Here is a 72,089-nt window from a genome sequence, read left to right on the forward strand (position 1 = left end):
AATTGATTACTTTTCTTTTCTTGATTGTTTCTGTTAGGCGACATTATGTTTCACTAAAGGTGAAAGAATTGTCTTATGTTTCTGCCACATAATTTCAAGGATAACGAGTCTACCTAGCTTCCACCATATGGATGACTTTTAGAAGCGTTTGCAGATTATAGTACTATGTTACCCTACCCCACTACGCCTACTGTCCATGTGTGTCACTCTAAGAATTGTGCACTTGAACAGACAGAGCAGTCCTGGATACCAGAAAATGGTGTTTCGGCACGAGATCCCCTTTCAATGTGAATTAAGGGTTTATATGACCTTAAAACAGCCAACCGACGATCCAAGAGTTTGGCGTCTATCATCCTCTCTAATACTAATTGTTTATTTTTGTTGCCATTTTGCGAGCTGTCTTCAGTATCATTGCGCACAGAGCGAAGTATCCCGTGTTCCATTTGCCAGTGGAAAGGGCTGTTAATAATAGATTCTTCTATGTTACGTTCTTTCTACTGTTACATTTTACGAAAAATACGTCAAATAACAGTAATTTCCAAATAGAGTGTCGTTTATTCAGCAGTTGTAATTAGCTGGAGTCGTTGCAAAATATCTCATCTCTTTACATCCAAAGATCTCGTCTTGCTTCCACCAGTTTATTACATCGATAACACGTTAGTCTGTACTCTTACATTTGGAAACATGGCAATATGTGTTTTACAGGACTCAAAACTAATCGTCGTACCTCAATTCTTTTCCTGAATATTGCGTAATTCCTTTCGTACCAAATCTAGTGAGTTTGCAAAATTTCTGTCCCTTACCTAAAACGGTTACTGGAATAGGTTACTGGCATATGGCTGTCTATCACGGTACATCATTCTTGACAAACGAGTATAGGTAGGTAACTACTACATCCAAAAGACAGAAATGAAACTTATTGTCCATAAATGTAAAGGTCATTCACCAGTCATCCTTTTCGTAGTTCTCCGTTTTGACGTTCACAGTGGCACTGGGCCTTTAAATCTTCTAATGAGTCGATGAATATCTTTGATGTAACCATTAATTTTGGTGCCCTCAGTTTATGCACAGTGGCATTTACACAAGCAGAACTCTTCAACATGAAAAAGTCGCAGAGCTGTCAAAGAAACACCAGGGTCCGCGTCCCGTTCCGCGTGAAAAAAACTGTTTTACTCTGTAATAAGTGCAATTGTACGACTATAAAATTCGCTCAAGAACGAATCACAATATGGCTCCGATTTAAATATCCATGTGTGCAATTTTAACAAGTGTCGAAAATTATGAAACGGGAGAACAGAACATAGTGCAGACGTCAAGAATACGGTAGGTAATAAGAACGAATCACAGTGTTATTTAAATGGCAGAGTGACAAAGAATGGCATTTTAACAAATTACATTTATTATAAACAAAAACAAAATACTGCAACCTCATATAATAGGATAGCGTTATTCGCATACATTTACATTACACGTAAAAAGGAAGAAATTGTTATTTCTTTGCACAGTCGTTAAAGTCTGAAGAATTTCAATGAAAGATTTCTCAGTGTATGCTGTAGGAGGCAGTAGCATGCACATTTTTTAAAATAGAAAAAGATAATGCTTCCAAGGATCTACTTCAATAGATTCCTTGGTGACTGTATTCTCAAAAATTAGGGAATGCAAGGAATAGATGACATGTGAAAACAACTTCACTTTAAGTAACTGCCTTGAAAGCTCTGTGGTAGGAGTATTTCTACATTATGTGGTTTTAAGTGCTTTTCTTACACTACAGTACCACATTTTCTACATCAGGAGAATCCACAGGAAAAAGCGAGAGCCAGATATATAAAATCAAAATTACAAAATTACTTGGACCTAGGTTTTCAGCAGAAATAAAATCACAATTATGTAATTAAATTTATATTTTTCACGAAATACTTTAAGCTTCCTCTTACTTTTTCAGCTATTATTGTTGACTGTATACTGTTATTTTTTGTTATATATAATTATTCTGCAGAACATTTGAAGCTTTGTTGGGTACATTTCAGACATGTTACTTAGAGCGTCATCAGACGAAAAACTATCGTGAGGTAAGAAGTTTACATTGGTGTCTGAAGAAACTATTATTTTCCAAATTTTGTCTGCACAGTTTCTAAAATAGCGATTAATAGCCATCTGATATAAATACACAAAAAATATGCCAAGGTAAGGACATATTTTTATATCAATTTAGCATCCAAAGTCACTCTAACTAAGAATTCCAAAATAGAGACTAAAGCATTCACCTGACTTCAGAAATGCAACACGTTTCATATGACTTCTTTTGTGCTTCGTTGAATATCCACAAATATAAAGAAAAGTAATATTATTATTAGTTATGTCATTTAGATCATACCTTTGATAAATCAAACCTAAAATTTTGGATTTGGTACAAAAATCTAAGTCAGTGCAATCAAACTGGATCATTCAAAAATCATAATTCAAGGATCTGGTGATTCAAAGAAATAGTAAAGGTGAAGAACACAAATCAAGTGAATTCCTGAGACGATTTTTGTTTTTTTCCAGTTTTTTAAAATCTGAGTGTACAAGATGTGGTAATTTGCTCCAGATACTTGCCTGTGAAATTCAAAATTTTGTTTTTAAATTATCAGTCTGGAACTTTCCATTCAGAAGATTTTAAATTTTGATGTTGTTGATAAATAACTCAATAATGAGAACAAGAATTTCATTAGTGTGATACAATGTTTGTGTGTTTCTCGTGAAAGGATGAACCTTTTGCCTTTAATGACTGTCACTCGATTGATCAACATACAAAACGTTTCAAAAATATAGTATTTAATCATCGAAAAACAAACCGATGAACTGGATTCCTCACGTTCACTGACTTATATCAATCTGTCATTATTCATATAAACCAGGCTGGAACTTCACTCAGCACTATTAAACACACAAAAGCAGCAACATTTGTGTCATGAAAAATATTATTTGTTAAGATCATATTTTCACATTCAATTCCATTGAGAAATACACTTTTGTGTTTAGCTTTGGATTGACTTTTATAATAGGGGTATTTCTGCATATGTAGAGCAGATTAGAAAACTTAGTCTCTAAAGTTTTATTACAATCCTGGTCTAATCAAAGCCTTGTCTCCATGTGCTAATTTTATTCAATTATTTCTTGTATTATTGAACTGTTCTACAACATCACACATAATACACATCAATTATCATTACTATCACAAGAAAAGTGGAAGTAATAATTTATTTCAGAGCTTCCAGTCCAATTCAAGAACAAATTTCTATTTACAGCATTTTATTAGATAGTTATTACTTCAACTCCAGAAACATTACAAGCTGCAAAACTGCAGTGCTTTTTCGTACAAATACTGCTTGAACATGTTTTTCACTACATGAAAAAGAACAATTTTTTGCATGATGCCACATGGAGATGCCTGTAGGAAAAAAACACTGTTGTAGGTTAAGTTCTTAATGGGTTTTGAACAACACCAGTTATACAACCTCCCTTAAACTAATTTTCGATTTACACAAGTCTCACCCACCCGCAAAATACATATTACTCTCTTTCAGCCAATCTGGTTGCTATTGTGTTAAGAAAATGACAGTTACTTGACTTACTTTCTGCTGAAATGTTTAAGGAAGCAATAAGTTTTTATATTTGCTTTGGGTGTGGTATATAGAGAAGACAGTCTAAACGAACAGGACTATACTCGTATGCAGCTTAGGCAGTCCTGATAGTAAGAAAGAGTTCACACAGCAACGTTTCATTAAACGTGACTCCATAGTTATCTTCCTTAATTGTTCTTTATTTTCGAAGTGGCAGTAATCGTTTTCTGATGGTACTCGATTTGAATGTCTGGAACGCTAGGCGACTACGAGGTCTGCGATACGCGCCACTGCACGTCATCACATAACTGCCCCAGATATCTGACCACCTCCACGTGCCGCCAGACACGACATTTGCTAGTCGCCCGGACAGCACGCGAACTTCGCGCAAGAGCCGACTGCAGCACTGCGCCGTACCTACAGGCCCCGCCCTTCCGGGGACCTTTCGCTGGAGGCAATTAAAACGTAACCTCCACTCCAGGCTGCGACATCCCATTAGGGGGATAACCGGGGTCAGTATCTGTAGGATCAAGGACGCAGATTTCTTTTCTTTTCCTCTGCCTTAACTACGGTCAAAGTCGAGCTGACCTTGACATTCAGAATTTCACGCTCGAAGCGACAACAGCATTCTCTGTCGTTAATGGCTCCCTAGAGAAACAGTTTAGACATTCTAGCGCAGGTAATTTGCCATGGGTGGAACGAGCTTCGGGGGTAATAAATCTGTAGGCTATTATGCGAAAAATTTTGAAACACCTTACGTGTGATTCACATAAAAAGTAATATTAAGTGTAGAGGATGTGAATATCTGTTGTGGGAGAGTATATTTTTCTTTATTTTTGCTACACGCATTTACTCTGTAGCCGTGGGAAAAAATGGCTCTGAGCACTATGGGACTTAACATCTGAGGTCATCAGTGCCCTAGACGTAGAACTACTTAAACCTAACTAATCTCAGGACATCACACACATCCATGCCCAAGGCAGGATTCGAACCTGCGGCCGTAGCGGTCGCGCGGCTCCAGACTGAAGCGCCCAGAAGCACTCGGTCACAGCGGCCGGCGCAGCCGTGAATGGTGGACTCTCATCAGTTACAAAAATTCTACTCTTCAGCATAATATCCTAATCTGACACAGTGCATTAAAAAGGTAAAAATAGCCCATTGTATCTTACAAAATACTTCTTCCAACACAATTAATCTACCTTCGTAATCTTGATTTCTGCAATTTTTTATCCCCAAATGTCCACGTTATTTCTGTTATGAGAAATATTTTGTGGCAAACTGTGGATGCGCAAGTAGACAATTCGTGAGTTCCACTATCCTACGCTGGCCGGGGTGGCCGAACGGTTCTATGCGCTACAGTCTGGAAACGGATGACCTCTATGGTCGCAGGTTCCAATCCTGCCTCAGGTATGGATGTGTGTGATGTCCTTAGGTTAGTTAGGTTTAAATAGGTCTAAGTTCTAGGGGACTGATGATCTTAGAAATTAAGTCCCATAGTGCTCAGAGCCATTTGAACCAACCAATGTCCTACTCCCAATATTATTTTCTTCCAGGGCGGACGACTGACGACACAGTAGGGTTGAACTGATACGTCTCAGAATCGCCTCGGCAACATTAAATATGCTACACTAGTCTTCTAACAAGCGAAGAATTTGGCGAGACACGCTGGTAGTTCGAATCGCAGCCAGAGATATGCTCACTGCAGTCTCTTAATCAGTTCAAACTGGATCTCAGAGCGTAAGCTTAACCTGATCAGTTCGCTCATCGATTACGTACCAGCAAAAGTCTCAATTCAACATCGTCATTCAACAGTCATTCAGTCTTTACGTCACAAGTAACACACTTGGTCAACAGTCCTGCAGAATGAATCTCAGCACGCTGTTTATGGTGAGGATAGGCGAGCAGCCTATCCGTATTTCTCATAAAGCGATACATTCACGAGGTGACAAATGTCGCGTCGGACCTCCTTTTGCGCGGCCGCCATCCGTATGTGTGCATATCGCTATCCCATGACTTTGGTCACATCAGCATAGTTTCCTTATACGTAGGTATTAACAGTAGAAGAGCTTTCGGAAGGACGACTGTTGAATCCCGCGTCCCGCCATCCAGATTTAGGTTTTGCGTGATTTCCCTAAATCCCTCCATGCAAATACTTGGATGGTTCGATTGCAAGAGCACAACTGATTTCCTTCCCTATCCTAGACACTATACGAGCTTGTGCTTCGTCTCTAATGACCTCGATGTGGACGTGCCGTTAAATTCAATGTTCCTTGCTGGCACTAGACGGTGTAACTTCTCAATAAGTTATTGGAATCCACTCTGGTTGGTTTACTTAATGCTCATTAAGATAGAATTATCGGGTTTCATTCCAGGTCTTACTATAATTTTCTTTGTAAACTGAACGTTAATACACCAAAATTACACAGCACTCGAATCAGATGTAATGTAAACTACATTTGAATGGAGCGAATGAACAGTCGCCGTTTATGCTCTGCGAAATATCTGCAGTATGATATCACTCAAGTTTAAATTTATAATCAGTGTAAAGGACCGGTTTGTAAAATCTTTTTCCCCTTGTTACGATAGCAAGAAAGAGTACGTTCTACATTTCACATGATACAATTTTGCTTTGGGCAGTATTGTGATAGATTTTTACATAGGGATGTATAATTGGACTAGACGAAAGGCTGCTGACAATAAATGTTTAACGTAATCACTGAGCTATGAGATGGCATCAATCGAACTATGGAATACAGACCGAATCATATTGCCTTTGGAAATGCGAGGTGTTCGGTTGTTCATCGAGGTCCTTTCTTTCGGCCTGTTTGCTTTCCAGAGTGAATAAAGCCCTAGACGGCACAAATTATATACGCTGCAGCTCATGTGCTCTGCGAAGAGAAGCAAAGATATTTTGAAGTCGATAATATACGTAATTCCTGGCAAAAAATTACTGCCCATGTACATCATTTCTCATGTTTCGTCAACGACTGTGACGGATACATTTAGGATCCTCCGACAATTTCTCAACTATGACATTGAGTACCAGCTCTAAATTCTTACTTGTACTTATCACTGATCGATGCAGCTTGTCACAATTTCTTCTTTGTACGAATCTCTTTCTCCTAGATTATCGCTTACATCCGACATTGTTATTTGTTGTAGATATTCTAATCTCTATATTCACCTGCATTTTTTTCCCTCTGCAGTTATCTCTGGCAGAAAGAATGTTACTGCCTGGCATCTCAACACACTTCCTCTTGCGCCACCCCATCTTCTACTTAACGTTTTCGAGATATATGATTCTTGGACGAGTCTGTGAAGTTCCACCTCATTTCGTATCAGTCTGTTTTGACCTTCCTTCAGAAACAGCACCACTCAAAATGTTTCAATTTTTTCCCAGTAGCCCGTAATTCATATCCTTACAATGCTGTAGTCCAGACGTATGTATTCACGACGCCTAAGTTTAACGCTAGTAGAAATCTTTAACGAGGGATTCTCTCTTTTCCTGTATAAGACTACTTTTCATATCCTCATTTATTCTCTTTTTAATCATGCAAAAGGGTTGGTTGCATTTCTAAACAGTTGATGAGTTAGAGTAACGAGTGTCTGAATCCTAATTTATGCCCTATGGGCACTTCATAAAGGATAGAAGGACTAATCCTACTATCAGTGTTCCGCAGTTGCCTAAGGATATATTTATTCCAATTTTGTATTAGTTCATCTCCTCCTTCTCCCTCTCCCACAATCTCTCCACCACATCCTCCCCCCTCCCGCTGGCCATCTCCTCCTGCCCCGTCTCACTGTCCAACTCTTCCATCCTCCCCCACTCCCTGTCCATCTCCTACCCTCTCTCACATTCTTCTTCTCCCACCTCTTTCTTTACATCTGCTCCTTCCCTCTCTCATTCAATCTACTCTTCCCCACTATCTCATCCTCCCTCTCTGTCTCCTCCTATGCCCTTGTAAGTCCATATCCTCCTACCCTGTTACTCTATCTCTTCCACCCTCTTCCTTTATTCATCTCCTCCTCTTTTCTTTCACTGTCCATTTCTCACTGCCCCTCTCAGTCCATCTCCTCCTCCCCCTATCTGTGTCCATCACTCCCTTCTCCTCTCTGTCTGTGCGTCGCCTCCTCACCATTCTCTGTCCGTGATCACAAAAACAAAATGAGATTCCTGGTTCTTATCCCCACAGTATTTCTTTCCAGATAGTAAATAATATGTGTACCAAGTGTGGTCGAAATCTATCCAGCGGATTAGAAGTAGATTTTTATACGTGGTTTTGCCCTCATAAGCAGTTGTCACATATATTTCACATATAACATATTTCTCTCATATTTGTAGACGTATGTCGCTCGTACCTCTAACGAATATCGTCTTGCAGTTTCGTTTCACGCAGCTCAACGTTTATGAAGTCATATCTCCTGAACTAAGTGCCGTACAGTGGTAGAATTGTGAGCTTCGATACGACGGTTTTATTTTCTTTTTCGTAAATGAGATTTAATATCTAGCCTGTGCATAAAGAAAATACAATGGATTCACAAATGTATTCTGCAAAGAAATTCCTTTTATGTCCATTGGTGGAAAGCAGTGAATTCTTTTTCTTGTGCTCACAGAAAGTATTTTACACTTGATGAAGCTTCTGTAATTCTGTTAAACGCCTGTTTTATGTCGCTGGTAATCTTCAATTATCACGTAATTTCATGTCCACCTCTCTTCTGAGTGAGGTCTCATACATCGGAAGTAAGTTTGTTCTCTCTGTTTGCCTGCAAATAAACACGTCAATTATGATACGTAGTCGTGTTGATCGTTTAAAAGGTTTATCACCTTTCCTTGCTTATATTCTTGTGGTGAAACTAATTTTTACTGTCTTCCAATGATTTTCAGAGTTTAAATCCAATGATTTGTAGACGGATTGTATGATGACGAATCGACCGAAAGCGATTCGTGTGCTGTCGTTAACTCTTCGTTAAACGAAGAGAGAACTCCCCTGCGATTAATTTGCCGATCGTTTTCATTATCTCAATTAATTTCCTGCATAAGAATTGGTATTGATTGATCGGTCATGCACTAGCGGACAATGACGCCACAAGCGCACACTGGCCTGATACAGCACCACATTAAATTGTATTGACAGTAGCCTGTCTAAGGTAACTAAACTTCAGATTGATCAATATTGTTTGCACCTCTTGGTGCCTCTACGTAGAGAAATTTACAGCATCGTCATTGGGATATGTATTCTCGTCGTACTGTTGAATTATGCGAAGTTATATACTCTTCCCAATTCCAGTAATGTCGTTTACTGAGAAACTTCTCTTGAAATATCTCGATACATGAGAAAGGCATATTTCAACGCTTTTTACCCTCCCACACCCGCCCGTCTCTCCCCCCTCCCCCCGGTTGAGATAGAGATCGTTTTTACCCCACAGTGGTTCTCTTCAGACATTAAGTGATTTGTTACTAAGTTGGTTGAAATTGATCCAGTGATTTAGCAGGAGATGTGGAAACGCATACTTTTTTAGGCTGTATCGATACTGAAGTACAGTTAAACGGCAAAAATAGAAAACAACGACACGTGCTGATCCTTTAGAGATGACGTGTTTCGTATTTGGTTGGAGGATTCAGTAACTTTTTACTGGGAAAATGCAACTGGTAAAAGTCACAAGTATGTGAAATAGTGACACAAACGTGGACTTGTCACTAGAGAATAATAATTTACTAATTTCTTGTGTTGTTTATTTGTCGGAACAAGTGAGAAACGCTACCAGCAGTCGCTGTAAGCTCCCGTGACGTGCGGTCTGTTGAGCTTCGGATTTCAATAATCTGTCAGCGCTGCCAGCGGCGTTTACCTTTGGTGAGTGAGCGCCTGTCTGCTGGGACGCTGTGGGCCCGTCCTGTGGGGGAAGACGTTTTTCTTGGACGGCTGCAGGAGCGGCAGCCAGCTGGCTAATTTCCAGGGTGAAGACGCCGACACGGAACATAAACTGCAGGATGTGGACATTTTTCTTAAGCGGCGTTCCTCCAGCAGAACGCATTATTTCTGGCGACACGATAGCTGCCCATCGCTCAGAATCACAACATGTACGAGCTTCTGACGTAGAACAGTGTTTCTCACATATCTACAGGAAAAAAGAGTTCTAGCCGAAATTCGCTTTTTATAAGCGCATTCTGCAACCGGCCACCGAGCGCGTCACTTTGTGAGTGGTGTTGGTTTGACAGTGTACGCTACTGCAGGACAATTGACGACACCAAGATGTAGGCCTAAGATAAACAAACTACACGTTGATTTGGTATGTATCAGAAAGTTCTGAATACGATGCTAAAAGCTTGGGAATAGATCGTTTTAAAATAAAAGTGAAGATAAATTTTTGCAGCCCGAGGAAAATTAATGTAGCATACGAATGGGCTCCCGCGATACCGTCAACGATGGTACCACTTATGTAGTCACTTGTGAGTACCAGTCCATCCGCAGCGTCATCCTGAACGCCAACTCCTTGATCAATTACAGTGTCTCATGTCTGGTTCAAACGTGCTTCGCCACTCGTGACGCTCAACGTATCTCGTAGATTCATGGATTTACCATGAACAAAGGACGCTTATTTTGTCATGGTCGTTGCGAGGAGTTAAACTGTCGAAAGTGATGAAGGCCAATTACTCCTCTATAACATTAATTTATTTCCCAGTTTAGTGCGTCCTATCTCCCTCGGTTTCCTGATTTATTTTTGTGAATAGGTTTCATTTATTTTCGAGTCGGAATTTTCTTTACTATTAAGGGGTGTGTACACCCTTCGCCGTTGTGCCGACTAGAACGCTACGGGAGACACTACATATTACGTGTCCGTTAGGAAGTCAGACCTGGAAGTTGGAGAGATTGAATAACAGTCTCTGACCGTTCTTTACAAATGACTCTAAGCACTATGGGACTTAACATGTGAGGTCATCAGTCCCCTAGACTTAGAACTACTTAAACCTGACTAACCTAAGCACAAAACACACATCCATGCCCGAGGCAGGATACGAACCTGCGACAGTAGCAGCAGCCCGGTTCAGGACTGAAGCGCCTAGAACTAATCGGTCACAGCGGCCGGCCACACATTTACACTGTCTTTTACAACACCCGAGATAGCTTTTTTAATTGTATGGTAACTTTTCCTTCCAATACCATAAATATGATACACATGTCTGGCTGTCCGGTATGCGGTAGACAGAGTGAGTACTACATGTTCACAACTAAGTTATGCCCGATATAGAGTGCAACAAGGCCGACTCTGAAGAACACCTGAATCAGAATTACTATTACATTTTCACATCTAAGAAACGCACGATACTGAGACACGTGTCCGGCCTCCCAGAACGCCCGAAACGGAATGACTAGCGCAGCCAAAGTACTTCGCTCCCGCGGCGCGCCAGAGAGATACGAAGGTGTTCGAAGCACTTCGGTTGTAATATCGTTACTCCTATGTTTCTCAAAACTAGTGAAATTTAATAAACAAACACGAGAGACTCGTAGAGGAACCATGAGAGATTGTCGTACTAAAAACTGGGTTAAATAAAATGAAAACGTGCCGACCAATCAGAAGCAAGTTCAGTGCAATTGGTGGACTCTCCCACGGGACTGGCACGTACCGTACCATATGTCACTTGTGCCTCACTCCACTTTTGTACCATATGGCACTTCATGTGTATAAAGCTGCATCAAGGCGAGCTCCTAGCAAGATAAAATACTGGCGCTCACAGATCAGGAATAACAGCACTTTCTGTGAGATGTCTGAATTGCATTATTCCTCAAGTGGAGAAACGAGAGAAGATAGTGATGTTCGATGCTAAGTTCCGGAGCTAAGTCGTTGTAATTCATCCAAAAGGTGGTCCATAGGGCTCAGGTAGGCACCTTGGCAGGCCATTGCATTCCAGCAATGTTATTGTCCTTATGGCTCTGAGTACTATGGGACTCAACTGCTGAGGTCATCAGTCCCCTAGAACTTAGAACTAGTTAAACCTAACTAACCTAAGGACATCACAAACATCCATGCCCGAGGCAGGATTCGAACCTGCGACCGTAGCGGTCTTGCGGTTCCAGACTGCAGCGCCTTTAACCGCACGGCCACTTCGGCCGGCCTGTTATTGTCCTTAACCAGTGCCTCGCGTACGCGGTTTTATGGCAGAGGCTATTATCTTACTGATACGATCGTTGTCTCCGAACAGTTCTCTACTATACAGAATACTTAGTACCGTAAAATATGTTCATATCCTTCCGAGTTTAGCGTTTTCGTACCTACGATAAGGAGACCATACCCACGAAAACACCCTCATACCGGTAGGCTCCACACATAATGACAGGTGACGTTCTCCAGGCATTCGGCAAACCCGAACATCGAACTGACACAGGGTGCAGCGTGATTCATCACTCCAAATCATTCGTTTCCACTCATTCAATGACCGGCGGCGTCGCCCTTTACACTGCCTTAGCGCTGGCTTCAGAAATACTGTATGTGGCTTGTAAGGAACTTTCTGTCGTGAGCCACTCCTTTTAACTCCCTAGCCGCGCGGGTTTGCCGTGGTACAGGGGCGCCTTGCCACGGTTCGCGGCTGACCCCGTCGGAGGTTCGAGTCCTCCCTTGGGCATGGGTGTGTGTGTTGGCCTTAGTCTAAGTTAGTTTAAGTTAGATTAAGTAGTGTGTAAGCCTAGGGAACGATGATCTTAGCAGTTTGGTCCCACAGGAACTTACCACAAATTTCCAAATTTTTTTAACTCCCTACATACAGTTATTGTAGTTGCTAGGCTGCTGGTAGAAATTTAGAATTCACCAATGCTTCCTTCCGATGATTTCATGTGATTTTTTACAATCATCTTCCGCAACGCTCGACGATCCCTCCCCGTCTGTACACGAGATGTGCCTGGTCTTTAGTTTTGGTTGTTCGATAGCGTTTCGCCTTAGTTACGTCGCCAGTAATCGAATTGGGTGGAGGCAGAATTAATGAAATGTCCCTGCTGGATTTGTTGCTCAAGAGACATCCAGTGATTACTATACTTTCGAAGTCATTGAGCTCCCCTGCTCGATCTATTCAGTTGTCATTGATTCTCTATTGACACCACAATACTCCCCGCTTCCTTTAATAGTGGCGGGTCCGCCTCTTGTGACACTTAATGGTCAATTCTGCATTACAAATAGGTGTTCGGATACTTTTGACCAGCTGACAATGCGCAGGTACCTTTTGTTTTGTTCTTGCAGCTGCTGGTCCTAAATATTTTGCGGCGTGCTTACTTCGCGATACTTAAGGCGGGCATACAGGAAATATGGCAGACAAGAACTTCATGAAATCCAATAACCGCACTAGCCATTGGACAGGACATCTCCGTTCCATTCCTATGAGGAAGATATCTATTATTCAGAATCTCATAGTCGTTAACACAGAAGTGGGTTCGTGCAACAAATCTAACAACGGAATGATCCATCCCAACATGTCGTAAACTTCCTTGAAATTTTTATGCTGGAAAATTACACTAAATGAAATATTAAGTCAAAATTTTAGCTGCTAAAGCACTACAAGTATTTTGTTTAAAGTTGAAAATTGCCAAATTCGTAGCTTGCCAGCCAACTGTAGAAAAATTCACCCCTAATATAGCTGTACCAGACAGGGTACACACAACACAGCAGGTGCGCAGCATTGTTTGACGGCGCTTCGGTAAATAGATAACACGGCACAATGCAATAGTATTTTGTAAAGTGAATTTCGGTACCCTTTGATAATTTCTCTGACAGAATGGTTCACAGTTACTATTCGCTCGAATTTGCAACTCATTTAATGTACATAATAATTATAAGTGGTCTTTATGATATCACTAAATGTTAACAGTGGAGATGAAATCGAATTATTTTCTTTTTTGACTTATTTGCTTGCTAATAGCATTTCTCTTTGTGCAGTTCTAGAGTTTCATAGTAATGTGGAATCCAGTTAATGTTTTCATCCATGCAAAGATTAAATACGAAGAACGTGGTATACAATCGAAATCACCTACTTCTGAAGACCTATGTATACATTATTTAGTGGTTGATTTCTTGGTCATTCGAATGATGTCGACATTTCCTTAGAACTTGTGGAAACATTAGAAGAATTAAGAAATAAATGTGACGATTCTAAGTACTTTGGTTTGAATGATAAGTGTTGTGCTAATTGAAGTCCAGAACAAAAATACCGTACCTTCCTAGCCTAAAAAAACACAAAAGGGTGTAAATTTTTGGCTAAACGAAGGAGGGCGAAAACGCTTAAAGTTTAGAGTTGTGCAAACCCGACTTCCTTTCGTAAAATCTGAAGTTGGGTTGTATAAGGGGGAGAAATATTTACTCAAACTACAAAATATGCGCCAAATTGAAATTCGCAGAAATGTGAAAGAAAAAATATTCTAAAGATTAGAACTGCTCAGGACGGTCGGTAGACTGTTAGCGAGAGAGAACTACGAAACCTGGCCTTCTGAGTTGGTGTGAAATGAACATTACCGAATTTCAATCGTCTTCTACCTAGTCACATGGGTTCAGGTAATTGTACGTAAAAGAAAATCCCAAAATTACGAGGTTTACTTCAAGAAAAGATGTAGACAAGATGTCATTAACAGTAACAATATAGATAAATTCATAGCTGACGCAACACGGAGCTTTCTGTTGCCCCTAAAATGCAGTGTATAAAGCTTATCAGTCATGTTTTGTGCAAGAACAGCATGAAACCACACTATATCATTTTGAGCAAGAAGAGACCGAGTCATTTTACAATCGATGAATGCTATCATATACTCGTCTACAACAGATCTAGAAATAGATATGTATCGATTACTGTGTACGCCGCTTACATCTTTCTCCAGAAACCCCAAAACAAATTAGGCCTAAAAAGTAAGGAAAGAGGAAGATTCGTTACCAAAATCTTGTAATCGATATAGTAAATTTGGAAAAATGGGAGAAAATAAGTATAATCCGAAACGTCTTCTTACCAACTGCTGTTGTTTGACTAGTGGCCTGGACATACCCACACCTCTGTCTCTAGGAGGACAACGAAAAGCGTCTTAATATCATTCAGACTCTACCCAGAACTAACAGTGTGATTCACTGTCTGTAAAAACAGCTATTCCGACAATGTAAAGTATTTCTAAGAAAAGTGTCGGGCAATATAATTTACAACAGCTTTTTGTCATTTCCGGTTTCTCAACAGAACAGTGCTGTTAAACTTCAGACATCGGATGTGATCCATTAGAAATGGCTTTGAAAGCCTGCAACTTCGAGCACAACAGCTTTGTTTATAAATAAACTGACACACTGCTCAGTAGTGTGTCAGTCCTACATGAGAATGTCTTTTGAGATTCATTTTTCGGAACACAGTTAATTTATGTGCTGCGTTCCTATGGAAGCGTGCAGGGCTAGATATACAACTTGAGAGTTTATACCATCCATACGACCGTTGTGTCACAGCGGTACACATTGCAAAAATCTTTGGCACATTTTACACTGGTTTAGTTTTTATCTATTCTACATTAGGACATGAAATGAAATGTTGGGCAGGCATGGACATAACTTGTAGTGACTTGGTTGTGCCACCATTACCTCGTTGCCTGGACTCATTATTTTTCGTAATTGTTGTCATATGTATGGTCACAGTTCCCATTATATATTCTCCAATTGATGTTTTACACTTGAAAAAGACGACGTAGTTCGTTGAATCTGGTAACTTAAAAGCACCTCGCATTAACCCCTTCTTTTAAAGAAAAATGTGACTATGGCTTCACTATTGCAGTGTCAAGTCCGCCCGGTTAGCAATGCGGTCTAACGCACTGCTTTCCTGGCGGGAAGGCGTGCCGGTCCCCGGCACGAATCCGCCCTGCGGATCAGTGTCGAGGTCCGGTGTGCCGGTCAGTCTGTGGATGGTTTTTAAGACGGTTTACCATCTGCCTCGGTGAATGCGGGTTGGTTCCCCTCATTCCGCCTCAGCTGCATTATGTCGGCGATTGCTGCGTAAATACTATCTCCACGTACGCGTACACCATAATTACTCTAACACGCAAACATTGGGCTGCATTCGTCTGGTGTGGGACGTTCCCGGGGAGGGGGAGGGGGGTCCAATGGGGGCCGTACCGCACAATAACCCTAGGGTCTCTGTGTCACGGCTACGGGGTGAGTGGACAGCTGTAGCCTGTTGTGGGGTTCTGAACCACTCAGGGCTTGTGAACACTGAGGGCTACGGCGGGAACGAAGCATCTCCGTCGTTTCTAGGTCCCCAGTTCCATACAATACAATTGTGGTGTCAAATAAACATTGTGTTATGTGTATCTGTTGTGTTTCTTAAACCTAAGGAAAAACGTTACAAACTTAAGCCCGAACCTAATGTAGCAGGTTACATTACAAAGAACAGTTGAGTCTGTTCTTTGTTACATTAACTGCCTGCAAGAATTTAGTGATATAAATAAAGCTACTGCAACAATCGACAGCAATTGAAACATATACCACATAATAAGTGATGGTACTGATCCCCCATGGCACACAAAACAAGTCAGATCGTTGTTGCAGAAGCAACGAAAAAAGCATGCCAAATTTAAAAGAACACAAAATCCTGAAGATTGGCAAAGTTTGACAGAAGTTCGAAATATAGCGTATACTACAATGCGAGGTGCTTTTAATAATTTCCACGACGAAACTCTGTCTCGAAATCTGGCAGAAAACCCAAAGAGATTCTGGTCATACATAAAGCACAAAAGTCGTAAAACACAATCAATACCTTCACTGCGCGATAACCTCGGTGAAGTCACTGATGACAGTGCCACTAAAGCAGAGTTATTAAACACGGTTTTCCGAAACTCCTTCACCAAAGAAGACGAAGTAAATATTCCTGAATTCTAATCAAGAACAACTGCCAAGATGAGAAATACTGAAGTAGATATCCTCGGTGTAACAAAGCTGCTTAAATCACCTAATAAAGGCAAGGCCTTCGGTCCAGATCGTATACCTGTTAGGTTCCTTTGAGAGTATGCTGACAAAATAGCTCCATATTTAGTAATTATATACAACCACTCGCTCACAGAAAGATCCGTACTTAAAGACTGGAAAATTGCTCAAGTCACACCAATACCTAAAAAGGGAAGTAGGAGTAATCCGCTGAATTACAGATCTATATCACTAACTTCGATTTGCAGTAGGGTGTTGGAACATACACTGTATTCCAACATTATGAAGCACCTCGAAGAAAACGATTTATTGAGACACAGTCAGCACGGATTCAGAAAATATCGTACTTGTGAAACACAACTAGCTCTTTATACTCATGAAGTAATGAGTGCTATCGAAAGGGGATCTCAAATTGATTCCATATTTTTAGATTTCCAGAAGCCTTCGACACCGTTCCTCACAAGCGTCTTCTAACCAAACTGCGTGGCTACGGAGTATCGCCTCAGTTGTGCGATTGGATTCGTGATTTCCTGTCAGAAAGGTCACAGTTCGTTGTAATAGACGGAAAGTTATCCAGTAAAAAGAAGTAATATCCGGCGTTCCTCAAGGAAGTGTTGTAGGCCCTCTATTGTTCCTGATCTATATTAAAGACATAGGAGACAATCTGAGTAACCGTCTTAGATTGTTTGCAGATGATGCTGTCACTTACTGTCTTGTAAAGTCATCAGATGATCAAAACGGCTTGCAAATTGATTTAGATAAGATATCTGTATGGTGCAAAATGTGGTAGTTGGCCCTGAACAAAGAAAAGTGTGAAGTTATTCACATGAGTATTGAAAGAAATCAGCTAATTTTTGATTACGCGATAAGTCACACAAATCTGAAGGCTGTAAATTCAGCTAAATATTTAGGGATTACAATTACAAATAGCCTAAATTGGAACGATGACGTAGATAATATTGTGGGTAGAGCAAACCAAAGACTGCCATTCATTGGCGGAACACTTAGAAGGTGCAACATGTCTACTAAAGAGACTGCTTACACCACGCTTGTCCGCCATATTCTGGAATATTGCTGTGCGGTGTGGGATCCGCATCAGGTGGGACTGAGGGATGACATCGAAAAAATACAAAGAAGGGCAGCTCGTTTGTATTATTGCGAAATAGGGGAGATAGTGTCACAGACATGATACGTGAATTCGAGTGGCAATCATTATAACAAAGGCGTTTTTCGTTGCGACGGGATCTTCTCACAAAATTTCAATCACCGTTTTCTACTGCGATTGCGAAAACATTCTGTTGGCACCCACCTACATAGGCCGAAATGATCATTACGATAAAATAAGAGTAACCAGGGCTCGCACAGAAAAATTAAAGTGCTCGTTTTTCCCGCGTGCCGTTCGAGAGTGGAACGGTAGAGAGACAGCTTGAAGGTGATTCATTGAACCCTCTGCCAGGCACTTTATTGTGAATAGCAGAGTAATCACGTAGATGTAGATGATGTTGAACCTGACTTATTGAATAGTCTGTTACAATTTAAACGTTGTTCCCCGTGTCATCTAGCTCATTTGATGTAATCAGCTCCTATTAAATTCATTTCTTTAAATTGGGCTTATCAAGTCAGCAAAAATCTTATAAACTTGTAATTTATTTAAGTGAGGGTTGTATGCTACAGTTTCATAGACTAGAGCAGATGGGCGAAAATCATTTCAGGTAAACCCGACCGTGCATTTCGTTCTTGTGCTGCGTCAAATGGCTCGGTTTTTTCCTCTGCCTCCAGACATTCATTTTGAGTGGAGTTTTGCGCTGGAGCCGCAAGAAGGCAGGTAGGTGTGCACGTGATTGCCGCGAGCGCCGCCGTGGCCGAGTTTTGCGATTTTCGCTTTGAGCATGCGTTACCTATGCACCCGATTTTTGAACGTTCCCTGTTGCATGCAAATGTATCATCATGGTTGAATGATCACAGTTCATTACATTTGTCAGTTTCAAGTATACTGACGTAGATCGTTGTGGATTAATGCATTCAAACGATCTTCATCAAACTTCAAAGGTCTTTCTGAACGTAAAAAAGTCAATTAAACACAACGATCTTCCTTCAAACGAGAAAAAAATTTCCCTCCGGAGCTCTGTCCAGTGGCACTATCCCCACACACGGCGTAAGTGTTTCTGGCTGCCTCCGCTGCTGTCATCCCTCTATTGAACTCAAACAGAAGAATATACATGTCGGAATCATTCCGGCTTCTCCACTTGGCACTCAGTTTTCTAGAGTCCGTAGCTTCACTCACTATCTCCAAATAGCAAAATGACAGTATGTACACGTAAGTAGTAACAGTGAACTACAAATAAGGAATGACAATCCATAAATGAACGCACCAACCTAATAGTCTAGCAGAGCGTTGTGTGCAGCTTGTTGTGGTAGCTGCCCAGTGACAGTGGCGGTAGTACTAGACAAGTACGTAGTTGCGTGTTACGGCCCAAGTTACGCGCAAAACCCCACTCCACCCAAATCGAACGCTACATTCCCCTCCCAAGATACATTTATCAAAACAGAGTAACAGTTTGCTTTCATCACTCAGCTCGCTCTCGTAAATAACATTTCAAAATGCAATAGTTCTTCATCAATGCATAAATGATGCTGACTATCATAATGGGGCATCATAAAACTGTTGTGGCAGCTTCTTACTTAGTTACCAATAAAAATAAAATTATGGAAAGCCCTTCTGCATTAGTCTCGTTGAGGTTCAATTTGTATTTTTATCGACATCTCAGTTAAGACGGCATCACAACGTCTGTTTCAAAGTGGGATTTTTTTTTTTAACAACTTTGTATCTCTAACGTGCATGGACGTCCAAGAGGCCCACAGGAGGTGCTGGCTTTTACTTTTGAGGTGGCTACCGAAGTCTAATAAAGTAGTCAACTCTTGGAATAGCAGTGTCTTTTTTTAACAAAGTAAAGTAACAGTGATGTTAAGTTTCATGTTGGTAGATGATTGTCGTTTAAGGTAAACTGGTAGCAAACAATGACATTTTTATCAGCAACGTCTTGTGAAATGTGAATATGGCTTTCTTCAATTACACTCCTGGAAATTGAAATAAGAACACCGTGAATTCATTGTCCCAGGAAGGGGAAACTTTATTGACACATTCCTGGGGTCAGATACATCACATGATCACACTGACAGAACCACAGGCACATAGACACAGGCAACAGAGCATGCACAATGTCGGCACTAGTACAGTGTATATCCACCTTTCGCAGCAATGCAGGCTGCTATTCTCCCATGGAGACGATCGTAGAGATGCTGGATGTAGTCCTGTGGAACGGCTTGCCATGCCATTTCCACCTGGCGCCTCAGTTGGACCAGCGTTCGTGCTGGACGTGCAGACCGCGTGAGACGACGCTTCATCCAGTCCCAAACATGCTCAATGGGGGACAGATCCGGAGATCTTGCTGGCCAGGGTAGTTGACTTACACCTTCTAGAGCACGTTGGGTGGCACGGGATACATGCGGACGTGCATTGTCCAGTTGGAACAGCAAGTTCCCTTGCCGGTCTACGAATGGTAGAACGATGGGTTCGATGACGGTTTGGATGTACCGTGCACTATTCAGTGTCCCCTCGACGATCACCAGTGGTGTACGGCCAGTGTAGGAGATCGCTCCCCACACCATGATGCCGGGTATTGGCCCTGTGTGCCTCGGTCGTATGCAGTCCTGATTGTGGCGCTCACCTGCACGGCGCCAAACACGCATACGACCATTATTGGCACCAAGGCAGAAGCGACCCTCATCGCTGAAGACGACACGTCTCCATTCGTCCCTCCATTCACGCCTGTCGCGACACCACTGGAGGTGGGCTGCACGATGTTGGGGCGTGAGCGGAAGACGGCCTAACGGTGTGCGGGACCGTAGCCCAGCTTCATGGAGACGGTTGCGAATGGTCCTCGCCGATACCCCAGGAGCAACAGTGTCCCTAATATGCTGGGAAGTGGCGGTGCGGTCCCCTACGGCACTGCGTAGGATCCTACGGTCTTGGCGTGCATCCGTGCGTCGCTGCGGTCCGGTCCCAGGTCGACGGGCACGTGCACCTTCCGCCGACCACTGGCGACAACATCGATGTACTGTGGAGACCTCACGCCCCACGTGTTGAGCAATTCGGCGGTACGTCCACCCGGCCTCCCGCATGCCCACTATACGCCCTCGCTCAAAGTCCGTCAACTGCACATACGGTTCACGTCCACGCAGTCGCGGCATGCTACCAGTGTTAAAGACTGCGATGGAGCTCCGTATGCCACGGCAAACTGGCTGACACTGACGGCGGCGGTGCACAAATGCTGCGCAGCTAGCGCCATTCGACGGCCAACACCGCGGTTCCTGGTGTGTCCGCTGTGCCGTGCGTGTGATCATTGCTTGTACAGCCCTCTCGCAGTGTCCGGAGCAAGTATGGTGGGTCTGACACACCGGTGTCAATGTGTTCTTTTTTCCATTTCCAGGAGTGTATTTACGAGCTGTAGACTGCCACTTGCACAAAACATGTTAAATGTATATTTCGACACAACATAATTTTCACCTGACTTTAAGCAGTTTCGATAGACAAATGTATAAGACAAAATTAACAGCGACGAGCATGACTAATTGGCAACAACTTGTGCTTCATCATGATAATTTTGTCCTTGAAATAAAATTGACATTTTTTTAATTACAGATTCAGCGTTTGCTGTTTGTATCGTAGGAACTTTAATCATCGGGACCAGGTACTACGAAAAGAACTATAAAACGAGACGTTAATCACGCCCCATGCTAGGGCCTTCCCTGGTTTCCTCCAATCATGTTTAGCGAATGCTGGGTAGTCACCGTGAACGTATTAATTCCGATTGTTTCTTACTGTGCTTTCAGCGTAGCTATTACATGAAGATTGCTGTGATGACACCTTGTGGGTGTTGGTGTTCTTGACGACTGCAGGAGACTGGGCAAGAGATGAAAACGGCATACAGTCTAAAAAATGGTTCAAATAGCTCTGAGCACTATGGGACTCAACTGCTGAGGTCATTAGTCCCCTAGAACTTAGAACTAGTTAAACCTAACTAACCTAAGGACATCACAAACATCCATGCCCGAGGCAGGATTCGAACCTGCGACCGTAGCGGCCTTGCGGTTCCAGACTGCAGCGCCTTTAACAGCAGACAGTCTACTGCACCCGCACAACACTAAGGCGCTCCCAGAGATAAACATTCTGATCACACAGATGGGTCCCTATTAACAGTGTTGCACACCCCCACGACATTAGTCCCTGCGAAAGGGCTTGCTATTTGACCCAAATCATAGATTAAACAAATTTTTAATGGCTCTCCTTTCATTGTAGACCAGAAGGTCCTTACGAGATTTCTTCCGGCACAAGGAACCGAACAGTTTACCACCGGATATAGGACGGCTGGTTTGGCATTTACATACGATCTGACTTTCGGACGCATTTTATTCCCCAGCGAGAGGGGTGGTCAGTGTAGGGGGAGTGCGGGCCTCAGGAAGTGGTGACCGCGGGGCAGCCAGCCTGTCCCGCAGTCCTGGGGGAAGCGGCAGGCAGACTGTCGTGTTTCTGGCCGGCTGCCAGCGCCCTCTTAGCTGCTTCCCGCTGAACCACCCCGCGGCACGATCACATCGCACCTTCACCAGCACTTTTTCTCATTCTGCACCGAGTCTTACTCGAACGACAGACGAAATATTACTTGTCTGCGCCAGTCTCGTTACACTGAAATTATGTGGATTTCCACATGCTCTCCATGTGAATATACGCGTCGTTTGTGCTCCTCCGCCTGCCGGAGTGTCCGAGCGGTTCTAGGCGCTACAGTCTGGAACCGCGTGACTGCTACGGTCGCAGGTTCGAATCCTGCCTCGAGCATGGATGTGTGTGATGTCCTTAGGTTAGTTAGGTTTAAGTAGTTCTAAGTTCTAGGGGACTGATGACCTCAGTAGTTAAGTCCCATACTGCTCAGAGCCATTTGAACCATTTTTGTGCTCCTCCAGGACATTCCAGGCATATGATAATGTTGCGATATGGTTCCAGTACCATTTCCCATGGATGGTACTTCACTAAACTTACATGGTCGTTACATAACATGTAATTACGTGGGACATTGTGTTAATACAGTGTAACGCAATCACTACCTACGATAATGGCCTCAATTTGCGCGATCGAGTCCGTAAGGTTCTTCAGGTATGCTGCAGTCAGCTGTAGTGACTGATTGATGATTAGATCCTGTAGAGCAGAGGTTCTCGAGCTGTAGCACTTACTGCCTCAGGTATAAAATGAACTTTTCTGACGGATAAAGACAAAAGGGTTCAGTTGTGTTTCCATTATGGGACTGAATTATTTTTAAGACATTATTACTATTATCACTATTTTATAACTGTAATACTGATTACAGAAGTTAGCAATAACTATATATTTTTCAAATACCAGCATTAAGTCGTGACACAGTGTGGAGATTGAAGATTGTGAAAATAACATATGAACGTCATGTACCTGACATATTCCATTCTCCACCCACGACACATATACTTTGTACTTTGTGTCTTGCATGTACGACAGTAAAACTGAGACACACCTCACACACGTTTAATTATCTCATGAAAATGATTTCTCCGGTTTGTAGGTCGTTCCAGTAGTGGATGAGAAATTGATTCATTATTCACCTCGTAAGAGACATAAGAAGTAATTGACAGCACAACAGTAACTATATGATGGCTACTACGCTGCTAGAGGACGTACAGAGTATTCTAAAAATAATAATTATTATTAGTGGCAGTGGCCAGATGCAGACCACTGGCGGCATGATGTTCTCCCGTTTCCTTCAGTCCAGAAGGAAGGAGTCCATGAACTAAGTGATTTACAAGCAATAAGAGTAGTACTCACATTTTAAATTGTTTGATTTTAAGTGGGAGATCAGAGTACGAGTGAAGCAAGTAACGTTAGAGAGAAAGCATAATCTGTCAACGGATGTCTGCTTTCAATATTGATGTTTAGCTTTATTTTCTGAAGAGGCGCTGTAAGTAGCACTTGCGATGCCCTGAGAACTGATTCATCACTGTATTAGAAATAAGAAGTACCATTATCTAATTGGCTCATTCGTTCGCTGTTTAATAAAACACCTACACAAATTAAACATCATTTATCTTGCGTTGTTTTAATAACAAAAAAGTTAAAAAATTATTTTTCGTGCTGAAGTTCAGTTAGATGCTAAGTCGATGACACTGTGGTCAGGGGGAGGGAGATACAGCTAATATCAGGCTACACTTAGGGATAATAGCCCCAGAGTGGTTGGGAACCTCTGACGTAGAGCTACCGAATTGTAGGGATGTTGTTTGCTACGTTTTACTCGAGTTTCCAAATAGTCGGAGACATTTACTATGGGATTCAGAAGGGCAATGATTCCTTATCCAAGCGAGAGAAGGCTCCTTTTATATTGCAGATACTGGGCAGTTGCTAATGACACCTCATGTGGTCTGCCAATTCTTGGCTTTTAATTTGATGCGGAATAGTGGATAAGAACTAAGAGTAAGAATAAACTAGCGCACATCTGCGTGGAGTGCAGCTCCGCTGCAGCTCTGGCTGCACGGTGCTTTCGCGGTAATTTATACGTCAGCAGCGGCCTTCCTTTTGACTCGGGATTAGATCTGCGTTCGCGTTACGGCACTCGCGTCCGTCGCCGGGTGTATGTGCGTGGATTAGGATGGGGGCTCCGGCGCAAACGCGCCGCCCGCCCGCAGCCGCCAGCAGCGCGCTCTGTATTTACGCAGACTAATTGCAGCGCGCGAGGTGGCGAGGATTACCGCGCCTGTGTGGGTGCGTGCAGCACGAGCACTGTCAAAGTGCGTGCCGCCCTCGCACGGCCGCAGATACGATCCTTCCTCCCGACGTCCTGTCCACGCTTTTGTATTATGACCAGAGCAGAGATCGATCCCCTGCAGTCTGTCAACGAATGACATATCGTGTCATAAGGCGGTTACGACCGACCCAAAGGTAAACTTCCGGCGCGTGAAAATGTCGCCCAGTGCTGACAAAAATTATCTGTTTTATCCGCTAACTTTGAAGCACATCTTGTCTTTCATTTGGCTAGTTTCCCACCGAACCCGATATTGCGTGAATTCACCTGGTACGAACTACTGACCTGCAAATATCTCATCCAAACGAAACCCGCGTGCTTTGAAGAGTGGCCATCACTTGTTGACAAAGAGTTCTGGACAACGTGGTAATTGCTGAACAAGTTACAAATATCCATTTGGAAATACAAAGAGGGGTTGAAGAACTGCTGTATCCTGCAAGAGGGAGAAATGGTGTTGTGGGGACCCGAAGACAGCATCGTGTGGATTGTCCCTTGTGCCCAGATAATTGGACAGAACGTGAATTCATATCCGTTCGTTCAGTGCCATTCACGTGGCAAAATGCAGGATTCAGTGTTAAAATTCTGTCACTGTTTCGTTAACAATAATTTCTCTGTGTTGACTAGTTTCGAACCATCAGGTCCATTTTCAAATCATGGCCTTCAAAAGATTTTGTGATGTTAACAAATGTAACAATTACAATGGTCTATCATGACTGTACAAGAAAGTTACCTGTAGATTTACAAAAATTTTCCACATGTGCAATACACGTTTTACATATCTTAGCAGGAGGTGTCATTGTAGAGGGCAAAAGTAAAACTTCATGATTTTTGTGAATGAGAAGGTCCAAAAATCTGCCTCCTGATGTGTAATATCCTAATTTATAAGGCTTTTTAATGCTAAACGTTTACCTAGGTAAATTTGTGCCTGATTATAATGTATATAGAAATTTCCGACAAAAGGACATAAATTAATATAAACTGTACCAAAACTTGTTAAAAGTTGGTTTAATGAACTCAAACGATTTTTTTTTGTATTCTGTCTCTATTTTAAAATACTGAAGAAACGTTGTATCAAATGTAAAAACCTTCAACCGACATTATTATCAAGTCTTGCTTCAGCTCATTCCTAGGCATTATTCACCTGTTTCCTTCCTGGCATAAAAGTATCTTTTTCGTTTCTCATGAGTATATACTTTGGTGTAAATCTATGGTGCTATGGATTGTTCATGATATGGCCACTCTGGAACTTGCATTGCGAACCACGATGAAGGTTGTATTGTCGGCGAAACAGTTTCTGATACTGCCCTCTTCAGGGATTTTATGACCTTCTGTTGATGAAGAACGTGGTGCTGTCCTTCCACCTAATATAATTTCGATTTCTTTCGAAACCAGTAAGGATAGTAAACGCCAACAATGTATTCCACAAGCTCGTTTAACATCTTCAAGTTGTTTCGAAATCCATATGTGACAAATACTATTTGAAGTTGTTAACAACTGAGAGTGGCTTAAAGGGCCAGTTTCTGATAATGCCAGATCCGTTTGAAGTGCATCTGTCCTTATAGCCTATAGCCATAACCTTGCTTTGTAGAGCGATCTTTGACAACATTGTCACTCAATGGAACCAAAAGATCTGCTGTTGCACAGTCAATCACTCCCCTTGTTGTTAGACGGTTTTGCTACCCAGCTAGTTGATCAAGTGGCGCAAAGGGACCACATTTGTACGAAGAGCACAAACCAACCAAATGAGTTTACGATTTATCTTTGTTTCAGCCCAATGTACGACTCCTCCTTATGAACCAGTGTGAAAATTCGTTGAGTCACCACCTGTTGCCTACGAACTTTTATCATTGCTGTTTTCCTTTAAAAATGCACAAGATGGTAACATTTCAGCAGGTTTAATTTTCGTTAAGTCTTTCTCTGGAGTCCAATGGCAAAGATATTTACCACCTGACACACTGCAAACAGTGTAACGCTCTTTTTCTACAATACTTGGAAACTGATGAATTGGGTTATCTGCTCGAACCAGAACTTAAGTGGAATCTTGGCGTCCGTGAAAGAAGATACATGCAATCTTCCTTATCCTGCACTGTGCATGAAATTCTTCATCAACTGATTTCATCATTTTTTCTTGAGCCCTTTTTACTTTATTGTGACGAAACACAAGTCTCCAGCTTCCTCCAATAATTAATCCAGCACCCAAATATGCAGCTGTCATAATTGCAGCTGTAGTACTAGAATGAAACCATACCTAATGCTAAAAATGCCACAATGCGCAGTTGTGATATGCTGCACTGAATTGTACTTGAAGTAGAAAGTACATCAGAGTCATCATATGGTATAGTCCGATCCCCGAACAAGGGCAAGAAACAGACGAGGATTGGATTGTTGCCAATTCCAAGCGACAGGAGCTGTATGCGCATACACGTGCTTTGCACTTGATACAAGCGTGTATCATGCAAATTATGTTTCTGATTTGCTTATGTAGAATTTGCCTCTCACCGCCACCATGACAACCTGCAACAAATTGAATACAAATTCAGTAAATAGCCTAACACGATCGCTTTGCATGCTCGCATTCGGTACGACATTAACTGCAGAGCGCTTCATCACCTAAAAACAAGAGCAGGAGATCTGCACTTCATGTTTACAGTCGGCACCAAATTATGAACATAATTTAATCTCACACTTACAGCTGAGAATGTCAAAGAGCCTGTCTGACTTTGCTATGAATGCTTTTTCACTTCCAGTTTATCTCTGCCAAGTGGTTTGTTTTTGGCCTATTGCAAGTTTTTCCTACCTTCTCCAGGACTGTGACTCGAATTTTTAAAATAGGCCAACAAAACGGCTGTTTGTTAGCCCCCAATTTTCAAGCGCTTTTGGATAAATACTCTTTGCAGAAGTGGCTGTTGGATAGTTGCTGACATTCTCTTCACTCTGCTCTCTAAGTAGAGGACCATATCTTAGAACATCACACAGAGTTGGGGGTTCAGAAGGCAGCGTTTCTTGGCAACTTCCAATGGAGTTACTCGTGTGAGTGATAATTGTCAGTCCTGTCTTCCTTTTACTAGCCATGGTTCCGATTTTTCATATTCTGCAAGCGGCAGGAATTATTTGACCCTAGAAAATGAAAGACAAGAAAATGTCGCTGTTTGTATGATGTTAATAAAAGACAGTCTGCTGCAAAAGAGTATTGCTAGTTTAAAAAATGTGACGAATGAGGTGCAAAATTTTATAGTTTTTGTAATATGTTCATATCCTTAGAGAAGAACTACAGACAGAAATAATAAGAGGTGCTTCATGAAAGAAGACAGCACGCTTTGAATTTTACACGAAACTTCAAAAATCACGAAATTGATGTAGCTGTTTACCAAGCAAATCAATGTATTTGCCATTTCTTGGAAACATAATTTGGAATTTCTAACAAAAACACAACTTTATGAGCCCCTCATCTTTTGAAAACCGAAATCAGAGTATTTGATACGCCCTATTACTTTAGACGTAAGAGCAACATATAGTCCCACCAATGTATATGTAACCAAATAGTCACTATTCCTCACTAATAATCATTACGTAAGTACAACTTGACAAACCTCGCGCGAGTAGACAGTGCTATTTCCTTACAACCAAACGCAGCAAACTGAAACGCTACGCTAGCCCTGATCGCCTCGTAACTTCAAAAGTGGTCGCTAGCACTGTTATGCGACATGCTAAAACATAATTGAAACATTGCTTGCACTATTAATCGGTTGTAATAAACCGCTCTTAACCGTACAAACCTTCGTTATAATTGTTGCAATACATTACAATCATTTACATTCCTTTTACTTACATAGTTATGATACGTCATGCATGATAATAAAACCGAAGTAGCACCACAATAGGCCGTGCCCCGAACTATCACCAGTGGCGGTTGTATTTATTTTAATTTTATTTGTTCACTTTTTATTACTTTCTAATTCGAATACCTCATTTTCTTATCCGTGAATGAAATCATGTGCTACGATCAGCTCACGTCTCGAATTTTGAAACCTTAAAATTTTTAAATCCTCTTGTTAGCTGTAGTCAATGCCCATCGTGCAATATTACAACTTATGAACCAGTTCATCACTGGAATACGTAAATTCCTCATGTTTAGCATAGTGTTAGCGAAATATTGACTTTTGAAAACCACGCTTCATACTTGCGCTACCCGGAGAGACAACTGGTCCATATCCTGTCACACATTAAGCTAAAAACAATACATTGATCGTATGCTATCATTATTTCAAATTATACAATAAAACATTAAAAAAACAAAAACAAAGATCGCTACCGCCAGTGGTTGTAAGTCTCCTATCTGGCATGTACACTGTGTACAATTTATTTCCTTACAGCTACTAAAACACTGCCTTCCACATATAACTACAGAAAGGCAGCCGTACTAGCAGTAATATGTACAAAATTGTTCCACACAACATCTTGGTAACGTCTGCCTTAAGAAACCTTCACTATTGTTTTGCCTACGCCATGTATTCTCGTACACACTTACAGGCTGTAGTCAATATACATACTATAGTGCTGAAACATACTGAGAATTATTGAAGAATAAGATTAGTCATGTTCAAGACATATTCTGTGAATTACCAAATACTTTCGTTTATTTAAACTCAACACTCCAACTTGTAGAGACGAAGTAACTCTAACAACACTGTAGCTATGCTCTCAATTATGGGTCGTTCTTGAACAGGGTAAAGTAGCTGTTAAATCTATTTTCCGACTGCTATTTCATCATTTTACCAGTGTCTTTATATTTTTATTTCTGTATATTCCCAACTCGAATGGCAAAAATGGCTCTGAGCACTATGGGACTTAACTACTGAGGTCATCAGTCCCCTAGAGCTTAGAACTACGTAAACCTGACTAACCTAAGGACATCACACACATCCGTGCCGGAGGCAGGATTCGAACCTGCGACCGTAGCGGTAGCGCAGTTCCAGAATAAAGTGCCTAGAACTGCTCGGCCACTACGGCCGGCATTCCCAACTCCTCAAACAATTCTGAGTTTAGTCCTTTAGGGGCAACGTGCAAAATTATATGTCTTCTATTTTGCCACTCGCGTGACTGATACTGGTGTGCCTGTTCCTTATAGCTAATCATGAAACTGCACCCGGTCTGACCACCAGACCCTTTCGCTTCTTCTCCATTGTAACTTGTATACTCTCTATGCATTGTATTTTATTCTGCTTCCCTCATCCATCCTTTTCTTCAATTCATGCCGGAGCCTATATCCTAAATGCCCTTTTGTTTGAAAAGTTATAGTAATATTTTTGGAAAACGTAGGAACTAACTTCTTTGAACTAGGTTCATGGCACTGCAAGGTGACAAATCTTCTTTCTGTCTTTGGGACTGTTGCTCGTCTGTGTTTTCGAAAAATCTGTGTAACCCCTTCATTGTTTTAGCCATCAGCTATAGCCACGTGTTTAAGGATAACTAGCTCCCGCTGCATCTCCGTATTTGCGAGCGGCGGTTTATATACCCGCGCCACCATTGCATGAAAAAGAAAAGTCTTTTTGTGTTGTGAGGAATGATTTGAATGAGCACCAATTTGTGCATCTGATTGTGTTGGAGTGTGGTACGTAGAAAAATTAAATTTTCTCTCTCCTACATTAATAGTTTTGTCCAAAAGTTTACTTTCCTATCTAATTCCTTCTCTAACGTGTACTTTGGTTCCAAGCTGCTGATCAAATATTGACCGGAGGGCCAGAAGATCAGAATCCCCCCTTTGAGTACTAGAAAAGCATGGTTTTCGTATCGCTTGTAAACGAGAACCTTACGGGCAAATTCAGGGTTGTCTAAAAGACATTCATTTCCAGGTTATTTACAAAAATACCTGCAAGCATCCCAGAGAGACAACAGTCTAAAGCGAGTCCGTTTTTATGTTGGAAAACTTTGACACCAAACTCAGAACAATTGTAACTGAAGGAGAATTCCAAAATATTCCAAAAATTCAAATAGTTCCCCGTTACACATTGAAAACTATGAATAACGTTGCCCCAAATAATCCTCAAAGTGTCAGTTATCGGTACATTCGTATACAGATTTACTGAATTAAAAGATGCCAAAATACACTCCTGGAAATGGAAAAAAGAACACATTGACACCGGTGTGTCAGACCCACCATACTTGCTCCGGACACTGCGAGAGGGCTGTACAAGCAATGATCACACGCACGGCACAGCGGACACACCAGGAACCGCGGTGTTGGCCGTCGAATGGCGCTAGCTGCGCAGCATTTGTGCACCGCCGCCGTCAGTGTCAGCCAGTTTGCCGTGGCATACGGAGCTCCATCGCAGTCTTTAACACTGGTAGCATGCCGCGACAGCGTGGACGTGAGCCGTATGTGCAGTTGACGGACTTTGAGCGAGGGCGTATAGTGGGCATGCGGGAGGCCGGGTGGACGTACCGCCGAATTGCTCAACACGTGGGGCGTGAGGTCTCCACAGTACATCGATGTTGTCGCCAGTGGTCGGCGGAAGGTGCACGTGCCCGTCGAACTGGGACCGGACCGCAGCGACGCACGGATGCACGCCAAGACCGTAGGATCCTACGCAGTGCCGTAGGGGACCGCACCGCCACTTCCCAGCAAATTAGGGACACTGTTGCTCCTGGGGTATCGGCGAGGACCATTCGCAACCGTCTCCATGAAGCTGGGCTACGGTCCCGCACACCGTTAGGCCGTCTTCCGCTCACGCCCCAACATCGTGCAGCCCGCCTCCAGTGGTGTCGCGACAGGCGTGAATGGAGGGACGAATGGAGACGTGTCGTCTTCAGCGATGAGAGTCGCTTCTGCCTTGGTGCCAATGATGGTCGTATGCGTGTTTGGCGCCGTGCAGGTGAGCGCCACAATCAGGACTGCATACGACCGAGGCACACAGGGCCAACACCCGGCATCATGGTGTGGGGAGCGATCTCCTACACTGGCCGTACACCACTGGTGATCGTCGAGGGGACACTGAATAGTGCACGGTACATCCAAACCGTCATCGAACCCATCGTTCTACCATTCGTAGACCGGCAAGGGAACTTGCTGTTCCAACAGGACAATGCACGTCCGCATGTATCCCGTGCCACCCAACGTGCTCTAGAAGGTGTAAGTCAACTACCCTGGCCAGCAAGATCTCCGGATCTGTCCCCCATTGAGCATGTTTGGGACTGGATGAAGCGTCGTCTCACGCGGTCTGCACGTCCAGCACGAACGCTGGTCCAACTGAGGCGCCAGGTGGAAATGGCATGGCAAGCCGTTCCACAGGACTACATCCAGCATCTCTACGATCGTCTCCATGGGAGAATAGCAGCCTGCATTGCTGCGAAAGGTGGATATACACTGTACTAGTACCGACATTGTGCATGCTCTGTTGCCTGTGTCTATGTGCCTGTGGTTCTGTCAGTGTGATCATGTGATGTATCTGACCCCAGGAATGTGTCAATAAAGTTTCCCCTTCCTGGGACAATGAATTCACAGTGTTCTTATTTCAATTTCCAGGAGTGTAATTTCATCAGAAACTACGTTTTCAATTTCACTAGTAACGACTGTGCTGCCAGGGACACTGCAATTTACAGAAAATTTATATGCATTCTTTAACCTCCGGTACAACTATCTGCTTAGATCTGGAGCATTTCTACCATTAACGATAATAGCATGCTTCTGATTTTCTTGTGAAGTTTAATCAGTGCCTTTACTGACGGAATTATTGCGTTCATTTTTCTTAACCTATGCTTTTCGTGTGGGAGAAACAAAATCTGTGCAACTTCAGTTTTCTTTTTAAGTATTCTTTAAATATTTGTCTACCTCAAGTATGTTATTCTTCTTAATAAATTGTAAGACGATCTGGAGCATTTCTACCACTAACGATAATACGTATGGTTTTGATTTTCTTGTGAAGTTTAATCAGTGCGTTTACAGACGGAATTCTGGCGTTCATTTTTCTTAACCTATGCTTTTCATGTGGGAGAAACAAAATCTGTGCAACTTCAGTTTTCTTTTTCAGTACTCTTTGGATATTTGTCTACCTCAAGTATGTTATTCTCCTTAATAAATGGTAAGACTTTTGCCCTTTATCAAAACTAACGTGCTTCCCTTATCCACCCTAATCGTTAGTTCCTCAATTTTCTGTATTTCTTTAATGATGCTTTCATTATACCTTACTTCCCTACTTCCATTACTGGTACGTCTTCCACTGTGAGTCCCTTTTGACAACAAGCTTTGCACCCTAACCTCCAATCTAGCTTATTCAATGTTGAACAGTTTCAACTGTGTGCATACACTTTTAACCTCTGCCACAATGTCTTCTACTCTTTTACTAGTCTTCGAAACTGTGTAAATGTATTAAACACAGTCGTTCCCCATCCCAGAATTCAGTGTTTGTCTAATTAACGATAATTTGCGGCACTGCTTCCAAAGCAGTGGGAATGAGCCACTTCTTTTTTGCTGCCCTCATTCACATTACTTCTCTTACACGAACTTATGATATTACAGTCATTATTCAGAATTAACCAGCCCATCTACTCTTTCATGTAAAACACAAAACTGCAGGGTGGTCATGATAGTGAGTTATTTTAAATGAATGTGGTATATGTATCCAAAAAGCCTATATTTAATACGATAAGCCTCCCTAATATCACTATTTATCCACTGTACTTAAACCATGTATTTTACTTAAACTACAGTCCTCGATTAGTTCTGAATATCACATTCTGCTTTCACTGGTGTCACTTTGTATTGCAAACGCTTAAGGTTGAATTAGATTCTAGCAGGGGTTCTTACAAGATATTACTTTTTCTCATATTTACATGTGCGTCGTGAAACGCCGACCAAGGAACAAATTTATGAAGCTTCAACATCTGATCGAGGCTCTGACCACCAACTTGGGTATTAATTTCATTTCCTTTCAGTATCCGTCACAACTGCGATAATAGTCATTCCTTTGTGGTCACCAGTTTCGGAACATCAGAACCACTTTCAAAGCATGGATTACAAAAGGTTATGCGGTGTTGACAAAGGCAAAAATTACAATATACTTCCATCAGTTTACTTATACTACATAAAGAATTATAAAAAATTTCCATCTGAGCAATACATGCATTTAAATGGCTCTGAGCACTATGGAACTTAACATCTGAGGTCTTCAGTCCCCATGCTTTTAAATACCTTAGATATGTAAGGTAGTGTTTTAGTAGCTGTATGAAAATAATTTGCGGGTACACAACGTACAAGCTAAATAAGAAATGTATATGCAAATGTTAGAGGCCGGATTATATGCATAAAAAAAACTTAAAATACGCATGAAAACTGCATTAAAATGTATGAAAAGTGTCGAAATATGCAAGATCAAATAATAAAGAAACATGGTAGTTACTGTGTATTATATCTCAAAGTCAAACCTGTGCATATCAATCACGAAAAATCGGTACATTTACAACGCTGATATCATTTTCTGAATACTTTCTGGTAGAGGATAGGAATGGCGCCTTTCTGGGATTGTTTTCCAAAAATTTGCAAAATGTGGACGCATACCGTGTTTCAAGCATTGTTCCTGGTTTCCTATTGTTGTCGATAACAAGCGGATGCGATGCGACTAAGTCGTAGTGTAACAATCGATATGTACAGGACCAACTTCGATATATATCGCTCCCAGAGGGGCCAGCTCCAAAACTCCGTAATATTTCATTTAAAAAACGACATACAATCATTAATTTTTTTAACAGCATTAACTTTAAATTAATACTTTAGTACCACAGCATCATTTATAATTTATTTTACATTTTTCTACTATTGTAAACATAAACGATCAAGTACTGTACCAAATATTCGGTAGTAAGATTGTGTCTTCGATCACTCAGAACATTTTTATAAGCATAAAACGACCGTTCTACATCAACTGAGGTAACTGGGTAGTATTTGAATTTGCGCGCTATGTTGGCACTTATTGTTTCTAGTAAAAATTCACCTGTCGTATTAATAAAACTATCAATTCGGCGCAAGGTTTAGAAGTCTGGATTATTGTATAAAATATTTTTAAACTTTTCTTTAAGTTTTCCTGGGTATACCTCTGGCAATGAGGAATTCTTTAGAATATATTTATTCATTAACTGACTAAATCCATTCAACGCCAATCCTTGAGTTTCAAGCTTTTAAATACTTGTAGGTGTATGGAAAAATGAGTGCTAATCACAGCAATGTCTTTTTTAATACCGGAATCATTAAAAGCTTCCTTGCACTGGCAAACTGACAAAGCCTCTGAACTACCGAAGTCGTTTACTATCCATTTAATGGCCTCGAAATGTTCACTGTAAAACAACGCAGCTTCAACCCACGTACCCCAACGAGTTGCCACTGGTTCAAGAGGTAAAGACTCATTTCTTAGTTTTTTTTGTAGGCCTTGATACGAGCAGGAGGCTTTAGAAACAATTTTTTTGTGGATGAAATCAGTTTATTTATGTTCAAAAACGTGGAACGTACTTCTTCAGCATGGCGTTGTACCGCATGAGCAAAGCACGCCACATGAATCGACCTGGGATAAAATAATTGGAAAGTTTTTCCTGCTTTGATCATATAAGGAGCAGCATCTGAAATAAACACGAACACCCATATATCTGCAGAAGATTCTGGAAATATTTTTCGAACACCATCATTCACAAATCTGGGAATCGTAAAATGATTTAGTTTTTCAAGTTCTTTGCAGGCCGCTTAATAGGAAGAAGAAGGCTCTTCTTTTAAAGCACCAACAATTAAACTGGCAAAGTAACGACCACAAGTGTCTGTAGTTTCGTCAATTGAAATCCAGATAATGCTGTCCTTGAGTTCATTGCGTATTTCTTAAAGAATATTGTCGGTGTGTAATTTCTACGCAATGTTGATTCATCTGGTATATTCTGATTTAAGCAATATTTGTGCAGGAAGTCTTTATGGATATGGTTTGTAAGTGTGTGAATATTGCTTGCAATGACTGTTTCGTATAGATCCATGTGAAAAGGGCTTTCTTGGTTACCTTTGAACAAATCCCTGCGACTGCAGATTCCTGTTGTCAGAAGCTGTTGTCGTTGTCCTTTCTTCTGCATTCCTGCAGGATGAAGATTTGTCTTTACATGCTGGTCTGTTTGAAAGTTTTTCTTGCACGAAATTTTTTTCTCGCAAACTGGACAATATAAAACAATTCCGTAATATGTAAATGTTCCATAATGGTTAGCTATCCACGAAACGACGTTTCTTTTTTCTGGCGACATGGCGCACAACACGTTACACACTACACGTTGTAACCACGTTCAACTGTGTACAAGCAAATAGAAAGACACACAGAAACAATGGACGTGCGACTAGTAGTAAATTTACTTGTTGCTGACACTTAAGGCATGACAGCGGAAGGGATTAGCCGGGGGGGCGCGGGCGCAGGAGCATTGACTCTGTCTGCCTGTTCCTGTTCTTCTGTAACGATTTCGCAGGCAGTGGCCTCTCGGTTAGTGATTGTACGCAGTACTAGGTCACGGTCAATCTGTGAGACATCAAAACTAGATCGAGCTAGACACCGCCAGTCTAAATGTTTAAAATATTGTAAACAAAGAGCGAAAATACTCATCGTCACTAGTTTTAGTTAAAATATGCAATAACCGGAAAAAGGAGGCAAATATGAACATGCATATGCAACATGCAGATGAACATAATCCGTTCTCTAGTGATAACCATTGCTGGTAGCGTTCACTGTTTTCATAAGGAAATGTGGGATGATGACAGCATGCGATCAATGTAATGCTTGTAGCTTATTGTGTAACAAGGAATAGACCACTTGTCAATTATCTGGTAAGCACACCTATGAAGCGTGGTGAACACAGGACGTTTTTAAATGTCAGTGTTTCACTAACACTAAGGTAAACACGAGGAAATTACCTATTCCAGTGATGAACGGATTTGAAACTTGTAAGCTTTTTCGATGTGAGCTGAAAATAGCTCACAATAGGATTTAAAAGTTTTAAGATTTCAAAATTTGCAATGTGAGCTGACCATAGGCTCAAGGCTAAAAAAAATGTGGTAGTCGTATTAAAAAAAAATGATGATAAAAAGTAACTAAAAGAAAATAAATACATTTGTAACTCGTTATGCCGGTCATCACTGACAGATGTTATAACTGTGGACACACCGGATTCTAGCGCTGCTTTGGTTTTATCATCATGCGTGATGGATCATAACTGTGTAAGTAAATAGTATGTAAATGATTCTAAATGGTTTTAACCATTGTACCGCTGACTAAAAGTGTAAGTAATGTTTCAGTTAGGCTTTAGGATGTCGCATATCAATGCTAGCGACCTCTGCTGAGGTTACGAGGCGACTAGGGTAGCGCAGCGTTTCAGTTCGCCGGCGTTCGATAGCACTGTATACTCGCACGAGGTTTGCCAGTTTGTATTTATCTAATGATTATTAGTGGGTAATAGGGAATATTTGGTTACTTGTACATTCGTGGGACTGAATGATTAAACTTACGTCTAAGGTATGTAAAACATGTATTGCACAGATAAAAAAATTTTTTAATACTTTGTGTAACTTACAAGTACAATTGCGGTAGTACATTGTAATTTTTACCTTTGTTAAAAACGCAAAATCTTTCGTAGGACATGGTCTGAAAACGGACCTGATGGTCCGAAACTAGTCGCCACCAAGAAATGACTCTTATTTCAACCCTGACGGATATTGGAAGAAAATTGTAAAAAAAAAAAAAAAAAAACACGTTTTTCTTGAGGGGGGATCGTGGATCGATAACAGTCTCAGGCAGGTACAGAAGACGAAGCTGTTAGCAGCTCTCCGCGGGCTAGAGTTGCTGCAGATAACGATGTGTCCCTTGCGACAAGGGATCGCCTTGCTAGCGGCACTGTTTCTGATCCGGATAAAGAGCGGGCAGTGTGAGTTGGTATAAATTACGAGTAGTGTGTAAATGTGGAGGCCAGGCCAACGGCGTCCCGGCGGGTGCAGCACGTCGCAGCCCGCTATGTCTGCTACTGTACGTGCCCACAGGAAGCCGGCACGCCACGCACAATGTGAATTGTCGTCCGAAAGCGTAACGTCTCCCGAAATACATGCATTTGTGGATGAATTATTTCATTAGCAGACCAGGATTTCATTCCTCCCATAACAATTATCTTGTAATATTTGGAGCGCTTGAAGAACAGAGCAGATTTCTTAAATGTAGACCCTGCACTAATCGCAATTCACTAAATGCGCACTTACACCTGTGCAACTTTCTGTGCGCACTAGGCGCATGCGGCCGTTGCAGGAAGAGGCGCAGGCGACACTGGAGAGTCACGTAGGACGGTGGTTTGTACGCACAGGCCACCGCGCAGGGGTGTCTCACCCGATACGGGCAGATAACTGCGATAGTCGTGTGCTCGTTCGCGGTTCTGCTGATTTGGTGTTGGTGTTTTGTTTCACTACCTTCCACCGTTCAAACGTCCAGTTTTTAGCACGCATTCAGATCTGCCTTCGCGTTAGCACTTTGCCCGAGTCGTCAAAAGAGGAACACATTATATTTGAGGAGTATTATCTTGTATTTGATTGTTTGTGGGTGATTAATTTCCCGAGTTGTAAAGACGGACTGAAACGAAATACCTATAGAAGTTGCCTTGTGGTAAGGCATTTGCCTGCAAACCACCAGATCACGGGATCAAATCCGGTAGGACGTCCTACCTTTTTCAGTCTGCCCTTAACCCACCTAGCCTTCATCTCTCGGTGGCGTGTGGATTCATCAGAAACGACACGTAGTTTGGATTCCATGTTAAACTGTGGGTACCATTTCCCCAATTGGATAACTCGAAAAAGTTACAGACGCGCAAGTAGCTGCAGTAGCGTCCAAATGAAATATTTACACTGAGTCACACGAAATTATTACTGTAGACGTTAACCATGAAACATTTTTTTTTTTTTTTTTTAGTTTTCGGAGAAAGACACGTTCATTGGTCATCGACCTAGCTTTATGAATTTTTCCAGGGATTTCACCAGAGCCTAGGAAACGTGTGAGATAATGTTGGATTCAGGTTTACTACATACCTTGAAGTGTATTTTCAGGCTGGGTTAATTGTCCGTGATAGCAAGAATTCCAAGTGTCAGAGCTAATCTTGTCGGAGCTGGTACAGCGTGTCTGCCTTTTGTATTTTCCTTCGCTATCAGTTATGGAACACAATAGTCATTGCCATCTCTATCAGTGGCCTAGCGGCCTCGCAGAAATCGCGAGTACAGTTACTAAACACAAGACTCATTGCCATGTTTATCTCTTCCACCACAAATACACCTGCATTACGCCAAGTTATAAATTACCCTGTATTTGAGATTCTTTCAAAGATTTTCTTTGTTTCTGTTGCGGAGACAGTTGCTGCTAGCAAGACTGAAATATTGAAACAGCGTGCGAGGTTGTATCTAGGTGTGAACTAAATCACGCGTACGTGTATGTCAAGGAAAAGGTGTGCACGTGTACACGTGCCTCTTTCGAATATGAAGCAAACACCGGAGTAGAGAGGCCAAATATGAGACAAGCGAACAGGTGTAGCTAATAAGATGAATCTAGATGATAAGTAATTAGTAGGTGCGTTGTAATGATGACCGTCCGAGCTACGGAAGTTAATGGTAAAAATTGAGATTAAAATCTCATTTCATAAAACTTTCTCCCTGGATTCTTGTGGCCCATTGAAAATAAGATGCAGCTTGTTAACAAGAGAAGTAAACAACTCACGAGTTTAATTTACTTGACATATACATTCAGCCTCAGATGAAGTGAACAATAGAAAATTTTACATGAAAATGCTGTACTTTGAGATGAAGCCTACAATACAGCAAGGAAATGCTCATGATATTTCACTAGGGTATTACTACTAGTAGTAAAGCAATTTCGTCAGTAAAATAATTACTTGCTACCAAGGAAAAAACAGTATTCATGTCTTTGAAATGCGGTTCCTTTGGTCGAATATAAACTGCTGAAAAAAGTTTATCCTTACCTGCATATCAGCGAACGTTTGTGGGTTAAATACAAGGGGAGTACAAAATGAAATAATACGCATTATGAAACCAAAACGTAACATTCGTGTGAAATAAAAACAAAACAGCAATTAAGATAAAGTCAGCGTCTTCGAAACCTCACATTTATGAGATGAGGTTCAGTGCCGTCTGCTCCACTCTGTGCCCTCTAATGTGTTTAGATTCTATCGTTCTAGAAACCTCCTCGGCATTCTATGTGGTTTACCTGTCTCGATTCTTCAGGGCCATCAAATTACCGTCTACAGCGATGAGAGACTTCTGGCCTTAATGTTGCGGGCTGAAATCCGTGGTGCTGCATGCCTGACACGTGAACTGGTACGTGGCCTGCAAGACACTCTTAAGCGGCGATCATTCAGCATCAGTCAAATCAGGCAATCATCGCTGCAAAGAAACGGGTGGAACTGATCGCAGGTCTATTGCAGGTGTCCCCATGTTCATTTTCTGCATACGCGACGGTGATGACTTGGGAAGCGGGCTGTAGTTTTGCTAGTAAAGGTCGCCTGAAGGTCAAACTGGTGTGGCGATCGTTGCTTACAGCCCTCCCAGTTGCCGCGAAGCGCGAAGCCATGTAGCATTTTCTATGCTTGGCTATGGGCTGTAATTTATAGGTAGCGCTATAGGCTGGTGTTGGCTGTGGGTGACAACTATGAGACACATCTATATCTGTGTCAATAATGATTCTATTTGCCAGGTTGAACATGCTAATCTTCAAAACTACTAGACGAATTTTCGTAGGTACCATGAGTGTAGCGTGGTGCATCGTATAAGTCTTATTTCATCAAAATGGGATCAAGAAAAAAAGGTGCAATTAATTTAAAGATTTATACATACTAATACTACAAATGTGTAAGTAAAGCTGTTTGTTACATTTTCACGATTTGCTTGACGTTTGGTATGGAGACTGAATCCTGAGGAACAACACAGGATACTTTAAAAAAAAAAAAAATCGACACTAGCGACACCAGGGAGGGTGAAGTGGGGAATGGGAGGTCTTCTTTTTACATTATTAAATTGGTTGCACAATATACACGTTATACAGCATAATGCATAGCTAATTCGGTAGCGCAATGCATAGATGCACGCTCCTCTCTATGACATTCTGTACACACTGATTAGCAGCGTTGCGTGCATATTGGCGCAACCTGCGTTGGTACACCTTGGGATGGGCGAGGGGGAGGTACACATCTTGAGCTATGATTACCCGAAAAGGCAGACATGTTAGGACAGCTGATGTTTTTGCATGTAAAATAGCTTACTTAATCATCATCAGTCACCATAACAAAGTTACTTATATGCGAGCACAGCTGCGGGTTGTAACCAGTCTTTAATATTTTGAGTCTCACAATAAATGGGTCAGCAGACGATGGTTGAAGTGATCGTTATAGCAATCAGAAATCTATTAATACACATATTGATGGCCCCTGTTTTGACCATAACCGAGGTGGAATCTTCCTGCATGTCGGTCAGGGGCCTGAAGATGGCGCAGTAAATCGCCGAAAACGGTAGACAAACAAAATGTTTGGAAACTAGAGGGCTGAAAGGACATCCTCTCAGAATAGAGGCTGACTGGCGGACTGTTTGACTGAGGTCGTTGCAGTGCATGCCAATTTGTGGATAGAGTATGATAGGGGGGGGGGGGGCAACCAACCGTGCTGACAACCCTCCTTGTCGTAACATGACGATGCATAGAGTAGTTAACCTTGAAATGACACATCAAGCCATGTTGAAAGCCTCGGCGATGTATACAATCTGCATTGTTCTCTTCACTTTTGTGTTGCAGTGTACTCTAGTTAACGGTACAGAGAAAGGAGCTGTAAGTTTTTTATTACCTACTTTTCCTATCGTCGAAATAGTATTTAGAAGAGGACTTACGATTGAAGAACTACTTATTATGCATGTCATAAGGGTAGTACTAAATTCAGATGTGACGAGGGAAGACTGAAGATGATACATATCTACAGTACGTTAGTAAACAGTTAACGTTGCACATGGCACCCGATTCCAGTAGCAGGTTGCCTGGCTAACGGCCTCCAGGAACGACAAAAAAATTGATTCTCAATATCTAATTTAATTACTGGTCACATTTAAAAATTTAAAATGCTTTCTTATTCTTATCATTAAGATATATTCCTACGTTAAAGTTTTCATACACTAAGACAAGTATTATAGTTAGAAACTGTATATATGCCTTCAGGCAGCTTAACTCACTGCGCCCAAATATCCAGACAATATTCATCCAGTATCTGAGAATGAGAGCGTTCAGTGACTTTTGCAGCAAAACTATATGGAATTTTTTCTTGTTGCCATTTCCCGTTCCTACAGCATGATCAAATGAAAAAAATATTGCTTACTACATTTTCGTAATCCATGCAGTAAAACTGCCGCCTCAGGCATGACGTTTAAATTTATTACTGCTCTACTACCTCCATTCACGCCGCATGTTGCAGACAGTGCACTTGTAGCACACATAGTTCATTAGATAATACGTTACAGGCATTGAGATATGGTGAAAACTAGCATTTACTTAAAACGCTGTGCAAATTATCGAGCCTGTACTCATTCAATGTTTGACAGAGCGCTTAGCTACTTCTAACAAACTTTAAACACGATATCAAATCTTTTATAAACCATTTCTCGCTTGTAGCTTAACGTCCAATATTTAACACATTAACTCATTTGTTATCAGAAATTTGAAGCAGTTTGACAAATGGGAGTTTAATTCTTTAAATAATCGGGGGTATTTTATATTCCCGTAAAATATTCAATTGTGCAATTCAAAAATTGACTCCCGTCACAAATGGAGAATTTGCATGAGATGCACAGCGTACGAAGTACCAACCTGGGATATTTCAGAGAGCGAACGGGAAGTTGGAGGTAGGTTATACATGAGATATTTGGCCTTTCAATGAGTATGGTAATGAAGCAGGGGCTAAATTTGTCATTTTTACAGGTTAGGTTGGTGAGCCGCAGTCACCAGCTAAGTTTTGCCTGCAGTAGGTCACGGTGGAGTAGTTTGATTAGCTGCTAGCACACTTCTTTGTAGAAAACGAAACAGCTCCGAGAGAGACCAGACAGCAGGAAGGGCATTTGCAGTATCACTGTGGCGTGGACACGCGCCACTCTTGTGATGTACATGTACAGACAAACAAATGATTACAGTTTGAAAAAATTGGATGACTAATTCTAGAGAAAGAGCTTCACAAATTGAGCAAGTCAGTAACATGTCGGTCCACCTTTCGCCCCTATGCAACCAGTTAGGCTTCACTGATAAAGCTGTCCTGAGATCCGTGACGAGTTCTGTCCAAGTGGCGCGTTAGATCGTCAAAATCCCGAGCTGGTTGCAGTGCCCTGGCCATAATACTCCTGATTTTCTCCACTGCAGAGAGATCGTGCGATCTTGCTGGATAAGGTACAGTTTGGCATGTATGTCCGCACTGGATAACTGACAAACTATAGCGAACAAGTTTGATAGATAATGTTGCTGTCTGTCAGAAAGAAAGAAGGGGCTATTAATATTAAACAAGAAAGTCTACCTAATGTTCTGCAAAATTACACTTCTTTAGTCACGAGTCGGCTTTTGGCTTTATAGACAATCTTCTGTTAACAAATGAATGTCGCAAATACCGATAAAATGACGTGTTAAATTGTTTATACAAAAGATGCGAAAATAATGACATGTGGAATGTCTACATGAGGAAGTATTATCTTTAGTATGTCACATGGAAATAGTTACATTAACTAAAAACGAAACAAAGTTTTTATGCGGATATACATTTGACAACTGATGAAAAATGAAGTCGAATTTACTGTTGTAAACTAATATTTATGTAATGGGAACATTAATTAAAATAAGGTTCAAAGGAAGTTTAGTTTGATCATTTAATGTTGATGTCGCATTTTGTGCCATACGTTTTCTGACTTCCAGTACTTCCAGAAGGATGATCTTCCTGCTTTCCTTAACAGAATGTAAAGCTTCACATGATATGATTATTTTTATGTTGAAAGATAATGGGAAAAAGTTCACTCTCCCATTTCTAGTCTCCATTGATTTCATGTTCAGATAACGTAACTGCTTTACCTGATAAGCCAATGTATACTTTTCGACAGTGCTTCCATGTAATTCTACAAATATCATTTTCCGCCAGGAGTTGCAGTTTCTCTTTCTTACTGAATAAAAGTTTTGATATATTGTTGGTATTATAAAATGAGTGTGTGTAGTTGCGAAACTAACGTTTTTGCCATGTTATCTGAAATTTTGCCAATATTTTGTAGCTAATGACTTTTTCATTTCGGCCAGCGTACAGAAGTGGTGTAATTTTACGCATTTTCTTCTTTAGTAGTATATTAATTATCACTCCTAGACTAGACCGATATTTTTGATGATCAGCAGATCTGTTTCAAAGGCAAATTCAGATAATGGAACAGACATGAGGTGTCGTTTGTAGATGTGTGGGTGCAGAGAGCTTGCTAAGATTGTTGTATCTATACCTATGTTGTTTCTTGTAAATGTTACGTAAGTATCTGCTTGTGCTAATGTCTATGTTGATATCTGAGAAACTTATGGATCAGCATCCCAGCTCCATTGTGAACAAAATTTTCTGATGCTGGGAGCTTAAATATTGCAGTAATGTATTTAATTGTCTAGTAGTTTATGTCCAGAAGCACAGCACATCGTCCACATATCTGAAACAGTATGTGTCATCATGACCATCGAAAGTTGAAGTTAATTTGGGGTATCTCCAATAAGTCCTATCACATGTAATGTTCTTAGTCACTTATGGAATGCTTCATTCATTCCAGGTGTTTTCCCAAACACATTGAAATGTGGCATTTTTAGGTTTCTGTATAAGAGGGAAGAGGGACGACTCCACAGATGTCATAAAATGCACCCCCTCCCCCTAATTGTCATCTATTACATCATTTTCTAAAATGTTTGATGAGGACACTCAGCATACTTAGGCAATCACAGTTTGGATTTCATAAGGTCACTTTACTGAGCCAGATGTTTGTATATTTACTGAGCACAATAATAAATCTTTACATGACAAATGATCACCAGTTCAGAACTTCTGTGGCTCATGGAAGGCATTTTATCGCGCCAGTCACAATATTCCATTAGATAAGTTAAGTTTTTATGGACTATGTAAATTATCACAAGCCAAGTTTAGCTCTTATTAATTAACAAACAGAATGTACAAGATTAACTTCGGCAGTCTGACTAACACAAAGAGGGATGCGACACTGTCTACATCTGGATAAATTACAATGAGAGTTCCATAGCGTTCATTCATTGATCCACTACACTTCTTACTTTATGTTAATGGTTTGACAACTTTGAGAATAAACGAGCGCTATTCGGAAAGTGAGGAACGATCGGTCGTGAAATGGAAAGCACTGTGAAAATCCAACGAGGCTTTTCATAGACCTTTCCGGCAGTGTCTCTAGTATGCCCGTCGATCGCATCAAGACGCTCTTTTCAGTTGTGAGCGCCCTGTGAGCGAGTAAAGGTGCCGAGAACAACAATGTCTCCTGCCAAGTGGGAGGCCCCACTGAGAGGCTTCGGCTTAATGAATGCAGCCCATCTAACACAACTGCCACGCACTTCCTTCTTCATGGCAACTCTCAGCCGTACTCTGCAGGGGCAGTGAAGATGCTCCTGCAGCCTTTTCGATGGGAAGTGTTCGATCACCCACAACACAGCCCTATTTCTCTCTTCCTGAGTATCATCTCTGTTAACATGAAACGCTGGATACGAAGACAACACTTGGGCGCAGGCTACGCATTATAGACCAGTGTAGAGAATTATCGGAAAGCACAGGCGGCTACCTTCTATGACGATGGTGTTGGAAATGTGGTATAACGCTCCTCCAAATGTGTAAGTCGGAGCGGCGACTATGTAGAGAAGTACCTGGAAGGTGTCGCTAAATATGTAAAGAAAACAGGTTTGATGTTCACTGTGGTTTTCATTTCGCGACCGTTCGTTCCTTACTTTTCGAATAACCCTCGTAGAAATCAGTAATTTAACATGTTTTCATTCAGTGGCGTCTAGGGGATGATATTTTAGAGTAACTACTCACATAGGTAAAAAGTAGGATTTACAGTTGCACATCTTGCTGGCATCTCTTTAAGCAGCTCTTCATTTTAACCTTAGCCTGACAGTACATTTATTCAATGAAGTTTGCTATCAACACTCCACTTGAGCGTGAGAGTGGCAGAGATTTTCACAACACTTCAAGGAAAAGTGATTTGCTCTACCCTTTAATCAATCTACTTTATTGCGGAAACAGGTGAAATATGGAGTTATAAAACTCTTTTACAATTTATCACTTAAAATAAAATATCTGGCCGACAACAGAACTTGTTTGATACGCAAAGATGCTTCTCGTTCGCAACTCCGCCTATATCATAATAAGCCATTTTTAGAGAACCTCTAAATGAGTAACACGTAGCCACTTAAATTTTTTTTCATCTATGTGACACGTTCCACATCGTAAGGTTTAACATGAATGTAATCTGTAGAATAAGATACTAACAAACTAAGTCAACACCTTATTGCTGTTTTGCCGAAAACTGATATTCTGAGCCCACGGCTGTGTACAAAATACAGCTTAACTCTTACAGAGACGATAACAGCAATCAGCTACTTTTATAGTGCTATTTAATTACATAAATAGCGCCGTTATCGGTTTAGAACCAATAGCTTCACCATCAGGCGGCTTGATCACTTTAAGATACGTTTTACATTACCTCTCGCTTTTTGCTCTCATGGAATTTCCTTGAGGTGGTGGCGCCCAAAACGAGATGTTAGACAGTGTCTATTTGGCAGTAATTGTGCCTCAAAACGATTTTAGACGATGTTTGTTAGACGTGCTATAACACTTTTGTGTACCTCTTTTTCTAGTAAAATATCTATATTTTTACTCTCAAATATATATTGTTTAGGATAGTATATTTTCATTAATTTCCGACAGTGGCGCTTAACTTGTCAATTTGTAAGTATAGGAGGACCACCTTTGGGAAACTGGGATTGTGTGACCGTTTTACGTAGCTCTTCTATTCTTCTCATAAAAGATTTTTTTCGTAAGTTTCTGGTTATTCTGATACAGCCATTCAGGATTTCCTCTCTTTCAACGACCTCTTCATCCCAGCGTAACACATCCGGTCCTGGAATATTTGTTGTATATATTGCAGTCTCTGCCTTCCTGTAAAATTCTTGCCGACTATGTCTCCCTCTAATAAAGTTATTTTGTTCACTTATGGTCATCGTTCTTGTCGGTAAAAGCAAAACTACACGTTCTGACACAGACGGGACAATCGAGACCGTCCAACAGCCGTGTCATCCTCTGTCAATGGCGTTATTTTGATGCAGTATGGGGGGACATGGAGTCAGCAACCGCTGCACCGGGCGTCGTCGGCTTTCTTGATCATGGAGCCGCTACTTCTTAGTCAAGTAGCGCCTCAGTTGGCCTCACTAGGTTGAAAAAAATGGCTCCGAGCACTATGGGACTTAACTTCTGAGGTCATCAGTCCCCTAGAACTTAGAACTACTTAAACCTAACTAATCTAAGGACATTACGCACATCCATGCCCGAGGCAGGATTCGAACCTGCGACCAGAGTGGTCGCGCGGTTCCCGACTGTAGCGCCTAGAACCGCTCGGCCACTCTGGCCGGCTCACTAGGTTGAGTGCACCCCTTTCCAGTTCTCTCACTAAGGAAAAATTCCTGGCAGCACTGGGAACCCTGTCCTGGTGTTCTGCATAACAGCCAGACACGCTGACCACTGAGCTACGGATGCGGTCCTCTAGTCGGTGTTTTCCATCTCGTAGTCTTCCCTCCCCGATTTAGCAGAGAACCTCCTTATTTCGTAACTTATCTGTCCTCTTAATGTTTAATAACCTCCTGTAACACCGCATTTAAAACCCTCTGAATCTCTTTGTCTCCCGTTTCCCCATGGTATTAATGTGAAAAAATCCTGGTATTGTGGAAGTTGTACGAGGGCGTGTTGAAAATTAACACCTTCAAATTTTTTATGTGAAACCTCTTTAAGATTTTTAAATAAAATGAGCGTTATTAACATTCTACATCTTTATGCATCACGTCTACGTATTTATTTATCAACATAATCACCCTGGTCACGCACACATATCTCCCAACGAGAGACTTGTTTGTCGATACTGTCCCTGCAGGATGTTTGACTTTGTCGACGGAGCCACAGCCTGTGTTTGCTGCGCTTCATCACTATCAAAGTGAAGCCTTCGAAGGTGGTTTTCACATTTTGGGAACAGATGAAAGTCGAATGGGGTTAAGTTGGGACTGTATGGAGAATAAGCGATGATAGTGAACGCAAGGCGTCGGATTGTTGCAGATCCCGCAGTACTCGTATACAGGGTGGTCCATTGATAGTGACCGCGCCAAATATCTCACGAAATAAGCATCAAACGAAAAAACTACAAAGAACGAAACTCGTCTAGCTTGAAGGGGGAAACCAAATGGCGCTATGGTTGGCCCGCTAGATGGCGCTGCCATAGATCAAACGGATATCAACTGCGCTTTTTAAAATTGGAACCCCCATTTTTATTACATATTCGTGCAGTACGTAAAGAAATATGAATGTTTTAGTTCGACCACTTGTTTCAATTTGTGATGGATGGCGCTGTAATAGTCACAAACGTATAAGTACGTGGTATCACGTAACATTCCGCCAGTGCGGATGGTATTCATTTCGTGACACATTACCCGTGTTAAAATGGACCGTTTACCAATTGCGGAAAAAGTCGGTATCGTGTTGATGTATGGCTATTGTGATCAAAATGCCCTACGGGCATGTGCTACATGCTGTTCGGTATCCTGGACATCATCCAAGTGTCCGGACCGTTCGCCGGATAGTTACATTATTTAAGGAAACAGGAAGTGTTACGCCACATGTGAAACGTCAACCACGACCTGCAACAAATGATGATGCCCAAGTAGGTGTTTTAGCTGCTGTCGCTGCTAATCCGCACATCAGTAACAGACAAATGGCGCGAGAATCTGGAATCTCAAAAACTGCTACATCAATATCGATTGCACCCGTACCGTATTTCTATGCACCAGGAATTGCATGGCGACGACTTTGAACGTCGTGTACAGTTCTGCCGCTGGACACAAGAGAAATTACGGGACGATGACAGATTTTTTGCACGCGTTCTATGTAGCGAAGAAGCGTCATTCACCAACATCTGTAACGTAAACGGGCATAATATGCACTACCGTGCAACGAATAATCCACGACGACTGCGACAAGTGGAACATCAGAGACTTTGGCGGGTTATGTATGGTGCGGCATTGTGGGAGGAAGGATAATTGGCCTCCATTTCATCGATGGCAACCTAAATGGGGCAATGTATGCTGATTTCCTACGTAATGTTCTACCGATGTTACTACAAGATGTTGCACTGCATGACAGAATGGCGATGTACTTCCCATGACGGATGTCCGGCACATAGCTCGAGTGCGGATAAAGCGGTTTGAATAGCATATTTCATGACAGGTGGATTGGTCGTCGAAGCACCATACCATGGCCCTCACGTTCACCGGATCTGACGTCTCCGGATTTCTTTCTGTGGGGAAAGTTGAAGGATACTTGGACTTGTGATCCACCGACAACGCCTGACAACGTGCGTCAGCGCATTGTCAATGCATGTGCGAATACTGCGGAAGGCGAACTACTCGCTGTTGAGAGGAATGTCGTTACACGTATTGCCAAATGCATTGAGGTTGGCGGACATCATTTTGAGCATTTATTGCATTAATGTGGTATTTACAGGTAATCACGCTGTAACAGCACGCGTTCTCAGAAATGATAAGTTCACAAAGGTTCATGTATCACATTGAAACAACTGAAATAAAATGTTCAAACATAACTACGTTCTGTGTTTCAATTTAAAACACCTACCTGTCACTATCTGTTTGTCTAAAATTGTGACCCATATGTTTGTGACTATTACAGCGCCATCTATCACAAAGCGAAAGAGTTGTCCCACTAAAACATTCATATTCCTTTACGTACTACACGAGTATGTAATAAAAAATGGGGGTTCCTACTTAAAAAACGCAGTTGATATCCGTTTGAACTATGGCAGCGCCATCTAGCGGGCCAACTATAGCGCCATCTGGTTTCCCCCTTCAAGCTAGACAAGTTTCGTTCTTCGTAGTTTTTTCGTTTGACGCTTATTTCGTGAGATATTTGGCCCGGTCACGATCAATGGACCACCCTGTATAGTCTGGCATTGTCATGCTGGGGGAGAGCGTGTTCCCCGTGTGTACGAACTCTTCAAATTCGAAACTTGAGTTCAACACACCGTTTTCATGCATAACGTAGTGACGTAACACATCATGCCACACACTACGATTCGAAGGTCTCTAGCGGCCGAGGGCTGAGTCATGAAGAATAAAGACGTAAAACGTTACTAACGTTTGTTTTATTTGAGAAGCTTTAAGAGTTTTCACATAAGAAATTCGGAGGCCCTACCTGTCAAACCCCGTTTTATCGTTTTCATCACGAGTGATGCAAAACTAACCTATTTTTCGTAACGTTCGACAATGCACAGTGCTCGTCATGTGCGATGGTAGGTCCTTGGCGGGATAATGGAAAGGTCACCTCGTTTAACGGACCGCAAACCACAATGTGTTTTCCCCTGCGGACACATCAAAAGTTTGAATTATACACAGAAGCGGCTACTTTGGTGTTTGACAAAAGAGACAGAAAAATATTTGGTGAAGAGTATGAAATTCCGTTGATACACTAACCCAGAAGGTCCGTACCTCCGTAACGTCTGAAATCAGCCAGATAATGCAGGATCTGAAAGTGGCAGTTGATTTGCTTTCGAGAGACGATAGGAACCAGGAACTCTAAACTTATCGTGGGCTGGAAATATATACTTGCGTCCGATGATTATTTGGCTTCGAGCGAGTGTTCACTATCCCATTAGCACCGCGAACCTTGGTCTGCTGCAGCCGGCAGAAGTTCTGCCCACTGTCAGGGAAATTACACTGCTAAAAATACGCGCCGCGCCCGCTGTTAGTGAGCCGGAACGGAGCGGAGAGCACCTGTCCGCCGACGGCTGCTTTCTTAAGCCTACCTGCTCCTCCAGCCGCCTCAACGAACCCGACGATGCACGCGAGTTCGTTGCGTCGTCTGTGTCCTACATAGTAGGAAATACTCGGTCTAGTGGACGAGCCCGAGCTAATTTTGGAGGCTGTCTGGAATCTTAATATCCAGCAAGACTTCCCTCCCACTTCTAAACGCGTCTTTCGCCGTTTCTCTTCTCCTAGCTCTTCTCTGAGAGAAGCAGCAGTCTGACCACCAGGGGGCGGGAGATTAATTTCCCTTTCAATGGAGCGTTTGTATTGACGGCTTACCACCCAACTCTCCTTCCTGTTAAACTCAAATGGGTGGGTGAATAATTATTTCCAGATCCGTTCAGCAGTGCCTGTTCTCAAAGGGGTTACGTGCTGCAGTCTGCGTAACCATTCTCTATGGTTGTAGTAACGTGGACACCAAAGTTCGTCTCAGTTATATGCGTAGTCGCAATCAGTCCAAAGAATTGCGTCCAACATGCAGGCTACCTTCTTTACAAGTGAAACTAAAATAACTAAGGCGAATATAAAAGCCAGCTCTCTCAATAATTCATTTTATATTGATCTATAAATTCTCGCTGAAGCTTTTATAGATTCTGAGCAAATGAAAGACAATGTCTACACAAAAATATTTGATTCTGTAATTAATCAGCCTCTCGACTAAATTTTTCTGACCTCCACCTCTTCCAACTAACTGCTAAACTTTCTAGTTTGCACGTTTATTACATCGAAAATACCCGAAAGATGTTCAACACATTCCAATATTTGTCTGCCCATCGCTTTCTTCATCCAGTCCTTCTTCTTGGTCATCTTAGTAGATATCACAGTAACCTGCTTCTTTATGTGTTAAGGATTTGCATTCCATGCTTATAAATTAGTTAATAATTTTTATATAGCTTCATGTTTTTAACTGAGAGAAGCGTTGGTCAACTACTTCCATTTCTTCTGCTATTTGATTTTCAAATTTCGATATTTAGTAAGTCTGTATTCTTTCTACTTGCTTGCATTTGTTATCCCACTTTAAACTATTTTCCTACTCTTGATTCCTTCTTCCAGAAATGAGTTAAAAATTGACTATAAACTATAATCTGCTTAACACGCATTTGTTTACAACTTCTTTCTGTTTTTCTCCGGTTAAATCTTCACTACTTTGATGCTTAATGTACCATGTCTAGCCGCACACTATTGTTCACTTTTAAAACAGTTTTGATAGTTTCCGGATGTAACACTTAACACTATGAGAAAAATTCCACACTTCGTTAAGATTTTTTAAATAGGAAAACATTTGCTCTTCAATCTTTTACAAAAGTTGAAACTATGTGCTGAATAGAGGAGTTCATTACCAGTTTTAATCATCTGTCCCAGGTACTGACAATTTAATTTCATGTTCCGTAAATACCAGGTCTTACAGTAAAACAGATAACAGCTGCTCCGTACTCCAGAGGAGACTACGCCGAAATGATAGTGATTTATGGGAAGACGCACCGCAATGCCGGTAAGGGCCGAAGACTGTATTCACAACGTTTTTCAATACGACGTCTTCCTTCCGCGTATGTTTTTAGACGTACACAGATCCGTTTAAGAACCAGGAGAGCTCTTCAGTACGACGTATCATGGAAAGACCAATCCGCAACGCAGTCAATATTGCCCGGAGGGTTACTGAGTGTTTTGGAGCACATCCGCGCACGGTAAGCGGAGCTTGAATCACAATAACGCATATGTTCAATGCAGTATAGACGAAAATATTATCGTGCTATTGCATTTAAGCTGCGGTATTATTTGTACCTATAACAATAATAATAATAATAATAATAATAACAATAATAGGGTAGCCGGCTTGTGTGGCCGAGCGGTTCTAGACGCTTCAGTCTCGAACCGCGCGACCGCTACGGTTCGAATCCTGCCTCGGGCATGGATGTGTGGGATGTCCTTAGGTGAGTTAGGTTTAAGTAGTTCTAAGTTCTAGGGGACTGATGACGTCAGATGTTAAGTTCCATAGTGCTCAGAGCCATTTGAACCATTCTTTTTTTGAATAATTATATGGTAATTATTATTAATATTATAAAAGTCATTGGATCTAGCCCAGTAATACATATTTTTTATTGCAATTAGGACAAAGAAGCGTCGCAGTGGACGTGGGGATATCGCGGTCTTCGGTACAAAGGATTCCGGAGGAAAGAAAATAGCATCCCTTAAGCTGCACCTATACCAAAAGCTATATGGAAACGATTTCCAAAATCGGGTATCGTTCTGCAGACGTTTCGTAAATACAGTAGCTGTAAAACCGATTTTCATCAGGTAGATTTTGTGGGGACATGAATGCTATTTCTCCAATGACGCCACTGTCAACAGACACGCTCTACATTTCTGGGCTCCTGCATATCCTCAGTGATTACGACCATACACATGCAAGCGGGCTGGGGTGTTAAGGTATGATGCGGCGTTCTAGGAGACTACATCACTGGGTCCGTTTATTTGACTCCCAGACTAACTGGTTGGCTGTATTCGCAATTCCTGCAGAGTGAGCTGAATCTTGGGCATCTCCTATAAAACATCCCACTTCAGTTAGCTTTGAGGCACTGCTTTCAGCACGATGGTGCAACACTCCATTATTGTGGAAGGGTTAGGGAATATCTCAACATTCTGTAACCCGAACGGTGGCTAGGTCGTGATGGTTGCATTCGATGGCCAGCGAGATCGCCTGATTTAACGTCATTGGATTTTTTCTTATCGGGTTATCTCAAAGCCAGGCTTTACAAAACGGAACCTGATAATCCAGATGTGTTAAAAGAACGAATACGTCACGCTTGAGCTTCATTATCTGCAGAAGAGAGGTGTCCATACTGATACCCAGAGGCGTTTTACATCAATACACCCAGCAAGGCGGACATAGATTTGAACATTTCTGTTATGAATAATGCAATTATAAAGATCCGTCAGTCTATAAAATAGGCTTAAAGGAACATCATTTGTGATATTCATTAAAGTTATTGTTCTTTATTGCACTTAAAAATATGATAGCATTTATGTAATACTGCCAATTGTGAAGCAAGAACTGTGCATTATGTTCTGTTAATAAATTAACTGTCATATGCTGATATGCCTTGAAACAGATAATTCATATTCTTTGTACTTTGTGTGTATTGTTTGGTCAGGGACAATTATTGTTATACACATTTCTCCAGCCCAGGAGTCGAATCCGGCACCCCTCCTACAGCAAGCAAGTTTTCTAGTGACAAGCTATAAGACCAGTTTCTTTTCAAGTGCTGGTTTTAAATTTATCAGAGATCCTCTCTTTTGGTGTGGAGTCCCCTTTACTGTTCTGCTTAGGGTAACTTTTCCTGGATTAACTAACGTCAACGGAGGGCGGCGTGCGTGGTATAACTAATTTGACTAGGAGACGAAAGAGCTTATGCTTAACAAATTATCCCAAAAGAGAGTAAACAGAAAATGAGCCTTGCAAACACCATTTGCATTGAAAATGGTAGTATATTTTGTCAAACATACAGTTCATATGTGGAAAATACTGATGGACTACTTAGTAAATCTATGCGCATCGTTAGTGGTTCCGCACAGTCTACTCTCACATACTGCTTATCTATCTTGAATCACACTTCATCTTCAGATATGAGACAGAAGAGTGCGATATTATGTGAATATCTGAAAGTTGTTGATGACCCTGGCTTTCCAGTATTGAGTGATGCATCGAGAAAGACAGAGTAAGACTTTCACCACAGCCAGAACGCCTACTGGATGTGAGAAAATTCGGTACAAATCTGGTAAGTGAAACTACTAAAAGCAATAAGAGTGTGAAGAAACCAAAATGAACTTACAGTAGGCAGACATCACAGTTTATCAAGCAGGATGGCAGACGACACAGTAACAAAAAAAACTGTTAAAGTTATCGAATAATTTTTTAAATATTTGTATAGTTCGCGACAACAAACGAAACACAGTTAGCAATGAACATAATAGTATTCCGTAAATGTTGCCAGATGAGGTATGAAGAAAGTAAAGTAGTGTGAGGATGACAATACCCAATATAAATGTTTCAACTAGCAGCCAAAGCAATACAAAATGAACTTGAAAATAAAAAATAAGCATAAAGAATTTTACTTTTGCTTTTTATACCAATTGTTATGGATTTTCAGCCATTTTATTAGTTGCCATTATACAATTACGTATTCGTCATTACTACTTTTATGTCGTCCGTGATATAAATGCTACAACTGCCCTGTGCAAAGTAATTTGTGATTTTGGACTGGGAAACTGTTACAATCATAATATAGTCAATACGGAGATGACACTAATGAACATAAAACTGTTTACGCCAGTTCAGGATGAGTGAAAGCGTGAAGCGTGTCACCACACAAATTAAGTTAATAAAGTGGTTAGTTGGTGTATTTTTCCAAATACAAATTTTTCTAGTACACGTAATAATTATTCTAGTTCACAAGAAAGAACATTGACAAAGTATGTTTAGGAAAAAAAAGAACTTTACATCCATTAGCCTCCTTTGCGTAACGCATAAAGTTGAAATAATCGCCGCCCACAAAGAATGCTGAATGTCGTGAACGGTATTGTAGAACGGAGCAGAGAGTAATAATCACTATTGTTTCTAGTATTCGTTGGTATTGATAAATTCTGTGACTCGTTTTGATAAAAATGGGTTCTAAGACTCTAGTATACTGTGGAATATGGACTATACTACAGCTTCCGCTAGCTGTAATCAATGCAATGACAGATTCATATTCCATGACACTAAAACTATCGTCAGCAGATCAAGAGGTGTAGCTTTAAACACATTTGTTTTGCCAATGATGTTGTATTGTGCTGTTTGTCTCTGGTGCATATCTAACTGAAAACTGATGTAATATTTCGATAGAGTGATTCTCTTAGTAGAAATTATAATAAGACCAAAGTAATGTAGGTCAGTTGGAGACTACGATTTAACGGGCAGTAAATGGAGTAAACATGAGGGTAGTCAGGGTATGGAGTGCTTGTGCAAAACTAAATAGGGTTTTCAAAATAAACTTACGATTTGTTTGAAAAGGAATCCTTGCAGTTAGGGTTCATTACCAGTTTTGGTTCAGATGAAAACGTTGTATGCAAGAACTGAGGGCTGATCAGCCTGCAGTGGACACAGGCGTACTGGGAACAACTACGAGTAAGAGAGACAGTGAAACAACAGAATGTATCAGGGAACAGACTGGAGAGTAAAACTGGCTACCACTTGAATGAATATGGAATTAGTTTCCAAAAGACATGTTACATCTAGAAGTCAAATTCATGGCAGGTGGCTCGAAGACATTAGAAAACGCAGAACAGGGAATCAGCGATCATAAAGCGATTACGGCATCGATGATTTCAGCCGTAAATAGAAATATTAAAAAATGCAGGAAGATTTTTCTGTTTAGCAAAAGTGACAAAAAGCAGACGGCTCAACACAAAAGTTTTGTCTCAAGTACAGATAGTATTGAGGATCAGTGGACAAAGTTCAAAACCATCGTACAATATGCGTTAGATGAGTATGTGCCAAGCAAGATCGTAAGAGATGGAAAAGAGCCACGGTGGTAAAACAACCGAGTTAGAAAACTGCTGCGGAAGCAAAGGGAACTTCACAGCAAACATAAACACCGCCATAGCCTTGCAGGCAAACAAAAATTACGCGAAGCCTAATGTAGTGTGAGGAGGGCTATGCGAGAGGCGTTCAATGAATTCGAAAGTAAAGTTCTATGTACTGACTTGGCAGAAAATCCTAAGAAATTTTGGTTTTATGTCAAAGCAGTAGGTGGATCAAAACAAAATGTCCAGACACTCTGTGACCAAAATGGTACTGAAACAGAGGATGACAGACTAAAGGCCGAAATACTAAATGCCTTTTTCCAAAGCTGTTTCACAGAGCAAGACTGCACTGTAGTTCCTTCTCTAGATTGTCGCACAGATGACAACATGGTAGATATAGAAATAGAGAACAGAGGGATATAGAAACAATTAAAATCGCTCAAAAGAGGAAAGGCCGCTGGACCTGATGGGATACCATTTCGATTTTACACAGAGTACGCGAAGGAACTTGCCCCCCTTCTTGCAGCGGTGTACCGTAGGTCCCTAGAAGAGCGTAGCGCTCCAAAGGATTGGAAAAGGGCACAGGTCATCCCCGTTTTCAAGAAGGAACGTCGAACAGATGTGCAGAACTATAGACCTATATCTCTAACGTCGATCAGTTGTAGAATTTTGGAACACGTATTATGTTCGAGTATAATGACTTTTCTGGAGACTAGAAATCTACTCTGTAGGAATCAGTATGGGTTTCGAAAAAGACGGTCGTGTGAAACCCAGCTCGCGCTATTCGACCACGAGACTCAGAGGGCCATAGACACGGGTTCACAGGTAGATGCCGTGTTTCTTGACTTCCGCAAGGCGTTCGATACAGTTCCCCAAAGTCGTTTAATGAACAAAGTAAGAGCATATGGACTATCAGACCAATTGTGTGATTGGATTGAAAAGTTCCTAGATAACAGAACGCAGCATGTCATTCTCAATGGAGAGAAGTCTTCCGAAGTGAGAGTGATTTCAGGTGTGCCGCAGGGGAATGTCATAGGACCGTTGCTATTCACAATATACATAAATGACCTTGTGGATGACATCGGAAGTTCACTGAGACTTTTTGCAGATGATGCTGTGGTGTATCGAGAGGTTGTAACAATGGAAAATTGTAGTGAAATACAGGAGGATCTGCAGCGAATTGACGCATGGTGCAGGGAATGGCAATTGAATCTCAATGTAGACAAGTGTAATGTGCTGCGAATACATAGAAAGATAGATCCCTTATCATTAAGCTACAAAATAGCTGGTCAGCAACTGGAAGCAGTTAATTCCATAAATTATCTGGGAGTACGCATTAGGAGTGATTTAAAATGGAATGATCATATAAAGTTGATCGTCGGTAAAGCAGATGCCAGTCTGAGATTCAGTGGAAGAATCGTAAGGAAATGCAATCTGAAAACAAAGGAAGTAGGTTACAGTACGCTTGTTCGCCCACTGCTTGAATACTGCTCAGCAGTGTGGGATCCGTACCAGATAGGGTTGATAGAAGGGATAGAGAAGATCCAACGGAGAGTAGCGCGCTTCGTTACAGGATCATTTAGTAATCGCGAAAGCGTTACGGAAATGATAGATAAACTCCAGTGGAAGACTCTGCAGGAGAGACGCTCAGTAGCTCGGTACGGGCTTTTGTTAAAATTTCGAGAACATACCTTCACCGAAGAGTCAAGCACTACATTGCTCCCTCCTATGTATATCTCGCGAAGAGACCATGAGGATGAAATCAGAGAGATTAGAGCCCACACAGAAGCATACCGACAATCCTTCTTTCCACGAACAATACGATACTGGAATACAAGGGAGAACCGATAGAGGTACTCAGGGTACCCTCCGCCACACACCGTCAGGTGACTTGCGGAGTATGGATGTAGATGTAGATGTAGAAAACTATGTGCATGGAATGTAGAGGAGGCTTTTATTCAGCATTGGATGTCATATGACTGGTGATGATGATGATGATGATGATCGTGGTGGTGGTGGTGATACTAGAGACATATCTTGGAAGTACCCACACAGTTTAAATAGCAGTGCCGAAGACGAAGTAACAACACTCTACAGAACCACTTTTCAGATGTCACTTCCTTTAATATCGAATGATAAGCAATATTTTAAATTTAATTTCACACTCTGCACTTATCCTTATTGAAAACTACCGTTCTTGTTAACATTAACTGCCAATCGTAAAATCGATATTAGTTATTCCAATTCGATTAAAGCATGCTACAAATAATCTGAAATTCCCCAGAAGCGTAAAATCAGGAATGTGGAAAGATGAGAAAGGAAAACGGCCGTGTCGTATTCAGACAAACTCTTTCGACACATATCCTCAGAGAAAACTATGAAAATCTGTATCTGGTTGGGAAGAGGGAGATCTGAACCGGTTCTCCCGAATGCGTACCCAGAGTCATATCATTGTGGCACCTCACTTGATAAATTATATACTACTGTATTTATACTCTTAACTTAAGTCCCACGCTACTACCGAAACGGAAATGTAACGGAATTCTAAATTTCAGGCAAAAATACATCACTTTATATGACATGTTGAAAAATAAAAAAAGAGAAAGGGAGAATTGTTACCAGTTGATACATATAAATTAGGTCTCTCTGGCCAGCGGCTCATTAACGCTTTCATGGTATCATACTGCCCAAAGGAAAATTACAGAGAACAACTTTAGGATACTTATGAATATCAGTGAATGAACTGAGAGACGTGAATCTAATTAATACTAATTGCTCAATGGCATTACTGTATTTCTCTTCAGCTGAATAACATATCAGAGAAAATTCGTCGAGGAAACGAAGACTCATTCATCAGTACCAGTATTTATTTTTTTAGTGTTCGTAATTTTAAAAGCCCTCGTATTTAAAATAAACATTTCAGATGTATTTTAATTTAGGTGCTCACACATTAGCCTTGGGTACCACAGATAACATAAACGCAGTGAACTGATTTTTACGCGTTTACACTGACACTAGATCTTGATGTAAGCAACGAACCTGTTCGTTTTTCATCTTGTTGCTATTGAACGTAACATACGCTATTTATTGCAGTATACGTACCAACTTTCAACTGATGCCAATGTGTTCTTGTATATTGACACAGAAAAGCACAACCGAGCATATCAACCATTCAAAGAAAGTACAAAATAAGGCGTGACACCGTCTATAATATACCAACTTTTACGCTTTTTCTTACAAATATTCCTTTTTTTGCGTGTAAGGTATGTATGTGATTTAACATGAATGTTTTGGACAACCTCGGTTGTTCTTTGAAGTTTGAGCACAGTACTAATCAACTGATAAACTACATAGTTATTTTTAATCTAAACGATATTATTCATCTTTGTCCACATACGATCGTATCTGTCCTGCCACAAAATCTGTATCGCGTATTTTCATGCCAACAGTATAGAAAGCAGTTCAATCTGTATCGATTTCATATCTGACAACAACCGTTTAACCAAGCAACACGAATTAAGTTACTGTAGGGCACACAGCATCGAGCAATACAAGGGCTAGTATTGAAGACAATCGCTGGTTGAGGGGTCTGTGTTTTTATAACAAACCTGAATATCACCTTCCTTCTGTTGTGTCTGTAATGTTGCTCACAAACCTGAAGGAACGGAAATGATTATCTACCACAGATCATCTTAAAAATGAAAATTCGTCGCAAATACCATCTAAAATTGTAGAATAACAAGCTCGTTACTAGGAAGGCAACTCTTTTAAAAGTTGTCGTCTAGATTTTATTCCATGTGGTATATGCTTAAATAGGCAATATAGTATAGTACAGTATAATGGTAATCAAACGAACAATGGTACTGTTTTGTTTTCTTATGAGTCAGACTGTAGAATATTCGAAGCAAGCTCACTCATTTGATTTGTAATGCAGATAATTATACGCACTAAACTTAAAACAAGCGAGATAAAATTACTTTAATTTACTTCGTAGAGAGTGATAGCACATCTGATTTACTGAACGGTGCCTTGTGCTTTACGAACAGGTTTACGATTACGTGTTTCAAATTTTTATGACAGGGTCAGTTTTTGTTTCGCCAGTGAACATCCTTCTTAAAAAGCGGCTGCTGTTAAAAGACAGACACAATATTTTTCACATCTAAATAAAATTCCACCATGGAAAGCATTTCTTGTTAATAAGAAGTCATACGTTCGGGAAGAGCGGACAGTATTTTACCACCTCACACACAGTACTCGTGAAATGACGATAACGAGAGAACTCGAGAAATTAGAGCTAATACAGAAGTTTACCGGCGGTCATTCTTTCCATTTGCCGTTCGCGAATGGAGAGCGCAAGGGGGGATCAGTTAGTTGTACCAGTAGTACCATCCACCACACTCCGTGAGGCGACTTGCGTGGTACTGGTGTAGATGGAGAGACATAGCTTCTGGATAAATAACGGAGAATGCATTTGATTCTGAGAAAATGATAGTCTGATTCGTTTAGTTTTGATACAGGATTTAGTGTATCAATATGTTTCGTTCTTTCGCGGTATTAAGTTATTGGATCTATTCTCAGAATTTCAAGAATTCTATACTGCCGCCAGTAATACTTTCTAACACCTGCCTCATAATTTCATTGGTGCTGAACAGTTCATAACTGTCATACTTTATTTCGCATGCACGTGGATGAGGTATACTTACAGTGTTTACTATGCCCGATTATGCGTTCGACGAATAACAATAGAATCCCAATCAATACGACACTGTCTTTTTACGAGAGAATGTCGAAACTTGAAATTAGTTTCTCATAAACCTTTTGTTTTGAACATACGACTACAATTAAGCAAAGAGGATCCAACTGTCAGACCTTTCCTACAGAATGTGGAAAATAAAGAAGGGTAGCTGAAATTTACATCGTGGGAATTGTAAGTGGATGGGTACGTTGTGTGTGTTCTCGCGCGACGCCACGAAAGCTCCGAGATGCGGACGATAGGAACGTCTCAGAAAAAATTTCGCTGTATCACGAAAAACTTAAAAATTAATGGGGCTTTACACTGGAGCGTTGTAGGAGGATTTTTAGCACAAAATAACGACTTATTTCCGTACTTCATTACATCACAAAGCTATGCTCTAATGGTAAGTCGTAATGTGGTAACAGTACCCTCACAGCCAACTGCTTTCTGATGATGCCTTAAAAACGAAAAGTGGGTTTTAGCACTTTGTAGAAGTGTGTCGTTAGTTCACGAGCAGTTACAATATTTGGAAGACAGATAATGACTACCGTCTGAACGAAGCAGATAACTATTAACTCCGGTGGAAAGTTGCAAGCAGTTACGTACCTTCTATGCGACATGAGGTTTTCTTCGCGTATTATGTTGCTTCACACGTGCATTTCTGAACTAGTCTTGAGATTTTTTCTCAAAAAATGGAGTTAAGAGATCGCCTGCATTAACCAGCTTGTTGGGACAATAAACCAACTTACATTAACTCTTACAATGCATCTACAGCATATGTTCTAGAATATTTTCGAAGCCCGTTTTGGAAATGCATATCTATGAGGTAATGTTTCTTCAAAACGTCTGTGCTAACCTCTGGTAGAATTTAAAAACAATTATCGAATGAGTATATAAACAAAAATTGTTATCCATGTCTGCCTGCGCAGAGAGAAATGATTGTAGTTGTGGAGCAAGAGATTGAAAAGATTTCTTGATTGTGGTCCGTAAAACACATTTCTCACATCGCGTGACTCCAAATCTTGCCTCCCTACACGCACCTGCAGAGCCATTTTTTTTTATTGTGTGTCAGGGACAGAGACAGTATTTTAAAACTTATTTTTATTTGCAGGACGTATGCATAGCTAATCAACCAAGGTGTTGCAGATGGGACGTATGTCTAGCTAATCAATCAAAGTATTTCAATTTACGCTAAAGTAAGTTTTAGTTATGCTGGTATTTGTTTTATTTCTCAAAACGTTTTCCCTTTTGCTTCCTTTGTGCGTATCAGTTGCAATCTATATCAGTTACACTTTAACGATTTGGCTGTAACTGAAACACTCCAAATACTAAAACAGTGTCACTGACTGTGGTTTACAAAACGTAGAATTAATTTATGTCAGTTGCGACAGTTAATTCTAGTGTATGACGCTAAATGTAAAATTTTTTACTCTTGTATTCGATAGAGACGAAAATAATAACGTATGTCAAACGACATCGAAAACAGTTTCTTCTCAAAAGTAACAAATGACCATTCATATGAGAGCTTCCTTTTACTTTCTCAGGTGAAAACACTACATACACTAGGATAATGCTACATGTTCCATTATTTTAAATACCGCTTAATCTTTAGGTTTGTTTCCCTGAGGAACAATGTGCTCCACGACCTATTAATGAGATCCAAGGTAGCAGGAACGGCAGTATGGGTCGTAAATTTTTAATCTGTTAATTGCAGATCGATTTCAGGTATTGTGTAGTAGATGTCTTCAGTGGCATTATATACAAGTCAAGATGAGTCATCATAAGGAAATCACACGTGGTATCACATTGCCATTACAGATAACGAAGTTATACTCAAACATTTTAACTGTTTGTTATCGGTAATGGCACTGTAGCAGCACCTGCAATTTATTTACGTTGAGTCATACAACTGCAAAGAAAATAGTTATACAGGAGCTGAAATCGATCTGAAATAAACATATAATATATTTACGTGAGATGTTGGACTTTTTCCTATCATGAATAAATAGCTTAATCTTGAAGAACGCTATCACAACCCCACTTTTAAGACAAAGTTCTTTCTTCAAGATATGCAACTGTTCCATGTGAGGTAAATGCTACATAAATTTAGCTATAGTTTTTTGTCTGTGTAATCTTATATTAGTTGATACATTACTATACTCAACTTTGATTACATCGAGATAGCAATTTGTTTTCTTTCTTCGGTGAGAAAATTTGATAAATTATCCCTGTTATTCTGGCGATTGTAGCGACACTATTGAAAATTCTGTGTGAAGGACATAAGCATAAGATCTTTCACTGTCGATAGGCGGCACAGACCAGTGCGACAAAGTCACGTCAGTTTATAATTGTTTTATGTTTTATATCGGGTTGACAGATCTACTTATTGCAGAATTATCAACAATTTATCATGCCAGAAAAACTCCAAAATCAGATCAAATCATTACTGTTATTCTGGCGATTGTAGCGACACTATTGAAAATTCTGTGTGAAGGACATAAGCATAAGATCTTTCACTGTCGATAGGCGGCACAGATCAGTGTGACAAAGTCACGTCAGTTTATAATTGCTTTATGTTTTATATCGGGTTGACAGATCTACTTATTGCAGAATTATCAACAATTCATCATGCCAGAAAAACTCCAAAATCAGATCAAATCATTACTTAGAACATACAGTAATATAAATGCTGTTGTCATATTAAAGGAGTGAATTAATTATGAGTAAAATAGTATATGCAGCTTTATCGATTATGAGTGTTCACATACATAAGATACTGCGTACAAGGAAGAGGAAAGATTCGTTTTTTATTTATTTACAGATTTTCGAACAATCTCTGGAAACAACTTCCATTAATTATTTTGGAATATGCCTACAGGGTGACTTAAAGTGGAACGGACACATAAGATTTACCGTAGGAATGGCGGAAGCCAGATTACCGTTCATTGGAAGAATTCTTAGTAGGTGATGTCTAGCACGAATGAGGCAACTTAAAAAATAACTGTTCGACCAATATTTGAGTATGATTGGGACAATTATGAGACTAGATAGGTAGAGAAAATAGAGATGATCCAAAGAAAAACGTTTCGTGTTCGTTAATAAAGCGAGGTAATGTCACCGTGAAGTTCATCACTTTCCAAGGGCGGACGCCATAAGACAGACGACGTGCGTCACAATAGTTTAGTGTGAGAATGCAGACAACGTACACTCATAGAAGAGTCACCAAACATTTATTCCTCCTTCATGCACGATTTTGAGAATGCAGACAACGTACATTCATAGAAGAGTCACCAGCACATTTCTTCCTCCTTCATGCACGATTTACCATAATTTTTAGTGAAAATTGACTCAGGCTAAAGAATACTATAACAGAAGCAAAAACGATCGTGGAAAAATGGTTCCGTGTAGAATCCGTTTGCGAAACAACTGCGAATATGTACCGTTACGAACTAACACTGACTTCAGCACGAAATACTGTCGAAAAAATGTACTAGGTATGTAAACTTTTCAATTAAGTCCACATATAACGGGACTCAGCTTACATCTATGACCTACCATAATAAGAAATGCTTTACTACTTCAGCACGTTACACGTTACAGTTTAAAGTAAGTTCGCACCTGATAAAGGTGTTAGACGTACGTTCTCGCATTTGGATACAAAAATGCACTCGTCTCTGCACTCAGTTACGAATTGTTTCAAACATCTGCGCATCATCTCCTAAATACTGACAAGACTGCACAACTGGCAGCTTCAGTTCTTCAAACCGTTAGTTAGTTAGTTGTAGTTAGTTACATGTTCCGTAGTTCATCTGAGCGATTCTTCTATGGGCGTGATGTTGAACTAAATCGTTTACAGAATATGTGTACATGACTAGTGTTAACGTTATTGAACATTATTTTTGTAGTCCCACTCAAGCAACTGGACTTAAAAACAAGTTTCCCGCCATCTCTTTCTCTCTCTCTCTCTCTCTCTCTCTCTCTCTCTCTCTCTAAGCAGACGTTCATCAGTGAAACAGAAAGAAGTGCTGAGTAGAGTCACTTATGAGATGAGCGTTGCCAGAGCGCTGAGGTCAGATAATCTTGGAGATGAAGGTACAGGCTCTACCTATTCGCCTTAGAATATTCTGACACGTTAGATATTGTCGTACACCAGCAGCAAAAGTGCCAGTGTCTCGTGACGCATGTAGCACGGTTCCCAACCCCGGATCATGGCTGAAATTTGATCGCAATTAGATAGGGATTTAATAAAAAGTTTGCATGTCGGAAACGTCTGTACTAATTACAATAATACTGCGTAACGAAGTCAGTCGCGACTAATAATACATCCAGTATATTTCTGAAATAGATTTTGCAGATAAAATCAGATTTTAGCACATTCCATGCTTTACTCAGATCATTATTTGCGATGATCAGGAAAACGAGAAAGTGTTAGTGGTCTGGCAGTGTAAGATGACCTGCGAACTTTAAACGTAGATATGCGAGGGGTCTTTAAAAAGTAGGACATACTTTATTACGGCAAGCTAAGTAACTTCTATTGAAAGCTGCACTACACTTGAAAGTGACGCAGATATGTGACACTATATTTCAGAATAGTCACCAAATTTGCATAAACAACAGTCTAAATTTTGTATGAATCAGTGTATTTGCTCATATTGAATAGAAAGGTGCAATTGGTAAATATTCAACTTGAGGGAAAGCAACGTCTCAGCCAATATTGCATTTGTGGAACTTTCATTTATGGTGACCGGTTTTGGTAAAACAGAGTTAGCATCATCTGATTCGTGAACAGCGTAAACAAGTGTAAAATATTTAACTACGAGAAATAGCATACAGTGCCATAAATTTACTACACAGATTAAATTATTATTAAACATACGTCGGTAAAAGTTGATGCACGTACGCAGTTAAACCTATAAATGTACTCCATTTCTTAATTAGCTGGATAGTTGACGTAAGGTGCATTGCCGTGTCGAAGTTAAAACCAGTATTTACAGAATGTTTTCTCAGATACATTCGTCCCATATTATTTGTACCAGTGATGTACTTTTGACTAGTGATATGGGACGGATGGAATTGGCAAATCATTTTGTAACTACTAATTTTAACTCCTACGTGCCACTACATCTTATGTCAACTATCCAACCAATTATAGATCTAATTTGGTACTCACGCTAACATTTACCGTAGTATGTTTAATAATAGTTTACTCCACGTGTTACATTTATGACATTGTGTGTTATTGTTCACAATTCAATATTTTACACTCATGTGCACTATTAACAGATCAGACGATAACTGTGTTTTACCGAAACCAAACATCGTAAATAAAGATTTTACCAATGCGACCTTCGTTAACAAGGTGTCTTCTTTCAAGTTGGATTTCTACGAGTCGTTCAATTCCTCGACGATAGAAATCCAGTCCCTGATCGCGGAACCATTGGAGAACCGTTGCTTGAATGTCTTCATCGTTACACATTCACTCACTGTCCCTCCCTCAAGACGTTCTTCCATCTTGGTAAAAGGATGGAAATCGCCTGATGCCAGATGTGGCCTTCCCGGTCAGCCATCGGCCATGGCGCCGGCCGCGGTGGTCTAGCGGTTCTAGGCGCTTCACTCCAGAACCGCGCGACTGCTACGGTCGCAGGTTCGAATCCTGCCTCGGGCATGGATGTGTGTGATGTCCTTAGGTTGGTTAGGTTTAAGTAGTTCTAAGTTCTAGGGGACTGATGACCACAGATGTTAAGTCCCATAGTGCTCAGAGCCATTTGAACCATTTTTTTCGGCCATGGCTGTGCGGTGAAATTGTTGGCTCCATTTCACAGTGACTGACTGCCACATTACGTTTGGTTCATACACCGCCAGAATTTGCCGTTCAGTTTGTTTGCAACTCAGACATTTGATCCACAATGCTCATGCAGGTCCGCATAGTTAAACTTTGGAGTACGTTTCCAATTAGAGCGCCATTCCAGTCTCACGCTGTGATGTATCTGTTATCCGTATCGCAACACAACTCTCTCTGCAGGAAACCCAGGACATTTACTGACTGCTGACTTTGCGTAATGGCCCTAGCGTGAAACGACATGTATAACATACTTTCTGAAGTTCCTATGCAGATACAGATAGTTGAAAATCTTACGACTGTGACATTATTCCGATCATCCCGGTGTGTGTTTGGCGGTTAGGGAATTTTTTGTACATATCGATTTTTGAAGAAAGAAAGAAAAGGAAAACTGAAATATAAGCGCTGGACTATAGTTAGCTTATATGAATATTTTCAATTACAATACGAATTTTTCTCTTGAAGACATAGATAACAACATCGACCAACGATTAAATAGGGATCCCTATGAACTGGGATTTGAGCAGGTAAGTGATAAGTATGTAGTGAACAAATTGCAGTCTATAAATGAAGAATGTGCAGGGGAGGCACTGAAATACGTTTATCAGTTAAGAATATGTTACACAGAAGTCATTCGATTACACCAGTGGTTTGACTATGGAAAATGAGAACTATCGTCAGAGGACATGTATGAAAAACAGAAAAACAATAACTGGAAGATTATTTCCTGGCATTCATACAAAATACAGTGTGTTTTAAGTGTAATTTTGTAAATAGGTTGTCATTTTCCGGAGTCTGACACTCAGTCCAAGTCTTGGCCTTTCAAGTGTGAAATTTAATATGTTTTCTAAGCAGAGTGAAGAGAAATATTTGTAAAAAAAAAATTAACAAATACAGGTATTTGGGTTATCCGTATTTATCGTCAATCAGTACAGGTTCGGGTACGCATTACCGGAAACCTGCTGTACACGCTTCCACGACTATTGAAAAGGAATTCACTGAGTTAATTGTATTATTGATGAGATCTGTTGACGGTAGCAACTGTCAGGAACGTAGAGATTGTATAATTTAAATACTGTCCGCCCCCGGTAGCTGAGTGGTCAGTGCGGCAGAATGTCGATCCTACGGGCCCGGGTTCGATTCCCGGCTGGGGCGGAGATTTTCTCCGCTTAGGGACTAGGTGTTGTGTCGTCCTAATCATCATCCTTTCATCCCCATCGCCCCGCAAGTCGCCGAAGTGGCGTCACATCGAAAGACCTGCACCAGGTGAACGGCCTACCCGACGGGAGGTCCTAATCACACGACATTATTATTATTATTTAAATACTAATGAACAAAAGGTGTCCGGGTTCGATTCCTGGCCAGGTCGGAGATTTTCTGCGCTCTGGGACTGTGCGTTGTGTTGTCCTTAAATTTGTTTCGTCGTTACTAACAAGAAAATCGGCTCAAACACGCTTTCATATCGTCTTCCCATTGTTAAGATGGCTGCACGGGCACGAACTCGAAAGCAAAGTATTGGAACAGAAAGATACTAACGAAAACTTGCACCAGTTACTCATTTATTCATCTGAGACAAACGCGTTTCGAATATTTTTCTCATGTTCAACTTTGTTTCTTTACATCATTATTTTTTGTGATGTTTGTATGTGTATTACTACGTACAGAATGCACTTGAAAATGAAAAAAAAAAATTCGAAACTCGTTGTCCTAAAAAATATGTAACTGGTGCAATCTCTCATTATTTTAGTAACGATGAACACTGTTGCAGGTTTACCAACAGCGTCGATTACGGTGAACGAAATTTTGTAAAATGTATGCCGTACGGACTACGAATGATTGCAAAAGAGAGAGAGACGAGATTGTTCCTCCGCGGTGGCCATTACGCGTAACTTGAGCGTGTGGTTAGCGCTTGTGGCAGGCAGCTCCAGTCCGCCGAGGGCTACCTGCATGTCTGGGAGGCGGGGCGCCGCATGCCCAGCAGGTAGCGGCGTGCCGGGGCGCGCGGCCGGTCGCCGGCGGCCGCACAGCGGCGTCTCGGCGGGGCGCCTCGCCGGCCTCTGCTGCTGCCGGTGTCGACGTGGACGCCGGTGCCGGTGCCGGTGCCGGTGCCGCTGCCGCTGGCGTCAGTGGCGGCGCGCGCTGGCTCCGCGTGGCGTCGCGCACGGCACGGCACGCTGGCGCGCACTGGCCGTGGCGACTAGGCCACGCCGCGGACGCTTGGCCGCGCACGCGCGCCGCGGGTCAAGGCGAGCCGACGCCAGCGACGGCGACGGCGACAGTGCGGACGCCCGTGCTAGCGCCCTCTTCGATCTCTGTTTTGGTTTTCAAGGTTGGTCCCGCGCTCTTTCCCGTCGCCGGCACGAGGATGTCAGCCGACGTGTTGCGCCCTCTGACCCTACGAGGCGGTGGTCGCCGGCGCAGTCACCATTCTCTCCGCTGCCTCCGCCAGGCACTCTCCTTAATCAGCTGCCGCCTGAAAAGAAGTTTATTGGGAGGAGCCTCCGCGTGTTTAGCCAGTCGAGGAACGCCAGGAACAACCAGCATGAACGTGTCGACATTGCCTTTTAAATCAGTGCTAGGAAATACCGATTTTTATTCACATCTGAAAAGTTTTATGAGGGGCGTTAACAACTAGTAGAACACATTTTTTTCTATTTTTTTCTTTGAAAATCAGATTGGTTTAACCCAGGATTGCAATACACTATGCAGGATGAACAGTAATAAAACCGACAAACTGCAGGGACAGATTCCTGACTGGAAATTCGAGGAAAAATGATTCTATGAATATGTGTCTTTGCCACAGTAGATGACGCAGACATATGAAAGTTCCCCTAACCACATGCCGTGTGTTCCTTGTGTGACTGATGCAGCGTACTGTAAGCAGTAGTATGATCCGATATTCTTGTCGGGAGTAAGCCAAAATGGTTTTTGTGTACAGCTAAGCGTATGGAAACAGTCGAGAGGTAGCACAGCTATACCGAAACAAGTACCATCGTAGACTCCACTCACGTTCACATTTCAAGATTTTTTTCGATGTTTGTGTAATTACTTGTCCTTTCAGACAGACGAACATTTGCGTGGTGCGGACTGAGGGTACACCACATTCGGACCACCAGGTTCTAGAATATTGGGACGAATCCCAGTACAAGCTCCAGGCAAGCAGCCTGCCAATATGTCGAAATCAGAGTACGATTATGTGTATCCTGCATCACAACTGCGTGAACCTCTGTTGTGAGGTGGATGCCACGCAACTCTCTGCAGCGTTCCCGAACGATTTGCTGTCGTTACATGCACACCGTCCATTTCTGGACACATGCTCATAGGACTTTTTCCCTACATTTACATTCAGGAATCAGTCCCCAAAGCTTGTCGGTTTTATTAATGTTCACCCTGTACTATTCCCCACTCTTTTGGATAAAAAACCCTATCTTTCAGTATAATCGCTGTTGAATGCGACGGAATTACACCAACTCACTCATAAGGCCTTTATGTCCACATCGTACATCTCTACTGGTCGGCGTCGGAGGCCAAGGTCCTGTTCCATCAATAAACTTCCATCATCCACGTAGTAATCCTGTGGAGAGCATACTTCACTGCGCCAAACGGATGGAAGTCAGAAGGTGCGAGATCTGGACTGTAGGTTACATGATGAAGAACAGACTTATGAAGTTTTGTGAGCTCTTCTTGGCTTTGATACTTGTGCGATGGCTTGCGTTGTCATCGAGAAGTTCCTTTGCATCTCTGTGGCTGAATTTGTTTCTTCTATTTCCTGGGTGTAGCTTAATACACTTCAGATGTGATCGTTTCACAATGAGGGAGAACATCAAACACAGTAACCCCTTCAGAATCCCAGAAGGCCGTCGCCATGACGTTGAATGTTGAGGGTCCAACTTTCAACTTTTTCTTCGGAGGAGAGGTGGTGTGGCGCCACCCCATGAATTTCGCTCCGTTTCCGGTTAGATGTGATGAACCGATGTTTCATCGCCTCTGGCGACTTTTTTTTTTTGGTCATCAGTCTACTGACTGGTTTGATGCGGCCCGCCACGAATTCCTTTCCTATGCTAACCTATTCATCTCAGAGTAGCACTTGCAACCTACGTCCTCAATTATTTGCTTGACGTATTCTAAGCTCTGTCTTCCTCTACAGTTTTTGCCCTCTACAGCTCCCTCTAGTACCATGGAAGTCATTCCCTCATGTCTTAGCAGATGTCCTATCATCCTGTCCCTTCTCCTTATCAGTGTTTTCCACATATTCCTTTCCTCTCCGATTCTGCGTAGAACCTCCTCATTCCTTACCTTATCAGTCCACCTAATTTTCAACATTAGTCTATAGTACCACATCTCAAATGCTTCGATTCTCTTCTGTTCCGGTTTTCCCACAGTCCATGTTTCACTACCATACAATCCTGTACTCCAGACGTACATCCTCAGAAATTTCTTCCTCAAATTAAGGCCGGTATTTGATATTAGTAGACTTCTCTTGGCCAGAAATGCCTTTTTTGCCATAGCGAGTCTGCTTTTGATGTCCTCCTTGCTCCGTCCGTCATTGGTTATTTTACTGCCAAGGTAGCAGAATTACTTAACTTAATTGACTTCGTGACCATCAATCCTGATGTTAAGTTTCCCGCTGTTCTCATTTCTACTACTACTCATTACTTTCGTCTTTCTCCGATTTACTCTCAAACCATACTGTGTGCTCATTAGACTGTTCATTCCGTTCAGCAGATCATTTAATTCTTCTTCACTTTCACTCAGGATAGCAATGTCATCAGCGAATCGTATCATTGATATCCTTTCACCTTGTATTTTAATTCCACTCCTGAACCTTTATTTTATTTCCATCATTGCTTCCTCGATGTACAGATTGAAGAGTAGGGGTGAAAGGCTACAGCCTTGTCTTACACCCTTCTTAGTACGAACACTTCGTTCTTGATCGTCCACTCTTATTATTCCCTCTTGGTTGTTGAACATATTGTATATGACCCGTCTCTCCCTATAGCTTACCCCTACTTTTTTTCAGAATCTCGAACAGCTTGCACCATTTTATATTAGGTCCATTATAATTATCCGGGCTGTTATGCCTTGGTCGGTTGATGAATTCTGTGGTGATTCCCAACGTTTCGTCTCCGACTGCGGGAGACATCTTCAAGGGGGTCCGTAGCTTGATGGAAGGTCCAACACACACACTGGCTCGCTATATTGTCGAACGCTTTTTCTAGGTCGACAAATCCTATGAAAGTGTCTTGATTTTTCTTTAGCCTTGCTTCCATTATTAGCCGTAACGTCAGAATTGCCTCTCTCGTCCCTTTACTTTTCCTAAAGCCAAACTGATCGTCACCTAGCGCATTCTCAATTTTCTTTTCCATTCTTCTGTATATTATT

The sequence above is a fragment of the Schistocerca americana genome, chromosome 2, assembly GCF_021461395.2.
Source record: "Schistocerca americana isolate TAMUIC-IGC-003095 chromosome 2, iqSchAmer2.1, whole genome shotgun sequence".
Classification (NCBI taxonomy): Eukaryota; Metazoa; Arthropoda; class Insecta; order Orthoptera; family Acrididae; genus Schistocerca; species Schistocerca americana.